General features: G+C 39.2%; 5 protein-coding genes across 7 annotated transcripts in view; 2 read left to right on the forward strand and 3 right to left on the reverse strand.

The window, feature by feature from the left end:
• Positions 1-3,959, reverse strand: part of LOC594077 (di-N-acetylchitobiase) — a 7,879-nt gene extending 3,920 nt beyond the window's left edge. The window contains exons 1-4 of the mRNA XM_011685538.2: positions 3,593-3,959; positions 1,327-1,465; positions 550-752; positions 1-29 (exon numbers count right to left, since the gene is read on the reverse strand). The exon at positions 1-29 is cut by the window's left edge and continues 140 nt beyond it. Of these exons, the coding sequence (XP_011683840.2) occupies positions 1-29; positions 550-752; positions 1,327-1,465; positions 3,593-3,748 (527 nt within the window). The 5' untranslated portion in view covers positions 3,749-3,959. The remainder of the gene's footprint in view (positions 30-549; positions 753-1,326; positions 1,466-3,592) is intronic.
• Positions 3,960-8,224: 4,265 nt separating this feature from the next.
• LOC105447463 (di-N-acetylchitobiase) lies at positions 8,225-15,929 on the reverse strand. 2 transcript variants are annotated; one of them, XM_011685539.2, is made up of 7 exons: positions 15,518-15,925; positions 14,404-14,542; positions 13,379-13,581; positions 12,270-12,438; positions 11,577-11,674; positions 10,675-10,809; positions 8,226-8,985 (listed from the first exon to the last, which is right to left on the reverse strand). In XM_011685539.2, the coding sequence occupies exons 1-7, from the start codon at positions 15,797-15,799 to the stop codon at positions 8,794-8,796; spliced, it is 1,218 nt and encodes a 405-aa protein (XP_011683841.2). In that variant the 5' UTR covers positions 15,800-15,925; the 3' UTR covers positions 8,226-8,793. The 2 variants fall into 2 exon arrangements, with proteins under 2 accessions (XP_030848573.1, XP_011683841.2); XM_030992713.1 differs by lacking the exon at positions 10,675-10,809 and having other exon boundaries at positions 8,225-8,985; positions 15,518-15,929.
• Positions 15,930-21,440: 5,511 nt separating this feature from the next.
• On the forward strand, positions 21,441-29,270 carry LOC594090 (glycolipid transfer protein domain-containing protein 2). Its single transcript, XM_793540.5, has 5 exons — positions 21,441-21,548; positions 27,067-27,203; positions 27,725-27,962; positions 28,101-28,252; positions 28,932-29,270. The coding sequence occupies exons 2-5, from the start codon at positions 27,103-27,105 to the stop codon at positions 29,104-29,106; spliced, it is 666 nt and encodes a 221-aa protein (XP_798633.1). The 5' UTR covers positions 21,441-21,548; positions 27,067-27,102; the 3' UTR covers positions 29,107-29,270.
• A 2,688-nt stretch (positions 29,271-31,958) lies between these two features.
• Positions 31,959-42,506, reverse strand: LOC752513 (acidic proline-rich protein PRP33). 2 transcript variants are annotated; one of them, XM_011685540.2, is made up of 4 exons: positions 42,252-42,506; positions 38,677-38,877; positions 34,248-34,334; positions 31,959-33,919 (listed from the first exon to the last, which is right to left on the reverse strand). In XM_011685540.2, the coding sequence occupies exons 1-4, from the start codon at positions 42,330-42,332 to the stop codon at positions 33,644-33,646; spliced, it is 645 nt and encodes a 214-aa protein (XP_011683842.2). In that variant the 5' UTR covers positions 42,333-42,506; the 3' UTR covers positions 31,959-33,643. The 2 variants fall into 2 exon arrangements, with proteins under 2 accessions (XP_011683842.2, XP_001176234.3); XM_001176234.4 differs by having other exon boundaries at positions 31,959-33,930; positions 34,250-34,334; positions 42,252-42,503.
• Positions 42,507-50,927: 8,421 nt separating this feature from the next.
• Positions 50,928-56,503, forward strand: LOC100891374 (E3 ubiquitin-protein ligase TRIM50). Its single transcript, XM_030992715.1, has 2 exons — positions 50,928-51,004; positions 53,748-56,503. The coding sequence occupies exon 2, from the start codon at positions 53,771-53,773 to the stop codon at positions 55,709-55,711; it is 1,941 nt and encodes a 646-aa protein (XP_030848575.1). The 5' UTR covers positions 50,928-51,004; positions 53,748-53,770; the 3' UTR covers positions 55,712-56,503.
• The last annotated feature ends 15,435 nt before the right edge of the window (positions 56,504-71,938 follow it).

Here is a 71,938-nt window from a genome sequence, read left to right on the forward strand (position 1 = left end):
TTGGGTGAATAAGCAGAATCGAACGTCACCTGAGATGAAGAGAACCATGAAAGTCAACATCACATCGGATCATCGACTTGTGTTTTCTTATGTCATAATTTCTCACAGTACATATATATAATTTAGTCTCTCCGAAGGACATCTTATTTATTTAATCTACAAATATTTGTTTTAAGAGAATCGAACTGTACATCTCGTTTATTGATATGCCACTTAAACCAAAGAAAAAAACGGGTATAATATAATATAAATTCACTCTGTTAACATCATATTGATTTATTTAATCTACATCGTTTTGAGGCGCATTTTTATGATGATGATAATGATGAGGATAGTGATGATGATGGTGACAATTATCATTATAATTATATCGGTAATGATGATGATGGTGGTGGTGATGATGATGAAACGACTTCGTGAATGGGAAATCAAAGTAGGACGGTGAACGGGTACAATCAAGTAAACGACCAATAAACTCTAATTTAAAGTCACGACGCTTGCAATGGAAATATCCATGATTAATCAAAAATTAAGAAACATATCACTCACTTTCGAGTATGGCAAGGCCTTTTTAAATGCATCCCTGATCTGTTTGACCATAGCTGTTAGCACATGAGCCTGGGATTTCAGCAGTGGCATCTCAAAGTCTATGTTATACCCGTCCGTGAAGTTCCCAACATTGTAGTTCAGGGTGCGCTCGACCCAGGCGTTGCGGGCGCTCTCGTTGAAGAGAGTTTGAACGGAAAAGGAACCTACATGATTTCATGACATGGAACAGTTAAACATGTTGAATTCCTATTGTTTATCTGGAATTATATTGATGAAGAAGATAAATCCTCAAAGAATATTTGTTTAAACATGCTCCTATAACGATAAGCATAATTGCAAATATGATACTTGGTTGAATTTTAGTAGAAATCGCATTTTTAATACAATTAGCAATACCCCCACTTCCTCAAAAGTTAGGTAAATCATTGGCTATCAGTTAGTCTGAAATGTTGGACTATTAAGCATGCTACAACTGAGATGTCATTATTGTATCTATTCTTTAAAAAGAGTTCAGAATCACGATCGTTCTAAATCTTTTGGTGACTTTGAAATGGTTTTCGCTTGTTTGGCCTTTACAAGTTATAGTAAATTGAGAAAGAGCAACACGCCCAAAGCATTTTAAAGTCACCAAAATATTTATAAATATTGTAATTCTGACCGTTTGAATCAAGTCCATTCGTTTACGTGCAGTTGTTAAAAAGAAGTCGTAGATGGCGTTAACCAGTGTTTCCCATGTTACATCCCCTTTAAATTGGATCCCATGATGAGTGAACGTACCCCATACAACGATCCGCACGCCCTTCGAGTGGGCGTGGCACATCATCTGAGGATCGAAGCCATCTTGTACAGCCACCGTGGTGATGTTGTCCCAGAAGTAGTCCCTCCAGTTGGCTCCATTGGTAGAAAATACGTGAATCTGGAAACAAAAAGCGAACGATTGTATTATTATGACGTCAACGAATGTACATGTATAAAAAGGGAGTAAAGGCAAGGCGGTGCTACGAAAGCCTGGGAAAGAAAAAAAAAAGTGGTTGCCGTAATAGTATTAGTATTAGTCGAGCGCGGGGGGAAGGAGTCATATTATGAGTCATAATTAGTCGTATCACTACACACTAAGAAAAAATGGTGCAACTATGCACCTTTAGGGGTTCAAACCGATGCAACAATAGCAGCACCTTTAGGGGTTAAATCCTGCACCCTTTTTAAAGGTGCAATCCTGCACCCTTTAAAAGGGTGCCAGATTGAACCTTTTAGGGGACATGTTAGTACCCTTTATGGTTCAATCCTGCACCTTAAGGGGTGCAAACCGATGCAACAATAGCAGCACCTTTAGGGGTTAAATCCTGCACCCTTTAAGGAGAGTGCCAGATTGCACCTTTTAGGAGACATGTTAGTCCCCTTAATGGTTCAATCCTGCTCCTTTAGGGGTGCAAACCGATGCAATAGCAGCACCTTTAGGGATTCAGTCCTGCACCCTTTAAAAGGTGCAATCCTTCTCCCATACTCGAGGAATACTCGTGTTATTTGCTCGTACACAAATACATATTAAACATGCATGTTGTTTATTGGTTAGTAATCATATAATCAATGTATCTATTGCTAAAACGTGAATGTAATTGTAATATGATCAGACAACATAATCTATTTGTTTAATGATTGCCGAAGAAAAATTCAAATCACAAAATTGATGTGTATTGTCATAATTTGTTTAACAAATCATGATAAATGTATTTTTTATGTGAACACGTGTAAAGTAATCATGAATATGCATGCAATATGCAAACTTTTATTTTGCACCCTTTTTGGTCGATAGGGTTCATTTTTGTGGAAAGGGTGCAAAATCTTATTTTGCACCCTTATTTGAACCCCTTTTCCTTCAAAAGGGTTCATTTTTATGTAAAGGGTGCAAACTCTTATTTTGCACCCTTTTTTGCACCCTTTTTTCTTAGAGTGTAGTGGTAATAATAGTAGTAGAAATGGCAGTAAAGATATAAGTAGTAATGGTAGTGGTAGTCATGGGTGTCGATACTTACGTAATACCTATTCATCAGGGGGGGGGGGGGATGAATGAATAGATCATCCCCCCTGATGAATAGGTATCAGTTACGGATCGACACCCATGGTGGTAGTAGTAGTAGTAGTAGTAGTAGTAGTAGTAGAAGCAGTAGTAGTCGTGAAAGTAGTGATAGTAGTACTACTAGTAGAAGCTGCAGTACAGATATAAGTAGTAGCAGGGGCGTACGCAGGATTTTTTTAAGGGGGGGGGGGGGGGTTTAAAATCGGGCCCAAAATATTTTGCTCCCGAACAATTTAAAATCGCGCCGGCCGAAAAGTCGCTCAGTGGGGGGGGGGGGGGGGGGGGGGGGGGGGGGGGGGGGGGGGGGGGGGGGAAGCGTACATTTTTTTGGGGGGGTCTCGAAATTTGAAGGGGGGGGGTAAGGTCACCTTTTTTTTTATTAATTAAAAAAAAAAAAAATCCAAAGGGGGAGAGTTTTAGGTTTTTTTAGGGGGGTTTACACACATAAAAATACCAAAGGGGGGTTTGAACCCCCGAAACCACCCCCCTGCGTACGCCCCTGAGTAGTAGTAGTAGTAGTAGTAGTAGTAGTAGTAGTTATTGAATTAGTAGTATTTGAAAAAGCAGCAGTACAGGTATAAGTAGTAGACTATAGTAAAACAAATTGTAGTAGTAGACATGGTAGTATAAGCAGCAGTATATAAAAGTAGTATTAGTATAGAAGTACTAGTAGAAGTGTAGTGCTAGCGTTGTAGTAGTAGTAGTGATATTAGTAGTGGTAGTAGTAGTCGTAGTAGTAGTAGCAGTATTAGTAGTAGTAGTAGTAATAGCATCATTAACAGTAGTATAAGTTGTATTATATATATCAAAGTAAGGTATATTAATCAAGCTGATTAACATTAACAACAAATTATGTGTAGGAAATGCAACCAAACGGATGTCCAGCAAACTAATATTGACCCCAAATGCAATTTATTTCCATTTTTGAAATGGTTCAAAATTCCTTCCAGCTCACAATTTTCTCACCTCCTTCTTTGGATCGGTTCGTATAGGATCACACAGAGCTGGATCAGAACAAGGGCAAGGCGGATCCCTCTGGAAATCAACCCCGTTAGCCACCCAAGACAAACCGAGTATCAAAACCATACACGGAACGAACACATGTGGGACTACCGACGCCATTTTACTTGGATAGTTGATGGCCCCCTTCCTTGTTGACAACTGTAGAACGCATAATATAATACATTTATCAAAAATACGTTTAGCGTGGGTTACTTTAATATCTGCGCAGTTCAATGGGCGTGCCAATACAAATAGGAAACTCTCGCACGTGACAATGAGTTAATCTTTCTGTTGCCAAATGCAGACCGGAAACCGAAACAGATAACATTACATGCATTTTTTCTGTTCATAGATCATTTCAAAAATGTGTTGAAATTTATACGGGTTTCCTGTCTTGCGAGGAGCTACTATGCATTCACCTAGCTGTTATATCAATAGCCAGAATGCGAATTAAGCATACATTGGTTGCTACTTTGTCGGACAGATTTTATGGCCTGCCCTTTCACTGACAGCACGTGACGTAGGCCTATGGAATTCGTATGTTCTATGAACATATTATATCGGGGCATGTGAATGGAATAAATCCGTCACGATCGAGGACCTCTTAAAACAAAGAGGTGTGCATCTAATAGTAATAATTATACAAATGACGCATGCGAATGAGTTCATTGATGACGTATCCGTACTCGAGTCGAGGCTGTATATGCATACATGATAGTGCATTAGCAGAATCAACAAGAGTGCGGGTAGATCGTTTGATAAAAGAATGGAAACATGAATCATTTGTTTTATACAAAGAACTTCTAATTCCTTGCTGTTTGACGTAACAAATAATTTGTATAACGGTTGATTTGTGTCATTATAACGCTCAAGTTTAATGGGCTTTTTTTAGCGTGCACAAAGAGTGCGCAGTTACCTCAAAAAGTGTGTGTATGCCCACAGTGCTACACATGCATAGGCCCACACACAGTTAAAGGAAAGCGGACACTTTTTTTTCTTTTTTTTGGTCTGGAAATTTGAAAATTTGACATTTTGTTCCGTTGGGGGGGGGGGGGGGGGGGGGGGGGGTAAGGTCACCTTTTTTTAGGTCAGCCATTGGCATAATTTTTTAATTTTTTAATTTGTTTTTAAAATATAAACATACACATAAGAAAAACTCGAGGGGGGGGGGGGGGTTAACCCCAAAACCACCCCCCTGCGTACGCGCCTGCAAAGGACAATAGCGGGTGAATAAAATGATTTATCATCACCAACACCTGGGAAAGAAGCATCCATAAATTAGAATACATTTACTTCATAAACGATTTCATATAGTACGTCAAGTGATCAAGAAAATGGCGATGCCCATGTCGTGCTAAAAAACTGTACATTATTTTTGTTTAATGGCTCTCTCATACACTTTGGTGGGGAATGTTGTAGATTAATGGGAAATAATATAATAAATCTCTTAGAATAAGTCACGTTTTCGTTCTTGGATTGAGGTTTCCTTTAAAGTGCAATATTAAACTTCTACACGCACTGAGCACTGCGCTTCGCGGTGTCCTAAAAATCGTTGGATAGTACTGAAAACAATTGCATGCTTTTTCATTGAAAACAAAAAATTGTGATAGTCTCAGTAAATGAATCACACGTGACCGCGTCGGACCAATTATTTGGTTAGGATCTAGGAATAAGTTGTATACATCTGATTATATTACGAGAATGGCCTTCTACAGGCGTGTGCACTGATGTCGTTCATAGCAATGATTAGGGACTTTTCGATATGCACGTCGACATAGTGGACTGCTACGTGTGACGTCCTTAAATGACGTAATAGAAATGACGTAACCCTCACTACAATGATCACAGGTACAAGCAAAAGTTTTGCTTATTTGACAAATTTGAGTCGATGGACGTGTTTACTAACTTCATGGATACCTAGCTTTTGTTCAAAGTTTCTCTTGCCGATAGACAGTTTTAGGAGAGAGTTGCCCGACATAGCAACAACTCATGTATGAAACGTGAATCTCATCTATAGAGATGCGGTTTTACGTAGCAAGGGAATCAAGGAGTTGGTAACCAGGGGGTTAAGGAGAGAAGTATGCATCATATTGAGAAACAAAAATCAGTAAAGGCTCGTTCAGATAAGACGCGGTAAACCGCCGCAAGAAAGCAACCACGTTTTTTTTTTACGTTTGAACATGAATGCAGAACTGCGCGCAACAAAGATCTATGAGCTCTGTGTTATGAGATACAGAAATGCGAAGCGTACTTTACATCATCATTTAAAATATGCCACGGTTATTACCGCGGTTATTGCCGCATCATATCTTAACGAATTAGCGTTAACAACCCTGTTTTAAATTACACACATGGCCTATTCCGAACCTGTGCACTGATTCCCTTCATAATTATGATGGATATTGATAAACAGAGTTTCAACCTCATTCGAATTGACGTAACCTAATCGCTGTTGATTAGTTATACATGATTACGTGATTACAGTCACGTGCTATTATTATTATCTTGCCTACTTGACAAATTTAAGTCGATTGGATATGAAGATGACCTTGCGTATACTATCGGAAGTTGTTAATGTCAAGCCTTTTATCTTTTGATGAATCAGCTTTAATTGGTTTACTCAGACAAACTTTTATCATGTTCTTGTCTAGAATTAGCCATGATATTCGTCTTGTTTCGTTTAGATTATATTGTTGAATCATTTACCTATTGTGGATAACATGAGTTATAATATATTTAGACAATTGCTATATTAGGCTTTATATATCTAAATCTTTGGATGTATTATGGTACATTATATTATTTACTTTATGCATTATATGTCATGTTATTACAAGAAGAACAAAGAGTATTTCTGCTGTATATAACTTTCTTTTGTTTTGCTATATACACTGCACAGCAAGTCTACTAATTGATGTTAGATAGTACAAGTAGAGAGATAGGAAGAGAAGCGTTATCCGTTGAAGGAGTGATCTTTGGACCCATACAGCAACGATTCATTAAGATGGTGAAGTTAAAGATAAAACTTAACTTCTTGGCCCCAACTCACCAAACTTGTCATCGGTGACAAATTACAGTTTTTGTTATTAGCTAGTGAAATCCTTGCTTCTGAACGTTCACCAGCAGATTTGACACTGTTTGTTTTTCATTAGTCATCGAAAAAATGCGGTGTGAAACGGGTCCCTGGTCCTGCGATTAAATAGTGAAAGAAACTGACCAGAAGCAAGGGTAAAGTATGTAGTACATAGGAACTAGTATACGATGTGATGAAGAAAACCCGTTAACTCGAAGAAGAAGATTTCTTAAAGGGATTGGTCTCAGATTCTTAACAAAATCCCGGATTTAGCTCATGATGCAATCAAAATTACAAACCTGTAGGTCAGTCAGGAATCCCATGACTTTAACAAGCTGTTTGCATGGTTATCAAGATATTTATGTTTGGAATTCGAAATCTCAAAAACCGTTTTCCTAAAGGCTTTTATAACACTGCAGTTAACAGGGGAAAATCGGTGTGGTAAAACCGGTCAATCAAAGATTTTAACACTTTAAGGCACTTCATAATCATTTTGAAGCGCAATTTTGTAAGGCTTCAATATTACACCATATCACAGACACTCATAACGCGTAGGGCCATGCATCTCATATTTGTAAGACTTGACACATTTTTAAACAATGCCTTTAAATGGCTGTGATGTATCGTTAATTTGTACACAACATATTTTATCAAGTTCTTCTCACAATCAGGATGAAAAATAGATGGAAGATAGTGATATAATACTTAATAGGTTAGACCGATGTTCTGTCGGACTAACTATTAATTGTTTTGTTGTTGTTGAAACATTACCAATTCATGAATAAGCATTTCATTTAGCAAAAGTGCGGACATCTAGATCCCTTTCTGGTACTGGCCAGTGGACAATATTATACAAATAATTAATGGTTATGAGTTCAATAGTGCGAATATGTTCATGAGTTGAAAGATTAACATTCTATTCAACGAGGCGTCAGCCGAGTTGAATAGAATTAACGTTAATCTTTCAACGAATGAACATATTTGCACTATTAAACGAATGAAAAACATTAATTATTTGTTTTATACAACATCGAAGAAGACCTAATAGAACGTTAATCAACAAATTATGCTTTACTCCTTATAAAGATAAATTAAAGTTCGAGTCAAGCCTTCTCGATTACATGCAGATTGCCTTCGCGTCAGATACACGCAGGGATACGCGCACATGCAGCAGAGAGGTACTAGGTACGCAGTCTGCATATAACCAAAAATGCACGGCACATATAACCAAAAATGCACGACCGTGCAATATACCATCTATTGAATATCATGTGACCAACAATCGTCCAATCAAATGACAAGGATCCACGTAGGTGTTGTATGGTTATAATAGCATCATGTGCTGGACATTAGAAAGTCCAAGTGTACAAGCTTCATGACAGCTACCCCAAGGTTGGTTATCCAAATCACATCTAAAATTGACAATACATGCAACGTAATTACACATTTGAGATGAAGAAAGGTTTCAAGGTTTCTTTATTTTTCCCGCATAATATAACATAATCAAATGAATATACACTATATACAAATTCAATAATATGACAATAACCACAGATACGACAAATGAATATATAATTATTCAAATAGGCCTAAATCATTTAAGATTGGCACAGTGGTGAAGCACAGTGGAGGAGTCTAATAAAGAGCACGGTTTTTATTTTATAGACCCCTTGAGAATAAAAAAAAAGTTACAAGTGCTCTGTAATATAATTAGAAAATATATGTATAAAAATGCTTAGGTAATCTTACACCTTCCCCCGACTCAATATGGCGGATATTCATATGCACTTCACATACAAATGGGTACACAACAAACTTGAGGCATTGTCAGTACAGTGCCAATTGCATAATTCGAAAAAAAGTAACATAGGCCTTAAAGTATTTCAGTGCCGGGGTCGATTTCAGCCACGAGTATGAAATTTACCAGGTATCCAATTATCTTAACATTTAAACCCTACAATTAAAATCAAAAGGGAGATTCTTGTTAACCTTTAAACATCAAATCGCGTTTTTTAAATGTACTAATTTTGGAAGAGTTTTGTGATTTTCATGGAATTGGTTTTGGGACTGACTTTGCGAGAAAAAAACTATGTTATTCTCCGAGGAAAGCGTCCCACATTGCATTAGTCTCAATAACAGCCTTTTGATTGGTGCTATAATCCAGACAATCGGCTTGGAATACAGATACGCCATAGAGCTGTTTGTTCTTTGCCATCTTAAAGCGTAGAGTGAGACTAGTCGGGTCGTCATACCATATCTGGTGAGTCTGCCCAGTTTCGCTGTCCTAAAAAGGAAAAGGAAGGGGAGAACAGGGGTGAAAGAGGGTTTGTGAGAGAAGGGAACCAAGAAAGACAGAGAGAAAGAAGAGGAGATCAAGGTTGCGGAAGATTTAAAGAAAGAGAGAGAGAAAGAGAAACAACATTCAAAAATCCGTAAAAGCTACTTGAACCATTTTCAATATCCACATTGAATTTGGTAGAATCAGGCACATTTTGACAAATTCTTTTATGTTTTGGGTTATTTGTTGCAATATACATGTGATGTTCTATGCGGCTTCATATGAACTGTTTAATATTTATATAAGAGTAGTTTATTGATTTATTCCTTGCCTTTGTTGCTGCACTACGGCCACTCACAGGACCTCCAAATATTCACAACAGCGAATGAGCGATAAATACACAAAGGCTGGAACAATGGATGTGTAAGTTTTAATCCCTGTGTTAAAAATTGAAGTTAATAACAAAAAACATAGATGTGTAATAGATGATAGTAATGTGGAAATAGCGTTACTAGGTAACATTCAGTTAATAAGAATAATATTTAAATGGCTTTACTTTCAATGAGATACAAGGGTTCACAAGATGACGAAGCGGATCCTAATCAAATGATTGGTTAAGAGCATACACGTGACCAGGCATGTAACTGTAGGCAGTGTACTGTAGCTGCCGTAACACGTAGTTTTACTAATGACCGGTCATTAGTAACATCATGTTATAACACATTTTATATACCTCATTTTAAGATTCTTTACTAATCCTGTCTTCTGATTGGTTGAAAATGCAGTCATGTTCTTAACCATGCCCGCTAATTGAAATTCATAGTCATTTTTCCCGGCTCTACCGGTTTATATCCATTTTTCATAGCACTTTTTCCATGGCTGTGAAACGTGACGTCATTTTGCTGCGATCCCCATTTTGGTTTACGTGTTACCGTATAAGTTTCTTTTGTGCGATGACCGATGCGCAATACCGTTAACGGTGTTTGAGTGCAATTTGATTTTGGTCGCTGCATTCAGGCGACGAATCTACCAATCCACGCAGCGCAGACGACCGATCGCCATTTTGTGTACTAGTCTCGATCGCAAAATACTGGGGTTTTTTTTCCAATTTTTTGTCAATAAAGAGGCAAAATGGAGGACACAGCTATGCCAAGATTTCAACTTATGGATGACATTCGGTATATAAAATATATATTGACTGCTTTTAATATTCGAGGCATAGTTGTTTCTATAGGGTCTCGGGAAACTCACAACCTGCTATGACCCCGCGGCGCAAGCGCCTTGGGGTCATAGCAGGTTGTGAGTTTCCCTTGACCCTATAGAAACCACTATGCCTCTCAAAGCAGTCAATATATCCTTATTATAAAACAAATAAAACATCATCTTATAAAAACACATCATTTTGTTCGGGCATAAGTAAAATTGTCCACACTCGGTGTCAAACACATATCGCCTCGGGCGTGTTATTAGATTGTTCCAAATTTAAAGGTACCTTGCGTGGGTAATTCTTACTAATGCCCTCACTGCTATGCATCTTTTATATAATATCGCACTCGTTTGGGGAATATTTCACTCGTGATCGTTTCGACGAAACATGCCTATCAGCTCGTGTGACATACCCTTGTATCCCACTGAAGGCCATTCAATATTATATAATTATCATTATCAGGTTCATCAATATTTTTTTAAGTTCACCTTATAATCGAAATATGGTGACTGGTATTCCTCGCTCCACTTTCGACCGGTCGTAGAGTTGTTCGCCAGTAGTTCCATGATAGTACCATAGCCTTGTTGTTTCCATGTACCCAACTTATAATTGCAAGTGTCGTTCTAAAGAAAAAATAAACCAATAACCAGCTTGAACGAAGTATTGAGTAGCAGTCATGTATGAGTAGTGAGTAGCTCTTTCCTACCGTCCAAAGTCACTTAAGATAGCGTCTGCGCTTGCGCGAATCTCCGATATCATTTTCTGGGGTCAGGTCAATTGTATATAGAATCAAATCAAGTGTGATCGACGTGCTCAACCCGCGTATTGACAAGTATACAAATTTGTTTCGGAAAAAATCTCGGTTTGTATTTTTTCTTATAAATCGATTTCATTTCCTAGTTGGGTCATAATAAATATGAAATCAAGCTGACTTTGGGGGCTTAACCCGACGGCTACGGACAGACTGACAACATTATTGTCAATGAGATAAGTGGTATAATGCGTATCCGGACACCTACCCCCTGGGCATCCACCCCCCCCCCCGGATAACCACCCCAGTCAACTACCCCCGGACGACGTCGTACGCGACAACCAGATGCTGGTGATTGTACGTCACGGACAGAGACAGAGACAGATACAGATACCCACTAAGGAAACCTACCCAGGACGACTACCCCCTGGGACAACTACCCCCTAGGACAGCTTCCCCCGGACAACTACCCCCTGGGACAACTACCGCCTAGGACAGCTTCCCCCGGACAACTACCCCCGGACAACAACCCTCTAAGATAGTTGTCCGGGGTAGATGTCTAATTGAAATAGACATATCAGAACTAAAAGTAAACCGAACTGAACTGAACTGAACTTACAGAACTGGTTTTCAAGTTACCTTTGTTAACAGCGTACAGGGGAAGTTATAGCCGTACCAAGGATTGGCAAGTACAAGCTTGGCCGGAGGTACACCGGCTTTGATGAAGTCATCCACACCTACAAAATGATTGAGGAAAAAATGTCTTCAAGAAACACTGCTATGACTTTGATATTCTGTTTTATAGTAAAGTTTACCGATTCTTTGAGCTCAATTACCATAAGATACTAAGCTAATATTCAGCATTCGGTAAAGGGGAATTCGTTTAATCGTAATAATCAAGTGGCTTTCATGGAAGCAGTGAGGTAACGGGGTGGAGGCTCTTGACTCTCGTAGGAGACACCTGGGCCCTATTTTATGAAAATTGTTGGTTTTGTTGGCTTTAGCTCCGGTGACCGTTACTAGCGCTCAGTTCATTTGAACGAATAATCGAACCGGGAACCAATTTAGCTAACCTGGGTGGAGTGTGGCAAACGTAATGTAGATTAAAATTCTTGGCAAAGGACCTTATTTTTGTTGGAGGGATTCTAACTTCTCGCATTGTGGTTCACAGTCTGAATCTGAAGCCTTATTCATCAGACCTCAACACTTCTTTAGTGGCTATGGACACACTTGGTAGTACAAGTTGCTAAAGCGCCCTCTCCCGCCAATAGCGAACACATGTTATCATGGGAAATAGTGGAAAGTGGACATTAATATGTCCTGACTGATTACCTTGTGTTGTTATATTGAGTGGTGCATTGGCCATGGCCTTCAGACCTACAAGATCGAGTTCGTCGTAAGCCATGATGAGGATGTAGTCTACGATCTCGCCTATGGAACGGTAGTCGAAGCATCGACCGAAGAACGTGCAGTCAGGTGAGAAAGCAGAATCGAACGTTACCTGAGATGGAGAGAACCATGAAAATCAACGTCAAATCGGATCATCGACTTGTGTATTGTTTTCTTATGTCATAATTTTGCACGGTACTAAATCCCCTGGATTTAATGAGGAAGTTCTTACACGAGCTGGAGTGCAAAGGAAAGTGATACGTGAGATGTTGATTAGGCGGTTGAAGTTCATATGTCACATTACACGTAAAGAAGGCCTAGAGAATCTTGCTTTGACAGGGAAAATTGTGGGAAGAAGGAGGATACTTTGGATGGACAGATTGCAGACATTGTTGGAAGAGAGAGGAGTGAAAGAACTGGGAGTGGTACTAATACAGAAGGCTAGGAGTTGTGGAACAGCATGATTGCCAAAGTCAAACGATATGGCACTTAGAGAGAGAGAGAGAGACATAATTTATATTCAATCCGTAGGACATCTCATTTATATAATCTACAACTATTTTGTTAAGGTGATATAATTAGTTTTTTAAGGCAAACCAGAGAATCGAATTGTACATCTCGTTTACTTATTATTTATGTCACTTAAAACAAATATGTAAAAATACGGGTATAATGTAAATTCACTCTGTTAACATGTTATTGATTTATTTAATCTACATCGTTTTGAGGCGCATTTTTATGATGATGATGAGGATAGTGATGATGATGGTGACAATTATCATTATAATTATATCGGTAATGATGATGATGATGATGATGAAACGAGTTCGTGAATGGGAAATCAGAGTAGAATGGTGAACGGGTACAATCAAGTAAACGACCAATAAACTGTAATTTAAGGTCATTTTGATGATGATAAGTTCCATTATGAATATATCGGTAATGATGATGATGATGAAGAAAAGGGATCGTGATTGGGATCAAGAGTACAACTAATTTTAGGTCACGACGCTAACAATGAAAATATCCATAATTAAGAAAAATCCACTCACTTTCGAGTATGGCAAGGCCTTTTTAAATGCATCCCTGATCTGTTTGACCAACGCTGTCAGCACATGAGCCTGGGATTTCAGCAGTGGCATCTCAAAGTCTATGTTATACCCGTCCGTGAAGTTCCCAACAGCGTAGTTCAGGGTGCGTTCGACCCAGGCGTTGCGGGCGCTCTCGTTGAAGAGAGTTTGAACGGAAAAGGAACCTGCATGATTTCATGACATGGAACGATCAGATAAACATGATGAAGACTTAAAGGTAATACAAAGTTTTGGTATGGGGTCATGAATTTGGTTCAAATGAACATATTGGAAGCATATGCGATCCTACAATATTCAGTGATCGTTGTCGCGAGTGAAATCGAGTCTAAAGTTATGAAAATGTAAATAATAAACTATTTATGTTGTATAGCTCTCTCTATCAAGGTCAAGATATTAATTCAGCCATAAAACAATGATTCTTGACCAAAATCGCCCAATTGGCTATTTCCGTTTGGATATTATATATCACGACTACATATTCTGAGATTTTTACGGTCGCAGCTACCATTGTATGGCCGTAAGCGCTATTTGAAATTTATCGAAATTTACCGGCAGCACCGGTAAATTTTGATATTCAATTTTTCTCGAAAGCAAAAGTGTTTCAGAGGCTAAATTTTCTAGTGCTTATAATACATCAACAGGAGCATCCAAATATATCATAATTGTAAATAATCACTATCCAGCCAATTTTGAAAATTTCTCAAAAATGTGTATTACTTTTAATTGGTTATCTGGAATTATATTGATGTAGAAAATAAATCCTTAAAGAACATTAAAGAAAAACATGCGCCTAACGATGAGCAAAGTTGCAAATCTGGGGGGGGGGGGGCGTTTCACAAAACTTATCATCAGTGACAATGACAATTTTTGTTATAAGCTACTGAAATCCTTGCTTCTGATTGGTTATCAGCAGATTTGTCACTGATTTTTGTCATTTGTCATTGGAAAAAGGCTTCGTGAAACGGGCCCCTGAAGAGTGAACGTACCCCATACAACGATCCGCACACCCTTAGAGTGGGCGTGGCACATCATCTGAGGATCAAAGCCATCTTGTACAGCCACCGTGGTGATGTTGTCCCAGAAGTAGTCCCTCCAATTGGCTCCATTGGCAGAAAATACGTGAATCTGTAAATAAACGCCGAGCAATTATATTATTATTACGTCACTAAAAAGGGAGGAAAGGCAAAGCGGTGCTAACGAAAGCCTGGGGAAGAAAACAAGAAGTGTACTGTAGCTGCCGTAATAGTATTAGTACAAGTCGAGCAGGAGGAAGAGGAGTCATATTATTAGTCATAATAATAGAAGTAGAAGTAGTAGTAGAAGTAGTAGTAGTAGTAGTAGTCGTAGTAGTAGAAGCGGCAGTACAGGTATACGTAGTAGTAGTAGTAGTAGTAGTAGTAGTAGTAGTAGTAGTATCAGTAGTAATAGTAGTAGTAGTTGTAGAAGTGGTTGTAGTAGCAGTAGCAAGAGGAGTAGTAATATCAGTAGCAGTAGCAGTACTAGTTAGTAGTCGTAGTAGTACTAGTAGTGGTAGTAGTACTAGTAGTGGTGGTAGTACTTGAAGTAGAAGCAGCAGTACAAGTATAAGTAGCAGCAGCAGTACTAGAAGTAGTAATAGTAGAAGTAGTAGTAGTAGTAGTAGTAGTAGTATTAGAAGTAGTAGTAGTAGAACTAGAAGTAGTAGAAGTAGCAGCAGCAGCAGTAGGGGTAGTAGTAGTAGTAGTAGTAGTAGTAGTAGTAGAAACGGCAGTACGGGTATAAATAGAAGAAGTAGTAGAAGCAGTAGAAGTAGTAGTAGTAGAATTAGTAGTAGTAGTAGTAGTAGTAGTAGTAGTAGTAGTAGTAGTAGTAGAAGTAGTAGTAGTGGTAGTAGTAGAAGTAGTAGTAATATCATCATTAACAGTAGTATAAGTGGTATTATAAAAATAAAGTAAGGCAGATTAATCATGCTGATTAACCTCGACCAGTAAAACAAAATGCAATTTAACTGATATTCAGCAAATTAAATATTGACCCCAAATGCAATTTTAACCTGCAAAAATGGAAATTGAAAATGGTGCAATAATAATCAAAAATCCTTCCAGCTCATAATGTTCTCACCTCCTTCTTTGGAGTGGTTCGTATAGGATCACACAGAGCTGGATCAGAACAAGGGCAAGGCGGCGGACCCCTCTGGAAATCAACCCCGTTAGCCACCCAAGACAAACCGAGTAGCACAATCATACACGGAACTAACACATGTCGGACTACCGACGCCATTTTACTCGTATAGTTGTTTGCCTTCTTCCTTGTTGTTGACACCAGTAGATCATATAATATAATACATTTATCAACAATACGTTTAGCGTGTTTACTGAAATGTGTGGGCGGTTCAATGGGCATGCCAATACAAATAGGAAAGCCTCGCACGTGACCTTACTGCCACAATGAGTTCATCTTTCTGTTGCCAAATGCAGACCGGAAACCGAAACAGATACCATTACACGCATTTTTTCTTAATAGATCATTTCCAAAGTGTGTTTAAATTCATACAGGTTTCCAACCTTGCGACGAGCTACTATACATTCACCTAGCTGTGATATCAATAGCCGAATGCAAATTAAGCATACATTGGTTGCTACTTTGTCGGACAGATTTTATGGCCTGCCCTTTCCCTAACAGCACGTGATGAAGGCCTATGGAATTTGTTCTATGAAAATATTATATCGGGGCACGTGAATGGAATAAATCCGTAACGATCGAGGACCTCATAAAATAAGAAGTATGCATTTATATACAAATGACGCATGCGAACGAGTTCATTATACGACCTACCGGTACTCGAGTCGAGGCTGTATGTGCATTATTCTATGATAAGGCCCGGTCACACAGCCTTTTGCGTCTGTATCGCGGGTAAAATTTCGCGATTTTTTTTTGCCCGCGGTTGCCCGTGGTGGAAAATGTGCAAAATTGGCTTACCCGCGGTTTACCCGTGGTATGCCCGCGGAACAGACGCCGGCGACTGTTCCGCGTCCTTATCGCGGGTGAAGCGCGGCGGTACCGCGGCCTACCACGCTTACACGCGGTACACACGCTAATGCACGTGATAACAACGCGGTACAGACGCGGAACAAACGTGCTATGACCGTGCTCCACCCGCGATTACCCGCTAAAATTTCGCGTCCAATTCCGCGTGTAACCACGTCTTAACCGCGGCCGTAGCACGTCCTAGCACGTTCGTTCCGCGTCTGTACCGCGTCTTTACCGCGTGTGTACCACGTGTACCGCCCGCGATTACCCGCGGTCAAAATTTTTGGGCAGCCCAAAACTTTTTCGCGCGGCCAACCGCGTGTGAATTTCTTACCGCGTGTAACGACGGGTAAAGTACGGCTGTATCGCGTCTTTATCGCGACCTCAAAGCGTCCAACAGCGTCTGCTTCACGGGCAGAAATTTTTGGCCGTGATTCGGCCGCGATACGCTCGTGGAGGGGCTGTGTGACCGGGCCTATAGGTGCATTAGCAGATTAAGAGCGCGTGTAGATCGTTGAATAAACGCATGAAAACATGGACCAATTGTTTATTACAAAGAACTGACAATTCCTTGTTGTTTGACGTAAACATTAATTTGTATAACTGTTGATTTGTGTCATTATCAAAGATGATTTTGTCATTTAAATTGTATGTTCTTTCAAATTTGACACTCGGTTTTTCATTATCTCAGTGACAAACAAAATTATTTTGTGTTGCGCCCTCTGCAACAGAACTCAACTATCTCTTCAAAGGAAATCTCACCCCAAAGAAGAAGTGCAGGTATTCTGAAACGAGAATATTCATGAGAAACCTTTACCCCAGAAGAGCACAAACTTATTTATGCAATTTTACGTTCTGGCAATTGTAGTACAAAGGATAATAGCAGATAACTGAAATGTTTTATCACCACAAACGTCTGGGAAAGAATCATCCATAAATTTGAATACATTTACTTCATAAACGACTTTACATATTCGTCAAGTTATCAAGAAAATGGCGATGCCCATGTCGTGCTGAAAAACTTTATATTATTCTTACTCCATGCCTCTCTCATACACTATGGTGGGGAATCTTGTAGATTAATGGGCAAGAATATAATAAATCTCTAAACAATAAGAAACTTTGTTTTGTTTCCTTTAAACTTAAAGTGCACTTTTAAACCTTTACACGCACCTAGCACTGCATGCGCTTCGCGTTCTAAAAATCGTTGGATAGTACTGAAAACAATTGCACGCTTTTTCATTGACTAAATAATTGTGACAGACTCAGTAAATGAATCACACGTGACCGCGTTGGAACAATCATTTGGTTAGGATATAGCAAAAGCTTGTATACATATGATTATATTACGAGAATGGCCTTTTAAAGGCGTGTGCACTGATGTCCCTCATAGCTTAGGGACTTTTCGATATGCACGTCGATATAGTGGACTGCTACGTGTGACTTCCTTAAATGACGTAATAGAATAACGTAACCCTCACTACAATGATTAAAGGTACAAGTAATAATGGGCTTGCTTATTTGACAAATTTGAGTCGATGGACGTGTTTACTTCATGGATACCTTTTCAAGTTTCTCTTGCCGACCGACAAGTTTAGGAGAGCCTTGTCCGACATAGCAACAACGCATGTATGTAACGTGAATCTCATCTATAGAGATGCGATTTTACATAGCAGGGGGAATCGACTAGATGGTAACCAGGGGGTTCTAGAGATTAGCATGCATAAATTGAGAGAAAAAAACAGTAAAGGCCGGTTTAGATGTGATGCGGTAAACCGCCGCAAAAAAGCAGCCGCGTTTTTTTAAACGTATACATGAATGCAAAACTTCGCTAAACAAAGGTCTCTTGATCATGAGCTCTGTGTTAAAAGACACAGAAATGCGAAGCGTACTATACTTTACATCATCATTTAAAATATGCCACGGTTATTACCGCGGTTATAGCCGCATCATATCTTAACGAAGCGTTAACCTTGTTTTAAATTACACAAATAGCATGTTACAAACCTGTGCACTGATTTCGTTCATAATTATGATGAATATTGATAAGCAGAGTTTGAACCTCATTCGAATTGACGTAAACTAATCGCTGTTGATTAGTTAAACATGATTACATGATTACAGTCACGTGCTATGTTTATCTTGCCTACTTGACAAATGTAAGTCGATTGGATATGAAAATGACCTTGCGTATGCTATCAGAAGTTGTTAATGTCAAGCATTTTATCTTTTGATGAATAAGCTTTAATTGGTTTACTCAGACAATCTTTTGTCATGTTCTTGTCTAGAATTAGCCATGATATTCGTGTTGTCTTGATTAGATTATTTTTATACTGGTGAATCACGTTAAGTCTAGAAGCTCATCTTAAAGGAGATTGTATATGGTAAGTTTACTTGTGCAGTAGGTCGTAATTCGCTGACACCAATTTTTGTTATTGAAATACCATTTCGAACTCGTCGGAGAGTCTTCGGGTGAGGGAAATTTAAGATTTTCCATATGGGACGATTGGTGGAAAATGCAAAGTATTACATAATGCCTGTTGATCATAAAACTGTAGGCTAATCCTGGTGATTGACTATGCATCTTTGAAGGTCTAAGAAGTAGTAAATGAGGAGGGTTGATACCTATAAATCAATTTGACAAAAAATTTAACCAAAGGAACCATCGATAAAAATTCCAACCGGCTCACCAGTTAAGCACTTAATCAATTACTACATCGATCAATCAATCAATCAATCAATCAATCCACCAATGAGTGAATGAATGAATGAATTCATTAATCAATCCCAAACCTACAAAACAACTAATCAATCAAAAGTTTGAAATATATATTTTACATTTTCTTAAAGGATGTCACAGCCTGTTCATTAAACATTGAATATCATCTTTAAAAAAAAATATGTAACCGAATCGTAGAAAGTGAGCTAAAAGGATGAACAAACCCTAAATGCTTACTTCTTGTTTTTTTTTAAACAGCAAAAAACCGAAGAAAAGGAAATAGTCAAAGATTTATCACGCTCCAGTTTGTCTGAGAAAGGATTTCCATTAGGTTTAAAGCTTAACCTAAGGTTATAGTTAGGGTAAGGTTGTAATAGCTTAGGGTATTGATCAGTCGTAGTCAGAGCATACACATGCTTGAAACTAACATTTTTGAAATTATGTTCATTAAATGTTTTTTAATTGTTTATGGTATTTCGGCAGGAGTAACGTGACACGTTTTAATAATTTTATCTAAATGTTCTCTAATTGTGTACGATGTATATATTTTCAATTTGTGTAACTCATGTGCAATTCAGTTGTGAAAGTGCCATTCATGAAAAAAAAGCTGCAATAAAATACAATGTATCCATCTATCTATCTAACTATCCATGTATGTTAGGGCTATGTGCGTCATTCATTGATTACAGACAGGAAAACGATCTTCCGAATGTTTGCATCGCTCTTGTCGAATCTCAGTCAGTCGGAAGTGTTTACTTGACATCGATACGTTAAGATTAGTTATCACCTTACGAGAACTAATACACGGTAAAGGTTACTCATTGTTCAATTAAAATAGATCAATTCTGTGTTTAAATGTGAGTGTGTAATAATCGTTTTAATAGTAGTTATAGTAATTGTTATAGTAATTGTTGTAAAGTGATTGTAATATTAAATGTAATAGTACTTATTGCAATAGTAATAACTGTAAGAGTAATTATAATAGTAATTGTAATACTAACTGTAATAGTAATTGTATTAGAAATAAAAGTAATTATATTCCACATACTAAGAATCTTGCTCTACGATTGGTCAAAAGTAAATCATGTGATGAAAGATAGTTCGCCCATCATTGATGGGATTGATGGGAGAAGAAAAGTTTGTTGCACTGTGTAGATAGTAGTATTATCTACACAGTGCAACGCACTTTAATTGTATACGCTGCGTATTGCTCTCCTCTTTAAGCGCCTAGTACTCGAACTTTGGTCACGCGCGAACTATATGATCACACCACCATACTGCATACACTGTACGTTTCGTATACCGTTTGCTAGATGTTAATTGATGACTTGTTGCTCTAAAATGACGGAAGAAGTGAAATGTTTCGATGTGGAATATAAAGCAAATAATTACCTTTTGGTTTCAGGCGATGGCAAACTATCACTTCCGCGGCGATCTGAATGTTTACGCTATCTTTCCTCAGCTTCGCTTCGGAAAGATAGCTACATCCAGATCGCCTCGAAAGTGATAGTTTGTCCCATCACCTTCACCAACGGTAGTTATTTGCTTATTATTTTAATAATCGTTATAGTAATTGTAATAGTAATAGTAATAGTAAATGTATTAGTCATCGTTATAGTAGATGTAATTTTAAACATAATTGTAATAGTAACTATCGTTATATTAATTATAATGGTAACTATTGTAATATTAAGTGCAATATTAATTTTAATAGTAAATGTAATAGGAATTGAACTTGTACTTGTAATTGTAATATTGATTTTAATAGCCTATTTTCATAGATAAGACACTAAACATGAATCTGTTAAAATTGCCAAGCAAGACATACAAATGCATACATTAATTTTACAAAACAAGATAAAATTCAAGAAAAGTATCAATTATCGACTATAATGTTGAAATGGTAATTGTCACTTTTCTATTAAACCATAACATCAATTAGGATAGGCTTACATCAATCATACGTAATAAACAAGCGTATGTGGAACTCTGTGTGTGTGTGGTGTGTGTGCGTGCGTGTGTGCGTGTGTGTGGACGGGTATGTGGGTGTGGGTGTGGGCGTGCGTGGAGCTGCTCAATTGTTGTATCTACATTAATATTTGGTTCAGAAAGGGGGCGGGGCATGCACGATTGAACGATCAAATCAGCGTATCGTTCTCCAAACCGTCTCGTCATCATGATCAATAGGTTAACCTTTGACCTTCAGAAGGACAAATACTGGTATCTTATCTCTACTGTCGAGTAGCTAGTATCATTGATATACCAGCTATCTGGATTCTTACGGTAAAACCCTGGATTAGTCCAGGCTTCTATTCGGTGACATTCAATGAACCGGACCAGACGTGTTTGTAGGTGTGCTCCCAATAGGACGGTCTTCGAAATCTTCATTTTTACCCACCTCTGGTAAGTTTTGATAACATCTTTCACATTACACAGTAGGCTTGCGGGTGCACCATGTGAGAGAGAGGGGGGATTAAGAAGTCCTGAAAAGGACTCTCGGTAATCTTTCTTGAGGGTTTGTTAGTCCTGAAAAGGACTGTTGGTATACTCTTGAAAAAGACTGTTGGTTATCTTTCTTAACTATAGCGCTTGGAGAGGATAAGTAATTTTTCACATTATTTAACCTCTTGACTACTGGGGGGTGTTTCACAAAGATCCTAAGTAAAAATTAACTCTAAGTTGGACTTAAAATTAATGGAGAGCGATCTGTAGCATTAAAATAAGATATATTCATAAACAGACATTGAAGTATTTTAGACTTTCCATAAATTCCACATCAAGAACATGTAATCTCCTTGATAATAGAAAATATGAATGATTTGAATCAACATCTAATGCTTTTTAGAATAACTTTTACAAAATATTTTCAAAGATGTTAACGGCTTTCCATAATTTTTAAGTCCAACTTAGAGATAAGTTCAACTTAGGATCTTTGTGAAACACCCCCAGGATTCTTTCATTCCTATTGGATTGACACAGAAATCACTTGGTTCTAATTGACAATGGGTTAATAATTGAAGTTTAAAGTTTCCGTGAACTTTAAAAAAAACAAAAAAAACACACATGCAACCCCACCACAGGTAGATAATTTGATTTGATTTATTTACTTCTGTTTTATTTCCTTTTTCTTTTGCAGTTTTACAAATATATAACAAACAAAACATTGCAAATTTTACACATGACAAAAAAAAATTATGTACTAAAGTAAGGCTGGTTGTAACTAATCGAAAACCTCAAAGCTCATCTTGCTAGCTTGATTGCAAAGACATTCGCGAAATTAAATCAAGGGGCAATTTAATACCCAATTGTACAAGCCATAGACATCATGTTCCGATTTCGTAGTACGTTATTGCACATTTAAATGGGTGATTAATATGGCTTTTGTGACTGTTTTAGGCTATATTTTTCCGGAAGTCTTTAAGATCACATTTAATTCAATGTACTTATTCTTTTCCCATCTGCTCAATGCTTTCCGGCCTTGCAGTGTTCATTATACCAATGGAAGACTGGAAATAAGTTATCTTAGCTCTCTTATCTATATATACCGGCAGGAAAATGGACGTTATAAATTCAATAGTTGATAATTATCACGGAGATTATTCTTGCAACAGACAATGTACAAGTTTAAAGATTCAGTTCAGTGAGCTCTTCGAACGATGAATAATATTTTGTGAGCTGGTTCATTTTTTTGTGTCTTTATGTGTGGGTGTGCGTGTGTGTGTGATTGTCCCCGGCTTAAGGCGACTGCCCCACGAATTGAAGTATTCGTAATGCGACAAGACATAGCTGCAATATTTCAAGTGTATGTTCCAATACATATATCTAAATGTAGGTTCATTGCCGATTGGTCTACACCCAGTTCGTCTACTACTCAATCGGTCTATTCCCATATGGTCTACACCCAACCCGTCTACTATCCAGATGGTCTAATAATCATTTCGTCTACTCATCACTTGGTCTAATTAAATGATGATTTAGACTATTAGTCATTTGGTATAATTTACATTTGGTCTAATATCCACTAAGTTTACTACCACTTTAGTTTATGGTTCATTTAGCCTAATTCCAGTGGATCCAGCTAGTTATTAGACAAAATGAACAATAGACCAAATGGGTAGTAGACTAATTGGAGATTAGACCATGTGGAAATATGAACAAATGACTATTAGACGAAATGATTATTAGACCAGTAGATAGGCTAGGTGTAGACCATATGGGAATAGACTAATTGGGTAGTAGACGAACTGGTTATGGACCAAACGGCAATTCACCTTTCTGTGTACATGGCATGTAAAGTGTAGTGATGCTGAGCTGATTCCTTGTACTTTAGAATAACCTCCAAACCCTCAACATTTATTCATATATGCCACATATTCCATCCAATCCAATAATTTCCCAAGCGTTTCGAAGGCATAACTTTCACAGCGCAAGTCACATGACCAGAACTCAACTTTATCCGCTACATGTTATCTTTAAACGTCTACTACAACATTTTACAAAACTATTACCGGTATGTACAGTGCCAGTACTGTGATATAATTATGCCTATCTATTAACACCTCCTAGCCGTACGCACACGTGTGCCTCTCATGTATTCACTAGACACCTAATTGATCACTCTGATATTTCACCTATGTAACGTAATACATTCTTTGTCCTCCATTTCGATTTCCTACATCAAGTCTTTATTCACCAGATAAATGATAGGGGCTATAATGTAACATGATATTCATCATATGGTTTCTTGCTAAAACAATTGAACGTGCTTGTGCTTCTCAAATTCAGGGCTATCTATCATCAAACAATCTGTGTAGTAAAATGCAATCTGCTTATAGATCTTCTCATAGCGTTGAAACTGCTCTTTTACGTGTATATAATGATTTGTTGTTAGCTGTGGACCAAGGTGATGAAGCTGTTTTAATACTTTTAGACTATTCTGCGGCTTTCGATACTATCAGTCATGATGTTTTTCTTGATCGCTTACGTAATAGATATGGTGTATCAGGTACTGCCTTGAATTGGTTTAAAACCTACTTTATGAATCGTTCACAATCTATTGTCATTAATGACTCATTATCCAAACATCATGTTCCACTTGAAGGTGTTCCTCAGGGATCCGTCATCGGCCCTTTATCATTTACTCTGTACACTGCACCACTTGAAGATATTATTGAAGCGCATGGTTTAGGCCGAATGATATATGCAGATGACACCCAAGTTTATGTTGTTTTGAAACGTGATTCCGACCATTCTGTTATTACTAAACTTGAAAGATGTATAAATGATATCAAAGCTTGGTCCACTGCTAATGATTTGAAGTTGAATGAGGATAAAACTGAGGTGATACATGTAACATCTCGATTCAGAAAGTCCTCCCATTTACCATCTGTCGAAATTGCTAATGTTCCGATACAACCTGTCAAAAGTGCACGTAACCTTGGTGTCATCTTTGAAAATGATCTTAGGATGGATGATTATATAAAAAATATTTGTCGCTCAGCTTCATATGCCTTGTACAAGATAGGTCGTATTAGAAATTTTCTTGATAAAAAATCTACCGAAACGCTTATACATGCATTTATTACATGCCGTCTTGATCAATGCAACAGCCTTCTTTATGGCCTTCCGGAGTCGCACATTGCAAAACTCCAGAGAATCCAAAACTCTGCTGCCAGGCTTGTAACACGCACGCGTTCTTGTGAACACATCACCCCAGTACTTCGCGAATTGCATTGGTTGCCGGTGACATACCGCATTATGTACAAAATCTTAGTTTTAACTTATAAATGCATTCATGAATTGGCACCAATTTATCTGCAAGAATTAATCGAGGAATACAAACCCTCACGCAATTTACGGTCTTCTTCACAATTAAACCTCGTATCTACTTCTGTGTCAACTCTCTCTTATGGTAATCGCTCCTTTCGCAAAGCTTCTGCTGAACTTGGGAACAGATTACCTTTAAATGTAAAAAACTGTCAAACCGTTAACCTATTCAAAACTAGTCTCAAGACACATTTATTCAAAATTGCGTTCGATGATTAATTAACTCTGTTCACTTTGATGTGTATTCCATATGTATTGTAATTTGTAGGTTTATTTGCATTTTTAGTTTTGTATAAGATGTAATTGTATATCAGTCTATTTTGTGTGTATAGCGCTTAGAGACTTCGGTGGTAAGCGCTTTATAAGTAACGTTTTTATTATTATTATTATTATTTGTTCCAATGCATTCGCTGCTGTGGAATCAGTTGGCAAACACTTAATCCCATACAACTGTTTTGTTCGTCAGTTTTCTTCATAGAAGGAAAATAATTTACCTGACTTATTTTTTAACTTTAGATATCATACATTTGTTTATGTGCAAAACTCTCTGTTTAATTAATGTGAATATGCTACTCTGTTTCTGCATTCAATAAGAAATTCAATGTCAGTACTAATGATCGAATTATAAAAGAATACCGATTAATGTACATTAATGCACATTAAAGGTATATATTACATATTTCATCTCTCTCTCCTTTTTTCTGTCTCTGTCTCTGTCTCTCTTTCTGCCTCTCCCTCTCTCTCTCTCCCCCTTTCTGTGTCTCTGTGTCTCTCTTTTTCTCTCTCTCCCCTATCTCTGTCTCTCTGTCTCTCTCTCTCTCTCTCTCTCACACACACACACACACACACGCACATACACACACACACACACACACACCTCCCAATATGCTACGATCCCCTCTGCTTACCCCGTATATACCAATTGTCTCACACTTTAAACTATGTTTTTATCTCTTCGTTGTATCTAATCTTTGGAACTAAACTCAAGACTGCACCAACATTTCAGATGAAGCCCCCACCCCCTCCCCTTTTAACCCGTTACTGATCTCACAGATCAGACCCCCCCCTCCCCCCCCCCAACCACCCACGCCGCTTCCTCTGCCCTCATAATCTGCCATGCGAACGTTCAACATTGTTTTAAAGCCCGTCTGTACTAGTTTGGCCAAGAGGGATTAGAACACCCAGCGTGGTCACTGACAGGTGGTTATCTCATCAACTCAACTCTCAATTAACATAAGAAAAAGAGGATCACTGGGGACCAACGGGCACCGATTAAGCATTGTTTTCTATATAGAGGGCGCAAGTTCAGAGCCAAAATCGTACACTCCCTTTCTCATAACCGCCACTGATAACACAGCTCTGTCAATCTATATGTGGGAGCAAATGTTAGTGAAAGCTCTTGAACTTCTGCAGGTCATAGGTTCGATCCTCACTCGATGCATTTATCCCTGCACCCAGTATTTTATCCACATTCGCCCTTCTCGACCCAGATGTAGAATGGGTACCTGGCAATGCTGTGGTAATCGTTATCGCAGGGCGCGCAGGGAGAGAAATGCATGTAGTAATACTCAGGAGGGTTTCCTGTGCATGCTATGTAAATGATAAGACACAACTGTTATCATCCTTATCATCATTAATATTTGTATTTTATCTTCAGATTTAATTTAAGGACTGTGTAAACGTGGCAGCTTGAGGCACTGTGCCACACCCCCTTCATGCCTCTCTATCTCTCTCTCTCTCTCTCTCTCTTTCTCTCTCTCTCAGTCTTTCTATCTGTCTCCTCCTCTCTCTCTCCCTCTCTCTCCCTCTCTCTTTCTCTCTGTGTCTCCCTCTCTCTCTCTCTCTCTCTCTCTCTCGTCACCCTTTCTCTCTCCCTCCCCTCTCATTCTCTTTCTCCCTCTCTCTCTGTCCCTCCCTCCCCCCTCTCTCTCTCTCTCTCTCTCGTCCCTCTCTCTCTCGCCCCTCTCTCTCTCTCCCACTCTCTCTCTCTCTATCTTCACCTCCCATCAATCTTAAACAGCCTCCTTCCTCTGTCCCCATATTTGCCAAGCGTCTCTTTTTTAAATGTTATCTTTTTGTTTGATTGCATCATCAGAACTAAGTTCAAGACTGTGTTAACCTGTCTGCCAAGATGGACGTGACCGTGGTGAGGAATAACTTTACAGCAGCTAAGTCTGCCGCTGGAGATGTCGATTTTGAACCGTTCCTTAAGGGCTACGATGAGATCGCAAGGTGAGATACTTATGATTATCAACGCATGACTATTTCGTAGATGTGTTGTGGATAAGTCACCCGACTGCATATCACAAGGTACGGGGTTCGGGTCCCGCCGAGACACTAATAGGGACTTTTAGATTATAAACGACGAGAACGCGGACTACCCTTTTAAGGAAATGTGACGTCACTGCCAGTGCCTTAAAAGGACGTCACATTGCCTTAAAAGGGCAGTCCACGTTCTGGTCGTGCAGAATCTAAAAGTCCCTATTGTCCTTTGGCAAGAAGACGTTGATCTACATTTGCCACTCTCCACCCAGGTGTAAAATGGTTACCCGGTAGGATGCGAAAGGTTAATGTGGTTGTATGAGCAAGTGGCACTTGTAAAATGGCGACTGGCCGGAATACTCCCCAGGGAGTGTATAATGTGCATACATTGTGTGCGGGTAAGCCTGGATCCGATGACCGGGGTAATAATATGTACTGCGCCTAGAAACAAAGTATTATAAATGTGAGCTATTATTATTATTTCGCACCAGGTTGTACGACAGCATGGGCCAGGTCTTTCACTTCGCTTCCAAGGACATGCGCTCCCGTATCAAGACCGTCAACAACCTCACCAAGGAAGATGGTTCCGTCTACACCGCGGTCGTCAAGGCACTCGACCACGAGAAGGCTCAGGGGATCAAGAAGAAGACCAAGGGCGGTGTCACGGCGGCGTCTAAGATCCTTCTGGAGATGCACTGGGATGTTGCATTCTTCATCCTCATCATGAAGGTATAGTATTTATTTGTTTATATGAAGAGATTAATTCCAAAAGGAGCTAAATCAAAAAGAAGAGATGGAGAACAGAATTCCCGAGGGAACAACAAAAAATCGGTCAATGAAATGCCCCTTTTTTTCAATTCTTGACAGAGAATGGGTGAAGCCCAGGACGACACGAAGATGTCCCAGGTAGCAAGGAAGGCTTACGATGATTCTCTTGCTCCCCACAACGCCCTGCCAATCAGAACAGCCGCACGCCTCGCCTGCAAGACATTACCCATCCGAAAGGACTTCGTAGAAAAGTAAATATAAAGTCATCTACCACCGGCGGATTCATTTATTTATTGATTTATGTTATTTAATTTCACCTTTTTTAATTATTATTTATTTATTTTAAAACAAAAATGGAGTGGTGGGGAGGGGGGGGGGGGGGGAACGGAAAAGGGGACAACAGGCCCATGCCTCCCCTCTTTTCTCTTTCTTAGCCCTTATCAGGGATGTGATAAAACTTATTTCGAAATTGGTATGTAGCAGCAAAATGATTTTTTGAAAGCACGTGCACAGTTTTAGATCAAAATACTCTGTGGATTCTCTCAATGAGTGAAAATTGAATCCCTCTGTTTTTTTCTACACAATAAGAGGGGTGAGAATAATACACTGCCATTTGCGCAATTTCAATTTGAAAAAAGAAAAAATGACTATCATTTCGCTAATAATGAATGTTTGCCTCTACGTTTACAATTTTTTTAGATTTGACAGATTAAAGGCCGTCTGTACTAGTTTGGCCAGGGGGATTTGACCTCCCTGCAAGGTCACTGACAGGTGGTTATCTCATCAAATCAGCTCTCAATTAACATAAGAAAATGAGGATCATGGGGGACCAACAAGCACCGATTAGGCATTGTTTGTTGTATAGAGGGCGCAAGTAGCTATTAGTAGTACAGTGGGGCTTTAAACTATTTTATACTATTACGACCACAGGTATCTGAAGCAGAATACCGCCGAGGCCGTCGCTCTCCTTCCCGCAACGATTGGGGCGCTAAAGGCCATCCATTCCATCATGGAAGCTGCCTTCATCAAGAACGACCTCATGAAGGAAGCCGAAGCCGAAGCAGCGAGGAATAAAGCAGAAGACGCAACACAGCCAGGTGTCTAGCAGCCTAGAAGAAAACAGGGGATAGCAACGATCCCTGTGGAACACCTTATTGATTATGTGCAATGTTGTAATAGATTAAAGATATTGAAAATAATATCGCTCGTGCAGCGGCGCACGAAACGTCGTGATCTTTCCGATCCCTTGTTGACCATACAATGCGAGACAAACGAATATCACTAGCGATATTATTTTCGATACTACATCCGCAATGAGTAATATATTTAGCATTAGATTAAAGATAGCTTGAATAATATCCATTTCTAGTATTCGTTAGAACTGTGTATCGATGATTTAAGTATTCGTGTGTGGTTTGCTATTACTTACTGAAATCTGAATACCCTGTGAATTCGAAATATTGAAGCCATTAATATCTCTGCAAGTGTTATGCAATTTGTCCTCCCTTGTCATAGTTAATGCACAATCATTCTCTCCCTCCCCTCTCTAATAAACCACTTCTTCGGAGATACTATCCTAATCTATATTGACAGATAAAGGTCATTTGAACGTAATTATAAGACCCACGGAGATGAATACTAGATACGTGCTCATGAAAGTTATGTTATAATCTTCATTTATTTAGGGACCGCTGGTACATTCTATGATACGCATGGGGGAAGTTTTCTTTACAAAAGGGGCAACCAAAAGATATTCATGAAATGTCTCCATTTACTTTGGTAGTCATTATTCTAAGATGCATAAACTAGGTTGGACTTCTCCATGTTTATAAAGGATCTGTGGATATTTGAGAGTCCTTTTTACAAAATGCTAATTAACTCCGAAGTGGCTTATATAACATGCACTTTCTCTAAAATTGTTTTACATTTTCCTTTTCTGCCCGTGCCTTGACTGTGTTTATTCTAAATTCAAACAGTTTGCTTAGTTGTAGAGGTCTCGTGCATGGTCTAAAAGTTGAAACGTCAGACTGTGGATCACGTGGGTTGCAGTTCAAGTTCCACCGTGGCACTAATGTCTTTTGGCAAGACATTAATCTACATTTGCCACTCTGCACCCAGGTGTTAAATGGGTACCAGTAGGAATACATTCCTTGGCTGCTGTTAGCACCGAAAAGTTAGGCTAGCATAGCCGGCTTACATGCTAACGCCTTGAGTGGTCGATGTCTGCGCTATATAAAAATATCCAATATTATTATCATTATTAGAGAATTTAGATTTCTTTGTTACCAGAATTAAAGATAACCTTGCAAAATCATTTAAGTAAGCTTTAGAAAGAAAAATATACCTTGAGCAGGTTCATCATTTGTTGGTATTTCTTAAATAAAGAAATTTATGAAATTGAAATTGTGTTGTGATGAGTAGTGTGCATTGAAACTGTAAATAAATCTATATTGAAATCAAATATCATAAGTTACGAAATCACTTGTTAGTGTGTTTTTAGAGGTTCCTGATTTTAGAATGATGTACACCCCCCCCCCCCAAAAAAAAAAAAAAAAATGAAAAATGAAAAATTCAACATTTACATTTTGCTGCAACTGAATGATTCATATCTTTCCTCCTTCCGTAAAATGGAGTTACTACATTATAATAATTCTCATTCGAAATCCTTACTTACTCCCTCCTCAATACCAAACCTAAGATAAAGTTGAAACCTAACGAAAAGGGCATCTTCCAACCCTAAATCGTACCACTTTTTCTCTTTACGTATCACTTTTCCTTCTCTTTTTAATTCTTCAAAGTTGCTCTGAAATTTAGTCAGCGCCTTAAAGGTAAAGACCAGTTATGGTCATGCGATTGTATTGTGAAAGAAACGTTGTGGAATCGATCAGAAAAGGTTGATCATCTACATTGTAGCATCTAGCATAATATGCCAAATTTCTTATCATTTTGATGATTCCAGAACCTTGCATATTGCAAGGTTCTGGAATCATCAAAATGATAAGAAATTTGGCCCATTCTTCGTAAAGTTACAAGCACTATACACAGAAAGATGTATATGGGACTACCCTATATCTCTCACAGACCATGAGAGAAACAAATTTACCAAATATATGAATTAGTAGGCGGTTTCCCGGCAAATTTTTTATCATCATGTATTAGTCAAAACATATTCTTTCACATGATTGGTAATGAGAGCTTCCATTTCATTTTTTGAAATTGGGGCGTTTCCAATACTGGTCTTTACCTTTAACAAAACCTCTCTAGCTCCTCCTCTCGTTTCTCTTTCTCTATCTCTATCTTTCTTTCTCAGTTTCTCTACCTCTCTCGATTCCCACTCCCCTCTCTACATCCTTTCTCCCTGTCTCCCCTTCTCTGTCTGTCCCTCTATCACTGTGTTTGTGTGTCTCTCTCTTTACCCCCTCCCCCTCTTACTCCCACTCTTTCTTTCTCTATCTCTGTTTTTCTGCCTTTCTCACTCTCTCTATTTCTATTCCCCTTCCCCTTTTATGTCCCCTTTATTTCTTTATTTCTGTCTCCCCATTATCTGGCTGTCTCTTTACCTCTCTTTACAACCCCCCCCCCCCCATCTCACTGTCCCCCTCACTTCCTTTCCCTATCTCCTCCTCTCTCTCTGTCCCTCATTTCTTTCCGTTTGTCTTTTTCCCTCTCTCTATGTCAACCCATAGACCTATTTCAAGAGCCTTGGTATTACCCCCTCTCTCTCTCTCTCTCTCTTTTCCTCTCCCTCTTTATATATCACTTTCCTTCTTTCTGTTAGTCTTTCACTCACTCTTCCTTCTCATGATGTAACACAACCATCCGTTTTTAGAGTCATTTTCTTGTTTAAGCAATCATTTTCTCATCGGCTAATACACTAGACCTCTCATTTGTCAGGTTTTGAATATTCGAACAGCTACGGGAAACTAAACACAGTAAAGACACGACAAACAATAGGCGAACGTGTATGGTGCAAGATGCTTTTATCGGAAACACCCAAATTAATCCAATTAGCATTAATTCAGCCAATGAAAGTAAAGAAAGGGTATATTTACATTGATGACGACACAATGGGTATCAATCAATCAAGAAAACCCTCTAAGCATGAGAAGGGATAGGACGAAAGAGAGAGAGAGAGAGAGAGAGAGAGAGAGAGAGAGAGAGGAGAGCGAGGGGGAGGGGGAAAGTTTTACATACATATGTATGTATATGTATATATATTTAAAAAAAGAGAAAGGCAGAGTAGGTTAAAAAAATAAGAGCAAGAAGAAGAACAAGAATTACTAAATATACATAAGGTGTAGAAAATGAAACATTTAAACTAAAAGAACGATAATCTATTTGCCCAAACACAGTTTTATGACAGATAAGCTGAATTTTCGTTTTCTTGTGAGAATTCGAAACAAATATACACTATTTTTCTTTCTATACATAGCAAGCTATTTTCCTATTGGATTCGTATATATTTTACAAAACCTATTTTATTCATAAAAATCTCATGATCTGTTGAAAAATAAAGGTTGAAATAAAGATCATTCTTATGTACAGCATTTGAAAAGGGGTATATGACTCATAAAACATCAATTTGTTAAAACATGGGAAACTTTAGAGCTAAAAGAAAATTAAAACATTTGCAAAACATGTGCAGACGATCAACATTTTAACATCCTAACTATTCAATCAAAAATTAGCCTCCAGGGCCCAAATAAACTACATTACTTTAATTAATGTCTATAGCAACAGCCGATTACCGCGTTATATGATTGCAAGTTCCAACACACAGAATACCTAGTAAACAATATCACGTTTATATCAAATGATGTAATATCCAAAGATTTTGAAAATAAAAATTAGTCCTCATTTCTTTGGAGATCAGATTTTATATCTTGACAAGAATATGCCATCAACTTTGACCTCATGAGTGATGTTTAATGCTAGCATAATGCTAGTAAATGAATTTCAGGCGTGTAACTGCATGCTCGTTGACTTATATTTTGCCGACTGATTGTTTTAATATTAAGGCTTCTCAATTTCACATTTGAAAAAAGGAAGGCACAAAACGGATCAAGTACTGCCACCAGGCTAGGCACTCAATATAAGTACATTAACCCCTTGAATGTTGATTTGATGTCTACCAGAAATATATTCCGACCCATTGCCTGAAGTGAAAACAGTGTCCTCTTTCACTTGACGAATAAGGATTTATTTGACCTCAAGAAAATCATGATTTAATGACGCAGAATTCGGGGTAAAGTGAAATCCAAGAAATGACTTATCATTACAAATTCAAAAAGATAACTGAAAATAGACAAAATGATCTCACTATCCAAATACGTGTAGTTCAAAAGGTATAAATCCACGATTAAAAACCTTTTACTATGTACATAGTGTAATCTGAATAAAAACCAAAACAAACATACTCATTTGGTTGTATTGGGTTACACGTGGGATGTATATTAGCGTTGAATGAGTTGCGTGTGTGTGTGTGTTGTGTGTTCTCCACTAATATATCGCTGAGGGCGCTCTACGTCTTACGATCAAAATCTATTCTTCAGTATACCTAGTATACAAAATCATGTGAATAATCAAATGATGTGATTTCCAAATATTTTGAACAAGTTAGTGCCTTAAATGTCTAAACCTGCTCAAGCAGGTACGTCTTCCCCGCCGTAGGGACCTTCTGGACGCTGGGTGCCGTGGTGCGGGCCGGGATGGGGGCCATCGTGGGGGCCATCGTACGGTCCATCGTGGGGTCCACCGTGGGGTCCACCGTGGGGTCCATGATGAGGACCATCGTCGGGTCCATCGTGGGATCCATGATGAGGTCGTTTGTGGTGATCATGATCGCCCTCCTCTTCGCTAGAGCTTCCTGGTCGATCGTGGCCGTCCTGGTCCTCACTGCCGCCCCCATGCGGGCCATCTCTGTCATCACCTAAAATGGAGAATCGGAGCATGAACAGAACTATTTAAAGGCCTATACTAGTGGGCTCGATCGCATGGGGAATTCATCAATGTTCGGATGTCGACCCATTAACAGGTGTTGTCAATTTTATGACCAGTCGGACTTATGTAATAGTCAACATTTTAAAACCAAGTGGGATCACCAAAAGTTCCTCTTGTCCGTTTTGAAACTTTTTTTTTGGAGGGTGTTGGGTAGAAAGGAGTTGGTGAGGTATGAGTGGGAGGGGAGAAGGGGGGGGGGGGGGGAGAAGGGGAATTGGTACAGACTACAGACAGAATGGGTTGCTTACCATCCATTGGCATTCCATTATGTTCTCCAAATCTCTCATCATGGTCTCCTTTCATCTCATCCCATCGGTGATGACCTCTCTCAAGCTGGAAGGAAAAGAAACAAAATAGATTGATGTAAGTTTTATTTTTCTTCTTCTTTTTTAAAACATGTACGATGTGTTTGTATTGTAACGGACACGATTTCGCCACCTTGGCTTGACACGGAATATTTGTCAGGATGCCCCGTGTCGGCCAGGCGCTCTCCGTCCGTTTGGACAAAATATATGCCCGTAGCTTGATGGCTGGAGTTATCACTGCTCACAGGTACTAGGGGTATCTCAACAATCATGCATCCGTCGACTGCAATCGGTCACCCCAATCGTTGTGCACAGCAACAGTCAATTGAACATCCTTCGAGCAATCAATCAATCAATCACCAATCAGTCACTGATTCTCGATCTTGATTATCTAACTACGGTTTCACTGTCGAAGAAATCAGGCCAGTCATGAGTTGCATGTTGAATTCCTTTAATGCAAACCAACCAACATTCAGGGTAAACTCGAACAACACAAGTACAAGTGTAGACTAGGTGTAAGACTATCAGGCCAACTATCAGGCCAGCCTCGGTGAGGCTGACCTGTATCGGATACAGTGCAGTGGAAAGCCCTAGATGCACAACCCTGACCATCCTAAAAATTTCCCTATACATAACCGTATAAAAGAACAATTATGTCCTCGTTAGTAAAACAACACTTCAACACAACATTTCTACTAATCCCATAAAATCTTCACATATAATCTTCAGTATAACCCCTTATTCCTGATTAGATCATTACTATACAAGTAATATCCCTAAAAGAAACATGATAATTGCACCAACATGATCAAAATATGTAATTTATGCTCATTTTCCTTCAGTTTGGTAATTGCTAAATCAACGATGCACCATATTGCTATAGCGCATGCTCGTACAACAGAAAATGCTTAACCTTCGTCCAATACTAAAACACTGATTTGTTACACGATTCCCTTCCCTCCCAAGCTTGGTCCCCAAGCTAACTTATCTCTAACTTATGCAACAACAACAAATCATAACATGTTATCAAAACAAATTAAAACTAAAATCCAAGTCTTTTTCTGACAGTTCAAAATGGTTCTTTCCAAAAGTGTTCAACTGTTCTAGAGTTCAAATCATGGGTCTTGGGCTACCTCATGCTTCACTGGGCCGCCGACTGACACCTCGTTGATCACCTCGCCAACTGCTAGGCCAGTACCTGGTGGATCTTTAGGTAACGCATCACCGGCTAGAGGATCGACATTCGGGAAGCAATCAACAGGCTCTTTGTCTGACTGGACATCGTTTGACAACCCTGTATCTGTGTCGTCAGCTGCTAGGCTGTTGTCCGGTGGGTCTCCAGCTACTTCGTCATCTGTTGGGATAGCCTCTGACGGGTCTTTGGTTGCCTCGTCCACTAGTAGAAGGGTATCTGGTGGATCCCCAGCCGTCTCCTCGTCTGGTAGAATGTCATCTACCGTCCCCCCAAGTGCATCAACATTCGTTGAATCCTCATCTGGTGGAATGGTAACTGAACCACCAACGTCTTGTTCAGGGTGCTTAGTCGCCACCCCATCGCCTCCAGCTGGATTATGAGGACAGTTCTGAAAGAAATGCCCAGCTTCATTGCACTGGTGACAACGTCTGGTCTCTGCTTCCTTCATTTCTGGACGGTCATGTGCGTACAACATCTTTGGATGAGGACAATTCCAAGAAAAATGTCCTTGTTGGCCACAATCATTACAAGGCCCGTCCTGACGTCTTCCCCGGGAGTGTGGCCCTGTATTGCCAAACTGCGACGTACTTGCTACTTGGCGGGTCAGTGCTTCCAATCTGGCTGTAAGATCAGTTAGCGCCTTCTCCATCTTCTTCACCATTTCGGATGTATAAGGGCTATCAGGGTGCTGAGGCCGATCGCTACCTGTCAGTACCCGGCTGTGGCTGTGACGGTGAGAGTACCACAACTCTCCCCTCTCTGCTTCCATCTGAAGAAGAGCCTCCGTGTTCAGAGCTGCTTTAATAGCCTCATCCAGGGTATGTGGCTGAGCCCGAAACAAACCTTCTCGGATGGCTGGATTCATTATTGCGTCAAGAAAGTGACCCCGAGCCAGCTCATCCTGTCCATCGGCACCAAACTCCTGGTAAGCCATTGCTGCCATGTATCTGATACTTTGGCCCAATTCCTGAAGGGTCTCGTTCGGCTTCCTTCGTCGGGAACGTAGTTCGGCCAAGAATACATCAGCTTTTCCTGAAGGTCCGAAGTGATGTATGAGCCTGCTGGTCAATGCACTGTACGTCAGTTCTACCTCACCATTCTTCCCCAGTAGCCTCAACGCTGGCCCACGTAGACTGGCTGCTAGATAATGCGTTGCCTTTCTTTCCGTCCAATTATTGATGATTGCGCATGCTTCGAAATGCTCCAAGTAGTCCAGTATGGGAATTTCCCCGTCAAACCAGTCTGGCAGCATGTTTGGGTCATTATACGATTCCATTGTCGTTCCGCATTTCCGTCAGCTCGACCAGCTGCAACACCGTCAATGCTACCTCCCGTCGTCCCCAAGCTCCGTCAGCTCGACCAGCTGTGACGCAGTCAGTCTTACTGCCCGTTGTCCCCAAGCTCCTTCAGCTCGACCAGCTGTGACGCCGTCAGTCTCACTGCACGTCGCCCCCAAGCTTTATCAGCTCGACCAGCTGTGACGCCGTCCGACCTACTGCCCTTCGTCGTCCCCCAGCTCCGTCAGCTGTACCAGCTTGTGACGCCGTCAGGCCTCCTGCCCGTCGTCCCCCAGCTCCGTCAGCTCTACCAGCTTGTGACACCGTCAGACCTACTGCCCGTCGTCCCCCAGCTCAACCAGCTGTGACGCCGTCAGTCTTACTGCCTGTCGTCCCCCAGCTCCGTCAGCTGTACCAGCTTGTGACGCCGTCAGACTTACTGCCCGTGGTCCCCCAGCTCCGTCAGTGCTACTGCCGTCGTCCACTAGCTCCGTCAGCTCGACCACTCCACACCATCAGCTATCCCACTTCTGACACCATGTGTGATGGACACGGTTCGCCACCTTGGCTTGACACGGAATATTTGTCAGGATGCCCCGTATCTGGCCAGGCGCTCTCCGTCCGTTTGGACAAAATATATGCCCGTAGCTTGATGGCTGGAGTTATCACTGCTCACAGGTACTAGGGGTATCTCAACAATCATGCATCCGTCGACTGCAATCGGTCACCCCAATCGTTGTGCACAGCAACAGTCAATTGAACATCCTTCGAGCAATCAATCAATCAATCACCAATCAGTCACTGATTCTCGATCTTGATTATCTAACTACGGTTTCACTGTCGAAGAAATCAGGCCAGTCATGAGTTGCATGTTGAATTCCTTTAATGCAAACCAACCAACATTCAGGGTAAACTCGAACAACACAAGTACAAGTGTAGACTAGGTGTAAGACTATCAGGCCAACTATCAGGCCAGCCTCGGTGAGGCTGACCTGTATCGGATACAGTGCAGTGGAAAGCCCTAGATGCACAACCCTGACCATCCTAAAAATTTCCCTATACATAACCGTATAAAAGAACAATTATGTCCTCGTTAGTAAAACAACACTTCAACACAACATTTCTACTAATCCCATAAAATCTTCACATATAATCTTCAGTATAACCCCTTATTCCTGATTAGATCATTACTATACAAGTAATATCCCTAAAAGAAACATGATAATTGCACCAACATGATCAAAATATGTAATTTATGCTCATTTTCCTTCAGTTTGGTAATTGCTAAATCAACGATGCACCATATTGCTATAGCGCATGCTCGTACAACAGAAAATGCTTAACCTTCGTCCAATACTAAAACACTGATTTGTTACAGTATGCATGGGGACTGATTTACCCAACAACTAAGAAAGCATGTGTTTGCTTGTAAGCAAAGGGGGACCGACGGCTTTAATTCGCCTCCGATGGACTTCCTAATGAGGGTTAATGCTCTACCAATTAAGAGCACGAGCACATTGATTTGGTTTTGAACACGGAGCAGCTTCTCAGTCTGTTCTACCAAATATTTCACGATGGTGATGGTGGCAAAAATGTCATTAATTTTTTTTATTTTTTTTCAAATCAAAATCCCCCCCCCCCAGAACAGATTGGCTCGTATTGATTCTACTAAATTTAAAGCCGCGCTGGCTTCAGGCTTACATTCAAAATCAAGTTAAGCATGGAAAGTCCATGTGAGATCCAAGTTTTCCTTTTGTTAAAAGTTATTTTGGACCCAATATCGATTTGAACTGAACTATTATAAGAATCGATATGTTTAGAACATTTTTAATATTTATTCCCCATTTATCTTTTTTCCCTCTCTGTCTCTCTCTCTCTCTCTCTCTACTTTTACATACCGAATCATCAGTTCCACACCATCCGCTACGTACAAGCATTCGATGAGTGAAGAAACCGATGCACCCAACTACTAGCATTGTTGCCACTACACCGATAAAGATCTTCTGCCATCGCTGCAACGATCCGCAACAGCCTCGTCTAGCGCCCGCTTGCGTCTGAACGGCAAATTCATTCTGAAGTTTGTCCGTTTGGATAGGGACCTGTGTGGATGAAAGTTTGTATCAATACCATTAAAGAAAAATTCAAATTAAAAAGTAAATTATTCTAAGAGAAAGCAGAAAATCAGAGAAGCAGACTAGGTAAAGTTTTAAACGAAATCGGACAAACAATGGAAAATTTAGGAACACTTTTAATGTTCTAATCACTATAATTATGGGCGATTCAAATTGGCTGAATCGGTAGTGTCACCGTGACAAAGTGCCGGACAACTTTTCCATTCGTTCCAACACACATTATGACTACAAATGCAAAGTTTTCAAAATATATGAATCAGGAGGGTCTTTTCATTTTAGAGAAACCTTAGATAATATATGCTACCCATAACAAAGTGGAGACGTGACATAAAGGGAGAAAGAAGAAAGGAGCCAAAGGTAAAAGATAAATTGATGATATTTTTCTTAACGACAAACGGGAGAGTTGTCCTTAAATGATATTACAATCCAGTGACCAAATTGTCAATTTTTGATTCCCATAAATTTTGTGAACTTGTATTTCAAACGCTCATAACTTCCTAAATGTTGGTCCTACTTATTTCCCACTTTCTCCATTGTGTTTACCTTATCTTACTTCTTTCATACCATGGCAATAACCTTGACAAAATCATTTTGATCAAGGGTTGAATTGACCTGGAGTTCAAGCTTAATTTTATCACGCCCCCCCCCCACCCGAACAAAAAATCGATAGCCACATTTTTTAATTTTTGAAAGGCTTCGTCGTTGTGTTGTGTTTTAATTTGGGGACATATGGAAACGTTTGCTTGTATTTGTCTCATAAAAGAATTTGATCACGAACTGACTCCCACACGGTGTTGAGTGCTCAGGGGTCATAGGCCACTGGCTTCATCGGGCAGGTAGTTCCATTATGTGAATGGGTAAATTAACTATTACAAAATGAGGGGACACATTACATTGTACAATAGGGACACACATCGTTTTTATTGTGCAGAACATACTCTTTTATTGACTTACTTATTGCATGGAACTATAAAACCAAAATGCATTTTGTATTCTAACAATTGGAGTACAAAGAATAATAACAGGTGAATGAAATGCATAAACACCACAAACACCTTGGGGAGGAAGCATTCAAAAATTTGAATACATATAGTTGATAAACGACTCCGATGAAACTATAAAACCAAAATGAAATTTGCGTTCTGGCAATTAGTACAAAGCATGATAGTAGGTGAATGAAATGCTTCAACAGCAACACAAACACCTGGGAAGCCAGGAAGCATCCATAAATTTGAATAATTTAGTTGACAAACGACTCCGCATGTGGACGTTTGTTAGAGCAGAAAGCAGTGGATTCTTAACAACACGAACCCATTTAAAAGAATGTCGGAACGTTAATTAAATTTGGTGCGGTTGGAAAATGCATCTTTCTACCCTGCGACTTTAAAGGTACGATCCAGTAAATTAAAACGGTAAAATGGGTCTTATTTTAAAATTACTCATTAAACAAAACCCAAAACTTCAGTGATATCAGAAAAAATATGTTATATCTAACTAATAATTAAAAAAAGATGTATAAACATTGTGAAAGTGTCGCATTTTACGATAAAAGACACCGATTTAGCGAAGATGACGTCATTAGTGCGCTTGCATCAGGGAATTCAAGGTCAAAATGTCAATTCAGACGCTGATAAGTTATTGGTCGAGCCTTTTTGTTTCCTTTATACCGACAAAATTATACAATCAATCAAAATAAGTTTGATACCAGAAGAAAGCTAACGATTAGTATTTTCATTAACCGCTTGCCCCAAAGTCTCTTGACCACAGTGAAACGAGTGAGAGCTTGCGAGAGCGGCCAAAGTGTGATTGAAACTCGCTATTTGCTCTTCTCCAACGCAAAAAGAGACGACATTGTGCTGGATAAATCTATTTTTTCGACAAAAGTACAGAAAATTTGCATATGGTCTTTTTATATTATACTTTATGAAATGTTACCCGAGTGACTTCCGTGCGCCCCAATGCTGGAAAGAAGCGCACATTTTAGAAAACTTCACTTTTTTTATGGAAAAATGCATATTTGTTCAATGCACGCAAGTCAGATTGAGCGGATGATACAACGTTTCCATATGGGGGGGGGGGGGGTACGATTTATTCATTTAAACAAAATTGAGTTGTTTATATTGTGTACTCTATTTGCAATTATATTGTATTATAATTCGTATGATGTACATGTATTGGATGATCATAATACAGAATAGTACCAAACAAAAATTATGCATTAACCCCAAAATTAAGGCCTCTCTCTCAAAAAGAAGAAGAAGATCTTTTATAGAAGCGCTTTCATTTTTTTTTGCAAAGACATCAATTTTCCTATAATCAGACCTTCTAAGGGTTAAACGGATGTGCCCATTCAAGCGTGGAATTTCAAAATTTGATCTTAATTGTTGTCCGTAGAGTATTGAACTTTTCGAAATTTGATATATATTTTATTAAATTTCATTGCCGGTTTAGCTTTTACAAAATGTTTACCCAATAATGAGTTTCCATTTCAAAATAATTTATTAAAAAATGAAAAATCTGCATCGTGCATTACACTTTGACTACCAGAACCCCACATCACCACCATCAATTACCATCAGCCCCAATAATTAACATCCCGACCATAATAAAATCGCCCTCCCCCTCCAGGAATGCACCATCATCCTCATCATTATAACCATCACCGGCCCCACCAACACCATCGTCATGAATATCATCACATACCCACCAACAACATTATGCTCATTATGAATACCATCAACCCTACCAATTTCATCGTCGTACAGTGTAAATAATACTACCCGCCCCCCACCAGCAACACAATCCTCGTCATGAATACCATCACCCCACGGCCCCACCAACACCATCGTCATAATCACCCCACCAACAACATTATCCTCATGTATACCATCACCACCACCACCAATTCCATCATCACTATCACCACCCCCACCACTATTCAGTCTAGTTAAACCTCCACTGAAATGAACAGCCCCTGAGCAAGATCATCATTCTATCAGTTTGTTCGCTATTAATACTGATGCATTTTCCCGCTGAAGCGTATACAGGCATAAGTGAAAATCTGCATCGTCACGATAACGACGAATACCACCACCACCACCACCACCATCCTCATAAATAAATTATAATAATGCATTTCACCTTCATTTCACATTATTAAAACAGATCTATAGCGCATCAGAATTACAGCAATTATACTCTCAACATAATATTAAACGACTCTATAAAGTAACACTATCCAACACATTCGCATTATCACAAACAGATAATTCCCCAAACATGTTATGAATTCGTGAATATGCAAAGCAATATAATTGTGGAATAAGAGTTGATAATTTTACCTCCACTTGGCCAGCTTCTATCGCTTTCTGCTTGGCTTTCTCTTGCGATGGGTCAATAGCAAAAACAGTCGGTTTCACCATAGCGATGAATTATTGTCCACAATAGGAGCAAAACTATAATAAAAGGATATTTTTTTAAAGAAATCTTCTCCCAGTAAACACGTAAAGCACTTGCGAACGAACCGACGAATAGATTATGAATATATTGCGTGCAAAACCTGTCGTCTCGAACCGAATGAAATTGTCAATAAGCAAATAGATTGTCTTCATACGTCATAATGATGCTCGAGTGTTTTTCGATATTAGTCGTCGCTCAAGCCGTTGATAGAGAGAAGAGAGGGACATGTATACAAAAACATATTTATAGGTATATACTAGGAATAGTATAGAGAGAGAGAGAGAGAGGGACAAATATAGTTATATATATATATATATATATATATATATATATATATAGAGAGAGAGAGAGAGAGAGAGACAGACAGACAGAGAGAGAGAGAGAGTGTGTGAGAGGGGGGGGGGGCAGGGAGAGATTAAAGGGAAAGGGACATACACATATAAACATGCATATTTCTATTATAGGGAGAGAGAGAGGGAGGGACATATTATATAGAGTGTATATATAGAGAGAGAGAAAGAGAGAGAGAGAGAGAGAGAGAGAGAGAGAAGAGAAGCATACTTAGGAGGGGGTATTAGAGCCTAATACAGTAAGTGGTAGGGAAGAAGAGAGACAAAAAAAATGAAGAAAAGGAGAGAGAAAGAGATATAAAGCAAGGAAGAAAGTAACGAAAGAAAAAAAGAGAGAAGATTTTAACTTTTTCATTTTAGTGCATCAAACACGTCGATTTCATATATACCCTCGGGGGGGGGGGGGGGGTCTCAGATTTGTTCTGGACGGGGTGTGCCGCTCAAGCCTCGAAGTCCTTACCTATTTTCAAGGGTAATTTGGGGGGAGTTTTCTCGAAATAGGCCCGTTTTTCATAATTTTCGGGTGGTCGCCATGCAAACACCCGAAAATTTGGGCAATTTTGAAAAAACGGACCCATGTTTAGGGATATTTGTGTTAAAAATTGGACCGATGTTTAGGAATTATTTTTGGTGAAAAGGTGACCCATTAGGCCGGCACACCCCCGTATGTCTTAATATGTAAATACCCCCCCCCCCCGGCATTTATAACCGGAAACGGATTGGCGTAAGACTAATGCCACAATATCTCACACTTCTACTTATTTGCATAACAATCGTGTCGCCCGGAGCCACCCGTGACCTGGTACAGCGATGCACGGAATCACGTATAGTGTGTAACCTTTTGTCTGTTTATATACATAGAGTATGATGATGATGAAGTAAGGAATATGTATTTGATTTCACTGTACGTGTTTATCATTTTGTATATGCTCGTATAATCGATCAGATTACACCAGCAAGCTTTGAACATGTTAAATTTCGGTATCACGAGTTATATAGTCATGGATAAGAAAAAGATCCTTCACAAGTATCCGGCCTGAACACGTATGAGAAATCCGTTTTCTTCTTCCTCATTTGGACACCCCAAATTTATGTTTTTCTGTGTGTAATTCATTATTAACAAACACCAAAGTACGGTATATATATAGTTGTTCATTTTTTTGCAATCAGTATATGGGTCATTAAGTTCAAGGTACATTGGTATGTCTTTGTATTCCAAAATAGACATGACGTGATGGCGTTCATGAAGTTTTGTATACAGCCTATATATTGGTAAAATCCTTATACAGATTGCTTAATCAATATGTGTATCTTGTTGATAATTAATTGGTTTGGATTATTCACTTTCTTTACTCCTTTTTCCTAAAAATAGAAACGAAATGGATAAAAAAATAAGTAATGATAATCAACCACCTAAAAATAGAAACAAAGAACGGGATAAAAAAAAAAAAAAAAGTGGGGGTGGGGTAAAAATAATAAGAAAATATGGCATTTTAATAACTATTGATTTGGTCTATATTCTTCTATAAAAATAAAATATGTTACCTTTTTAAGATACTATAACCTGTAGTCATATCACTACAATACTACTAGTACTACTAGTACTGCTTTTATTACTACCACTACGACTACTACTACTACTAATAATGACACTAATAATAATGTGTCTTCTTTATCCAGGGTTGTGGCATCGATATTACGTTCACTTTGAAGGCTTTGTAAATGGATTAGGAGAACGTAAAGAAAGAAAAACGGAAATGAATGAAGAGTATCAAAAAGAAGAGATAGAGATATGTAAATAAATTGATAAACGATATATATATATATATATATATATATAGCCTAGAGAGAGAGAGAGAGAGAGACGGGGGCAGCAATATATAAAAAGATCGAGAAATAAACAGAAGGGAAGGAAAATGAGACGTAGGTATCAATAGAAAAAGAAAAGAAGAAAAGAGAGAGAGAGAGAGAGAGAGAGTGAGACCAGTGAAAAAAAAAAATTTCAGGCGCTATATGTTATGTTATGTTATGCCATTTATGTAATATTCCGGGGTAATATTACATTTCGTCATGTCATTTCGTTTATATAAATTCATAATAATTATATACACATGCACCATTGGTTACTAAGCAGTAAGGAAAGAAGAAAGCTGCAAAAAAAACCATGGATATCTCGAGGGATCATGAAATGTATTCGTGTAAAATATACAATGTATTCAAAAGTTATAAAATCAAATCATCGACAGGATCTTGTTGACGAGTACAAAAAATACAGAAATGTACTGACCACTCTGCTAAGAAATGCAAAAAGAAAGTACTATTGCGATTTGTTACAAAATAATGTAAAGGATACAAATAAAACATGGGCCATTATCAATGAATTGTTAGCTGGAATAAACAGATAACCGAGAAGCGCTGAAGTGGACAGACTAATTAAGAAGGTTCATGGAGAAAATATGCAACTGACATCTCAATCTGATATTGTGAATGAATTTAATGACTTTTTTGTAAATATTGGACCGAATTTAGCAGAAGAATTGCCGAATACAGATGTAGCATATGGTGATTTTTTTGGGCAGAATATAGAGCAATCTTTATTTTGGAAACCAATAACTGCAGTTGAAGTTAAGAGTCAAGTTCTGCTACTTGATACCAAAAAGGCTTGTGGTCACGATAACATTCCAGTGCAATTAATTAGAGATAGTGCTCCATATATTTCACATCCACGGGCATATATATTTAACTTGTCATTAGAAACTGGCAAGGTTCCAGATGAAATAAAGATTGCAAAGGTTACTCCCCTACACAAAAAAGGGCCAAGAGAAGATCCAGGTAATTATAGACCAATATCGGTTTTACCTGTCATCGGTAAAGTGTTAGAAAAATTGATAAATATCAGATTAATACAATTTCTAGAAAAAAATGATATATTCTATTACCATCAATATGGATTCCGAAAGAAATATATCATTAAATTGTCTTTGATCAACTTGATAAATTCAACTTTGAAGTCTATAGATCAGGGACAAGTAACTCTGGGTATGTTCATCGACTTTAAAAAAGCATTTGACACAATTAATCATAATATATTACTAGGTACACTATCTCGTTATGGCATTCGAGGATTACCTCTAGAATGGGTTAAGGATTATCTCAGTAACCGATTTCAGTTTGTCCAGTGAGGTCAAACGTTATCAGAAAGGAACAAGATAAGATGTGGTGTTCCACAAGGATCAGTATTAGGGCCAACTCTGTTTTTAATCTATATAAATGATTTGCCAACTGTTACTGATTATTTCAATTTTCGGCTGTTTGCCGATGACTCAAATCTATTTCATACTTTTTCTGCTGACCAGGGTGAAATTTATGTAAATGAAGTGAATAACAACATACAGAAGATACATAAGTGGTGCACTGCTAACAAACTTACAATCAATTCAATGAAAACTAATTTCATGTTAATATGTAGTAGGAGGAAAAAAATAGGTATAAATGGTAAACTAAAAATCGCTGGCGAGGAAATTAAAGAGGTTGATGTTGCCACTTTTGTTGGGGTTCACATTGATAGACATTTGTCTTGGAAGAGTCATATTCGTTTTGTAAATCAGTGTATTAGAAAGAAAGTTGGAGTGCTATTTAGATTGCGACATTTTGTTCCTAGCCGTACTTTGATATTATTATATAAAGCATTTATACAACCACATATTTCTTACGGAATAGAGGTGTGGGGAAGCACTTATAAGACTAGCCTAAGAAGTATATTATATTCACAGAAAATGGCAGTTCGTGCCATAACATTTAGTGAATGGAGAACTCCTTCAGATCCATTATTTAAAAGATTGCGAATCCTAAATGTGTATAATTTACATGAGTTATCAATTTCTACTTTCATGTTTGATCTAGTCAATGGCAATTTGCCTCATATTTTGATAGAGTATTGTGACATTATAGAACATAGCTATTCCACAAGACAAAAAGAAGATGGACAATTATGTCTTCCAAAATTAAGAACGACACAAGGTCAATTTTCATTGTCTTTTGTGGGCAGTGAATTTTGGAATAGATTACCTGTTGATGTCAGACTGACAAGGTCTAGAAATAGGTTTCGGAATTCTGTTACAAGTCATTTGTTGAATAAGTCATGAATGAAATATCAAGTGTACACAATTCATATTTTACATTATTAGTTTGTATATTGTAAGACATTGTTGAGTACTGATTCTTGTTTTGTCTAAGTATCGATTGTAACAGTAAATTCATTATTTTTTGTTTTGTTACGTTCTCTAAACTGATTTGTAACAAAATACTTTGTTTAGCTGTTTAAGGGGGTAGGCTCGACTAGCACATGTGCTATTATCTGGCCCCTTTTACCAACCAATAGTTTCTCTTTCTGTATATGTAATTATTGTATAAAATGTATGGAATGTATTGCTGTTGGTAAATAAATCAAATCAAATCAAATCAAATATATATATATATATATATACATATATCTTTACCAGGCTTGTTTAGCATTCATTCATTCATCTAATTCATACCTGCATTGATATACGTCGCTAAAATGACAGCAATATAATTTCAATTCACCAAGTCTCGACGGCGCATATTTCATTGCTTTAAAATGGGTGTAGCATGACGAGACTGCGTGTCTTTCACGTGGCCTGACTCGGGGCCAATCGGGCATTTCTCTAACTTCTAACCAATCAGAAGGCCTCTTTTTTCCCCGGAAGTGCCGGTTGACATTAATGCGCCAAATGTGGTTCTCAAATTGCAAAAGATCCCAACTCTTGGAGGGGGTAGGAGAAAGCAATTTTACGACATATTACTCCAGGAAGTGCCTGGAAATGCGTCTAATGTGGTTCTAAAATTGCAAATGCTTCCTACTCTGGGAGGGGGTTCTAACCCACCCCCGCTTGGTCACTCCGCTCCTTCGCCGTTGACGCCTCGCTCTGTCGCTTCATCATTTTACATATATTTCACCCATGCCATTTTGTGCTCCCCCCGGTAAGAAATTCGTGGATCCGCCACTGATACCCATACCCCTTGAGCCTCGGGCGCTGCGGATGCGGATTTTGTTAGTCTGCCCCCCCCCCCCCAACGATTTTGCTCATTATGCCACTGTTCAGCCCGAGTGGTGGGTAGCATGTTATCTCCCGGCAGTGCTTGTCGCAGAAGCTTCTGGAAAGGAATGTTCTACGAGTGTCACTGTTAGCGGCCACCAAGGCCCATTAGTGACTATAAAAGACATAATATTATGCTCTTCCTGGCTATTTGGGAATGTGACAGTTTGCAAAAGAAATGGAGAAACGCGCATTTTGTTGAAAATAATGCGATATCACGAACATTTATAAATCACTTGTATGGAATTGAAAATAAATCATGTTTACATTTTATGGGGGAGGGGCAAGCGCCCCTAAGCACCCCCCCCCCCACCAGTGTTTGCCATGCTACACCCCCTTTAACTGTAATAATAATCATCATTTTCAGCTTAGGAGTCATAAAAAGTACTGGGTGTTCCTTTTTTAATGATGCGACACACTTTTAACCAATCAATGGACAAGAATATATGCATGACGTATATACTTGCTTTTGGTTGATCAGGAGTTATCTTTCTAGCACCCATTGTTCACAATTTCCTACGGTGTGGCAGGCGGGTAGCTATAGGATTTTATTTTAGGGGGTGGTAGTGATGAACGCGGAGCGTGCGAATAATTTACCGAGAGCGAGAAGCGCGCCCCCTAGGGGGTGGGTGCAGGAAGGGAAGCTCAGACGTTTCATCGAATAACATAACGTAACACTTCAATTAGTTTATTTCTCTGGGCTATCACTTTCTCATTTGCTTTCTTTCTAGGTTTCTTTGTCTATTCACCTATAATGTATGTCTCATTTATCTCGGTTCCCTTTTTATTTCTCCATCTCTTTATCAATATGCCACCCCCTTTCTCTTTGTCCTTCTACCTTTCTTTCCCACCCCCTCTCCCTCCCCCTCTCTCTCTTCATCCTTTTGCATTTTTAGTCACTAATTCTAGCCGAATAATCCACTTTGAGCCAACATACCTCAACGTGGAGCTGGAGAAGCTACATTTAAAGATAAAGGTGAGTTCTGGTAAGAAATAGAAAATGAATTCTCACAGAATCAAACGAAACTTGCACTGAATGTTCAAGATTACAAATAAATGTCATTTGCCAAACAATTTTGGTAGAAAATGTATTCTGGCCGTGTAATGAGCATAGAAAGATTAAGACATCTAGGTTAGTAGCCCGACACCATTAATGTAGTCCCAGAAACATCTTTCTGTGTACATTTCTTGTTACTTTACCAAGACTGGGCCAAAATTATTATGATTTTGATGACTCCAGAACTTTGCTGTACAATACTTACATGCTACATGATCAACTTTTTCTGATCCATTCCACACCTTTTCTTTCACAATGCAATCGGATGATCAGAACTCACCTTCATCTTTAAACAAGCAGACTGCTTCAATAAAAATGACATAAGAATGATTTCATTGAAACGGATGTGATAGAGAAACAAATTGTTTTAATTGCGCAACCATAATAATTTTTTATTAATGTCTCGAATCTCGATACAAATGTAATTTGTAAAAAACTGCATCGATAAAACCAAGAAATGAGTGAAACGCTGCCTTCCATGCATGAATGAAATTTTGAAATATATTTGATGCAAGTGTTAAAAAAGGATTAAAAAAAATATATACCAGCTTACTCTTAGGCCATCATTGAACTAAACGAATAGTAAATTGGGATTGGTGCAAGGTTTATAAAACAGGGCCCCGGATGGAATAACCAAACTCTCCACCACCTACATCCCTAGTTGTATGAAAACGAGATGGTGCCGGGTAGCTACAGCAACCATGTTGGGTGTAAGACTCACAATGTGGAACAGAGAACTCAAGAACATACTGCTTTGTATTAACCAAGGCATTTTGAGATATTGGAACCTCACCTCCTCAATGAGCCGGATTCCTTGCAGCCTGTACCTTGTTAACCTCATTTCATCTGACCCATGTACAGAGGACCAAAAAAAAAAAAAAAAAAGGCTCCAAAACAAAACAAAAAAAGTGTCCGCTTACCCCTGAGCGACTTTTCGGCCGGCGCGATTTTCAAATTTTCGGGAGCAAAAAAAAAAAAAAAAAAAGTTGGGCCCCCTCCCCTAAAAAATCCTGGATCCGCGCCTGCCCATGTACCATCGTAGCTACCAGGACTCTATCGAGGCTGTCTACCGTAGCATACACAAACTCATCATCATGGGTTGCTATGATGGAAGTGCTTATGCGACCTTCCCGATCAAAGACGGTGACAGTACTAGGCGTGAGGTCGTCAGTACTGGTAATCATTATGCCGGTCTTGGTGACGCATGCTCTTCCTGGCTATTCGGGAATTTGTCAGTTTGCAACATAATTGGAGAAACGTGCATTTTAAAAAATCATGTGATATCACGAACATTTATAATCCACTTTTGTATGCATGGAATTGTAAGAGCACATACATTTTTTTTTTTGGGGGGGGGGGGGGGGGGGGGGGGGTCCAGTTATTGAGTAAAAAATCCTGCGCCGACTCAGCTGGCCGGTGAATAAGCGGGGGGGGGGGGATGCTGGAGAGGAGGACCACTAATTGTTTTTTTTTTGGGGGGGGGAGGGGTCAGGGGAGAGTACGCTTTTGTTTTTTGTGTTAAAAAAGGTAAAATTTACTTTACTATCCTATTTTTTAAAACCGTTTTAGGGGTCTAGGGGGGGGGGGGGGCTGGACCGGTAGAATCGGCCCCTGGATCATGGTTATACCAGGGAGGTGAGAACCCTCCGAGATTTATTTGAACTTGCCTATGAAATAAATAATATACCGGAAAGAAAATGAAAATTCGTGCAGCCGCATTCTGATGTGCTGCCTCCTTTTCAGATTTCCAATTGCATTTTAATTGTTGATGACAAATGTAATGATTTTCCATACAGTAGTGGATTACATGTAACACTATTAAAAATAGACCTCTACTACTAGTACGCACACGACCACTAAAATTTAGTCTGTAAATCAAGACCCCTTTAAAAAAAAGCCCCAATCTGTGCCGCATAAAAAAATAACGCTCTCGGCGAGCATTACATTGTAATGATATCTTATCCTTCACGGCGTTCCATAGATGACAGCACAAAAAAAAAAAAGTTTCAGTTTACGGCAGCATGCACGGCACTTGATTCAAATTTGTGCCTGGCTTTATCGATTTCGCTTCTTGTCATCGTCTGTTCTAGAAACTCAAAGCTGAGCACGTAAGCAGTCATTACATACATGTATTTTTAAAAAAACATAGAAATTGATCTGTCCTCTTGCAAGATCAGACATGTGGGGCTTGGAAGCAAAACTTTCGATCAGCACCAACAGTGGGACGGGAAGAGTTAGCAATGTGTGGAGGAGACATGAAGTTTAGAACTTCTTGCGTAATGCTCGCCTACTACTGTACTGCCGCATGGGACGTACATTGTAGCAAGCTGCGTAGCGCTTCGATCTTATCATGTGTAGTGTAGCGTATAGACTGGGGTGCACTAGTGACTAGTGCAGACAGTGGTAGTTATTTTACCTGACTGCTTTTTTTGAGTTATCTTGTCTTTTGTGATGATGTTTCTTGTCATAATTATTTGTTTACTCATGACTAATAAACTAGTACTGTATTTCTTCTTGGCGTGGTGGGGCATGTAGAACTTTACGCATTAAACAGTTGAGGATCTGAGTCTGATACATTACGATTTACGGTAGATAACTTCACACAGGCGCACGCCAGCCCGCAACCCACCATCGGTATGTATTGTATCGCAGCGGTTTGCCGTGAAGCCTGTGAAAAGTGTATACTAATATCTAGGCAATTCAGCAGCCATACAGCATTTAGAGCTTTGCCGCGATGTGAAGTACAATCCTTGCTCCTAGTCCTAGTGGAGAGGTACTAACTAGTGCATATACAAGGCTCTGTATCTTCGGTGATTATAATCATGTTGAGGGTCACATGTCCTGGTAATGCCTGCTGATTGGTGGAGGATACTTCGTCTATATGCCAGGAATGTCTGCTGATTGTATAATGTTGGTTCAGCTCGATAACAGCACTCTTAGTGAGGTTGATCTTGTATCATAGGACTATGAGATATGAATTTATGTCTACTACCTAGGGCTGCTACGAGTAGTCGAATACTCGAGTACTCGCACTGTTTACAATTACTCAAGTACGATTTCTCGTACTTGAAATTTCGGCCGCAAAAAATGAAATAAATAAATCCCGGTCACCTGGCACTGTCCAGGTCGACGTTTAACCATGCCAGGGAGAGCGCCGGCTGCCGGCATGGTACCGTTAGTTAAAAATGTTTCCCAGCTCAATCACTGCCAAACTCACCACTCAGAAACTGGGACCAAATGTCCGGATTTCTGTGTGGACTCGGAGGAAAACAGATTATTCTGCCATCTTTGGTTTTTAAAACAGCATTGTTTACTGTTATTATTATTATTGAATCAGCGCCTTTAACTGCAACTCGAAGTAAAATTGTGTGAGTTTTCGGAGACGGACCTGGGATACTGCTCCCGTGGTATGGTGGTGGCACCAAAAAAAAAAATAATAATAATTTAAAGGTACTATGTCCCATTTGCAGGCCCAAAAAATGAAAAGGTTAAATTCCAACAGCATTTGAAAGATAATACTAATTAAGAACTTCCCTCAAAAAGGTGGGGCTTGAAAATGTCTTCAAGTGGGAAAATAATGACTATTAGTTGTCAAATTGACTTAGGAGCTATAGAGCCAATAAGTAATACTCTTGATTTTCAGACCATTGTACTGCATGGTAATACGTTTTATGCTGCGCAAAGATTCAATCAGTTTAATTTTGGCCATCACAAGAAGTGGGTTATTGATGTAGACAAATGCTCATGTACCCTTTACAGCTCATTTCATGTATGTTATAGGGCGCGTTCATGCTTGATTTTGAAGGCAGAATGAGCGATTTGTAACGCTCATCGTAAACGCTCATCGTAATCGCAGTTCCACGGTGCACTGTTCATGCTCACTTCTCCAGGCAATTCTCCTTGGGTGGCCTTCAGCTGGATTCGCAAACCTGTGTGCGCATGCTACGTAGACCCACTAGAGGTCAGTGCGTTGACCCCATTTAAACGCGTTTACAAATTGTAAACGCATCTTTTTGTGAGTTTGCGATCGTGATCGCCGTTTTTTGGTGATTCTACAAAAGTGAGCATGAACGCAATCGTGTTTTAAACTAAAAGCGTAACAGATGCCTGATTCTGGCCGTCAAAATCAAGCATGAACGCGCCCATTATCAAAGAAGGAAAAAAGCCAGTCAGTCACTCATAGTGTCTGACAGTGAAGTCTAGCAAGTAAATAGGTTTCCTTGCATAATTTGAATATTAGGACACCGCTAACATTTAAATTTAACAGATAGGACATACATGACATATTCATAATTCCTGCAAATTTCTACAGAATTTGAGGTTGGCTGCAAAAGGACATAGTACCTTTAAAGAAAAAAAACAACAATGCGTCCGAATATTCGAGTATTCGCTTGTAAGCCTGGGAGTGTACTCCGGTACCTCATCACACGGTTTTGCACAGCCTTACTACTACCGTGTACTTTTCTTCTTATACTCCCATTTGTAATAATCTCCCATGCAGTACTATCTACAGAAACTCTTTACCGAGGACATTTGGACTGAAAAATACCTTTTTATATGAGGGTGAAAACTGAAGACCAACAATAGAAGACTTCAAAGAACTAGGGCCGACAGAAATACTTCGTCATATCAGGGCCCTGTTTCATTATACATGTACTTGCTATCAACAATAAGTGCTGAATTTCTATTTTGATCAAATGCATATAATTGGTTTACATACATATAAATAAGAGTTACTCTTAACAAATTTGAAACGGGCCCCTGGTATCTATTTTTCTAACTCTAACAAGTTTCACTGTATGTGATGAATGTTCTGATAAAGGCCTTTTTTCAATTTTTTCCCCTGTGCAGTGTGATCCTGACAGAAGACCGCAATGGCTGCCAGGTCAAAAGAAGAAAAGCTCCAGTGTTTTAACTGTCCAATGTGTCTTGATGTCTTAAAGAACGCTACCCTCCTTAGCTGTGGCCATTCCTTCTGCAGGGGTTGTTTAGAAGCATATGACAAGCAGCTAAAGGACCTGAATCACATTGTCTGTCCAGTCTGCAGGAAGACGACCAAGCTGGATCAAGAACGGGTCGCAGGATTGACACCAAATTTTCTAGCAAAAGGTCTAGAAGATATCCTCAAAGTGGACGGCAGTGCACAAAATCAAGAAAATGATCTATCAAAGTTCTGTCCATTACATAGTCATGTCTATAAAGACATTTACTGCCAGCCCTGTAGTGAATTCATCTGCCTTACATGCTATATTGACAGCCATCAAGGTCACAAGATTAAGAAGCAGGAGGAGTTAGAAAAGGAGTTAAAGACCATGAGAGATGCTCTTCTTGAGAAGAGTATGACAAAAAAGACCCATTTTGAACATTGTTTGAGCGAGGCTACCCTACAAAGAGATGTCTTGAGTTCCCATCTGAGTGGCTTGGAGGGGGAAGTCAGAATTGCCTTTGCCAACAAGGTGGCAACTCTCCAGCAAAATGAGGAAGAATTACTAGAGAAGATAGGAAACATCAGGGAATTATTGTCTGGGCATTGGGAGAACTGTATATGTCACTGCACAGAAGTAATAAGTAGGATCAGTAATTCTGTCAAACTCTTAACCCATCATGCAAGTAAGCCTTTAGATCATGATATGATTAAAGCTGTCCATCTGACATGTGCTGATCTAGAGGATTCACTGAAGGAGGCCACTCTTGAAGAGTCTACAAAACATGTTAAAGATATACAAAATAATGTCCAGTTTCGTCCGGCTGGGGATGAGCTTCTTGCCCTAGGTTGTATACATCTCGGCGACAACGACATAGAGGCTAGTAGAATTATAAATAAGACAGATGATGCTGGAGTTTCTGAAGAAGCGGGAGTGCCACCAGCTAGCAGTCTGGAAACCGGGAATGCCATGCAACATATGAAGACTACTGGTAGAAGGCGTAGGAAAAACAGGGGAAGAAGAAAGAAGCAAGCTGGCAGTGAAGCATTATTGAATAATTCAATGAGTACATGTATTGTAAGAACAAGGGCTTTCCCTTTGGGTACAGGACGCTTGTTCGGACTCGCAGCTCTGTCGAAGGATGCAGTGGTTTTAGGATACGCCATGGACCGGAAAGGTTGTTACCGCTTTACTCTGTCAGGTGATGAGGATCAATACCTTGGGAGTGAGGTGGGTGACGTCTATGATGTTGCTTTACTTTCAGGTGGCAGGACAATCGTATCAAAGCAAGGAGATGAATTCTTTGTATACAACACTGTCAGCGGGAGCAGTAGTGGCAAGAGGTACGCTTGCAAGCAATCTGGAGGATTCGTCCGGGTGTGCACCGATCAGCATGACAACATCTACGCCGTAAATATAAAGCCAGAGATCTGCATCTTCCACGGTAGCAATCCTAATCCACAGAGAGTGGTCCCCACTGGGGATATCCGACCGAAGCAGATCTGTGTTACCACGACTGGCATAATGATCACCAGTACCGGTGACATTACGCCTAGCACGGTCACTGTCTTTGACCGGGATGGTCGCGTAGGCACTTCCATCGTAGCAACCCATGATGATGAGTTTGTGTATGCTACGGTAGACAGCCTCGATAGAGTTCTGGTAGCAACGGTGGTGAATTATTCAGATGTGCTGAGACTAACAAGGTACAGGCTGCAAGGAATCCGGCTAGTTGAGGAGGTGAGGTTCCAATACCAACAACTCACATTGACTTGGCCAATACAAAGCAGTATGCTCTTGAGTTCTCTGTTCTACATTGTCAGTCTTACACCCACCATGGTTGCTATAGCTACCCGGCACGATCTCATTTTCATACAGCTAGGGATTTAAGTAGTAGACAGTTTGGTCATTCCAACCTGGGCCCTGTTTCATGAAACTTGTTATCAATAACAAGTTACAATACATGTTATAAACTACTGATGTCCTTACATCATTGGCTCAGAGCAAAGTCGTCTTATTATTTTTTAACATTTGTAATTAATAAGAAGTTTTATGAAACCGAGCCTGGGTTAATAGGTTGCCTGAAATGAAATAGAATAATGATCCATGAAGGTTATTTCAGATATGATGTGGTGAACTGAAGCAGTTTTTATTTGTATCTCGGAATGTGTAAATTGAATGGCAACTGCGCACAGCAAAGGCCTCACAAGTAGTCTCTGAGCTCTGTGTTATCCATAAGATGCATAAACGGGCAGCATATTGTGCTTGTTTCACCATAACAAATAATGTCCAGCGATTTTAATGGCTATCCAACAAAATCGACAGTCTTTCGAAACAGTGTTTGGGATATGTAAATGAGCCTACTGTGACATGAATACACGCTAAAGGCTTATTATTCAGTGATATTTGTGAATGAAAAGTTGTTTGACATAATTATCTAAATAAAAGTTTGAGTAATATCCAATCAAGGTAGTGATTGTATATTTGTATACCCAATCCAAAATTCCTAATCCTAATAATATTACCTCTATGTAAAGAAAAGTATGATTTTCAACAATTATGATTTTTTTTTTTTGCATTCTGGAAATCTTTATATTTCCCATATTAAGCTTCCTGTCAAACTACATACAACTTGTTCCCAAAGTCTCCCAGATGCAGGCACAGTAAAGGCATACAGATTAGACGACCCCCCCTGAATGGAAATGGAAATAGACTTCTATGGTTTTTGGTTTTAGCGGAATAATCAAGCGGAATAATCAAGCCACTGCTTAGTGTTAATGAATAGGACATTTGTACGTGAAATATTAACACCAGCCGCAAAGGTCGGTTCAGCAGACGACAATTTTGTTGGTGTTAGTGTTTCTAAAAGTCCATTTGTAAGCAGTGGCTTGATTGGTGTGTAAATAGTGGGTAATTGGTGTAATCTGTAATAAAATGTATAGTAACTGTACAGATACATGAAGTGTCACTTGATTTGAGAGTAGCTATGATACGCAAGAAGAGCTCATGAATACCTTGTTTCTTTCCAGGACAAATATAATTTCCCTTTCAAATTGTGTTAAAGCAATTGTACCTCTTCAAATTCCAGAGCAATACTCTACCTTCTTAAGTGAAAATATAAGGGCTTGAATTACTAATTTTCTTGGAGAAATAAAGCGGAATTGCCCAAAATTTGCTGCTATTTACAGATGTGTTTGTGAAAAGGAGTGTCCATGTACAAATGTACTTTGTGGTTCATTAATGTTGATCTCCAAGTGAAATCACATTTGAGTTCAGTTTTGTTAAACTGCAGTGGAATCTCGTTGTTCAGTGTTGTTAAACTCTTAGTGAAATCTCGTTGTTCAGTGTTGTTAAACTCTTACTTTTTACAAAAGTAGGACAACGTCTACAAAAGGAGTTAAAGGTAAAGACCAGTAATGGTCATGCGATTGCATTGTGAAAGAAACGTTGTGGAATCGATCAGAAAAGGTTGATCATCTAGCATCTAGCATCTGCAAGGTTCTGGAATCATCAAAATGATAAGAAATTTGGCCCATTCTTCGTAAAGTTACAAGCACTATACACAGAAAGATGTATATGGGACTACCCTATCTCTCTCACCAGACCATGAGAGAAATAAATTTACCAAATATATGAATTAGTAGGCGGTTTCCCGGCAAATTTTTTATCATCGTGTATTAGTCAAAACATATTCTTTCACATGATTGGTAATGAGAGCTTCCATTTCATTTTTTGAAATTGGGGCGTTGCCAATACTGGTCTTTACCTTTAATGAAAGACAGTTCATGTGTAAAGGATTGGAGGTGGAGATGAAATGCAGATTGTAGTTTAATTTTGGCATGAGTGTTGAGTTTTTCACATTGACAAAACAATAGTCAAGTATGGCTATTGTGGTGATAAATTTATTTTCGGGGTGGTCAGTAATCCGTGATCCTATTTTGATGAGCGACATATCATACTACCTAAAAAATTATTAATTATCATAACAACAGCATTTTCTCCTGGTTTTTTAATTATTTAAAGCTTAAATATTGTTTTTTTATACTATGAGTAAGCTTGTATAATTTTTTTAAATCCTTTTGTTAACATTTGCATATTTCAAAATTTCATTTATGAAAGGTAGTGTTTCTCACATTTCTTGGTTTATTTGATGCATTCTGCTAAAAATTACATTCGTATCAAGACATTCATGAAAATTGTCATGGTTGCACAATTAAAACAATTAGTTTCTCTGACATATTTGTTACAATCATTTCGTTTTTGTTTCATTTGCATTGAGGCAGTCTGCTTGTTTAAATGTAGTTTGTCCAGCTCCACGTAGGGATTTGTTGACCAAAAGTGGACAATTCGGCTAGCCTTTTAGAGTGAATGAGTGAATGAGTGCATGCATGACTCACATAGTGAATGCATGAATGAAGACATGAACTAGTTGATTAGTTAATCAATTGAATGAATGTAAATATAAATGAAATGATTGTAAAGATGGGCGATTGAGTAGATATATGAGCGAATAAGTAAACGAGTGACTGACTGAATGAGTGAACAAATTAACAAATCAATCATTCAGAGAACTATTCAAACGAAGATTACATAAACATCTATCAATTAAGTGATTGATATAAAGATTTCTATCGTGATCTAAATTACATATATGGGGAAAGCACCCAAGTAAACACGACAATTTTCTCTACCTCATCTCCAAAGATGCGCCCCATTACGCAGGGTAAAGTTTCTTATGACATACATGTAAATGAGAGAGAGAGAGAGAGATACACTTCCCATCCGCCGGGCCTGTGAAAAGGGGCAAAATATTGACAAAAATAATAAGAATCACTAGAAATGCAATCGTGTCACAACGATGTGCGTGCAATGACGCCATGTTTCTACGTGTCAAACGAAGGAGCTACTCTCGGAATATCCAGAGCAATATGTAAGAAGTCTGTAGCTTCTGTGATAGTGGAGATAGTTAGGGCGAAAGAAAGGTCACCAAAACGGCCCGAAACGGAAAAAATGGTGCCTGGACGGTCACGCATGAGGGTTTCCGGAGAACGAAGAATTTAGTGACCTTGAAGGAATGCTAGAGACTACGCCTACGCATTTTGAAGGGAATTGGAGTAGAGGAAGGGATCTAGAAAGGGCTCGCAAGCACTGCGTGCAAAACCAATAGGACTTGGTGCATGATGAACATGTTGCGACGCGTGCTTTGGCACGAACGGCCACCCATACTAACACAACCGAATGAAAGTCTTAAAAAATGACGTCATGGCCGAAACGTGTTTTAATAGGGCGGAAACTCGGCGGAATTCGTATAGTGACCCTTGTTCAAATGCGATTTACTCACAATTTTCTGCGTGAACATATACCATACTTGGTATCATTCAAAAGGGCACTTCAGTGCGGTCAGTTTGAAACCATTGTCATTTGCGCAAAACGTACTGCACGCATCAAACGCGCTATTACGTAAAGCATAGTAAATTCATCATTTTTGGCGATAACTTTGCGAAGAGGGCATTACAATTTACTAAACTTAGCAGACAGTTGTCACGTATATGGATACATGTGTCTGCCAAGTTTCATTGATGTAGGTATAAAGATCGCCGGTTTAGAGCAAGTTGAAGTTATTTCTCAATTTTCTTGAAAATGGCGAATTTGGAGGGCAATTTTCTCAAATTTGGTCAGTAATAGGGTATATAATTTTGTATATGGCTGGAAAGGGCATATCTTCAAGTATCTAAATCCAAAAAAGGGTACGGGTTTGCCAAGCCATTATTGAGATAGGGCCACAGAGAGAAAGCCAATTCCCAGAACTTTAGAGGGCGCTATTTATGTTATGCAAAGCCATTGGAGCGTGAAATTTGGCATGGCTATGTGCAATTATGAGATAAAGATATTGTAAGATTTAAATACAAAACGGAATTTATATGAGAAAGTTATGGCAGTTTTAGATTATTTAGGGGTCCATTTTTCAAGAATTTGAGAGATTTGTGACGGAGTCGGTTTCAGATTTGAATTTTGAGTACGAAGATGGCATTTTGAAGGGCAGGTTATACGTCGCAGATGAAAGAACATCTCTTAGACTATTTAGAGGAATTTGTTAGAAGTGTGTAGGATCTAGGATAGTGGAGATAGGAAGGAAGACAGAAAGGCCTTAAAAAGGACAAGAAACGGACAAAATGGCGCATGGACGGTTATGCATGAGTGATTTCGAGAATCAAAGAATGTAGTGACCTTGATGACATGTTAGAGACTATGCCTATGAAATTTGAAAGGAAAAGGACATGAGGAAAGTACCTAACTAGGAATAACAAGCACTACGTGCAAAACGAATGCGATTTCCTGACGATAAGGAAGAAAACGAAAACAAGGAGGAGAATATTAATGCAGAATGGGGCAGAATGTGAACGAAAACAAGGCAATGACGAAGGTCGTCATTGCAATAATCAAAGGAACCGTCACAGAAGAAGGCTCTGAATAAACGATGGATTGTATCAAATCGTTTTCGGAAATGGTCGTAAAAACAGGAGAAAGAGTGTTCAAGTGAATGTATGAGGGTGTTTTGTGTGTGTGTGTGTGTGTGTGTGTGTGTGTGCATGTAGGCGCGTTTAATTTGGTTTTACATACGTGTGCCAATCAGATATGATCAATAAGTGTCTCGGGACCAAAGTCTATGACAATTGCCGTCACAAAAATCATAATAGTCACGTTAATGAAACTGGTCACAACAAGGAGTTATTTAAGATGGGTTCAGCATAAAACAAATCTTGGTTACGCAAAAACATTCCCACCTAAAAACATTTTTAGCTACCCCATCGAACGTAAAGTCTCACACGTGCAGTAAACGATGCCGGCAAGAAACTCAACTTGCATTTAAATGTTGAAAAGACTAAACTCCTAGTTGCTGGTAAAACCTCAGATACCGATTGTAGCATCCATATCGACGGGGAAACAGTCACAGATGAGGTCAGCTTCAAATATCTTGGATCTACAAAGAACAGGGATGCCAGCTGTACCTGTGATATAAAGATCAGAATAGCTATAGCAATTAAAGAAGAGAATGGTTACCCTGCATTTACTTTGGAATGACAGGAACATCTTAAAGACCGGCAATACTACTGACTGACATGAGCGCTATACAAGAACCCACTATTATTATTATTATTTATTAGACCACAGCGAGGTCACTGGAAGGTGGCTATCTCATTAACTCAGCTCTCAACTAACATAAGAAAAAGAGGATCATGGGGGACCAACAGGCACCGATTGAAGAAGTTTTTTTTTTTTATATAGAGGGAGCAAGTAGCTACAAGTAGGACAGTAGGGCTTAACCGGTCTGAAAATAAAACTGCTCAAAACCCTGGTTTGGAGTGCTTTGCTTTTATGGTGCTGAAAGCGGGACTGTTTCGGAGTCAAAGCCGATGAAAATCGCATCATGGCAGCAGAAACGTGGTTCTGGAGGAAAAGGCTAAAAATCAGCTGGAAGGACAAAAATAACTAACCTCAGTGTTTTGCAAGAACTAAACACAAAAAGAGATTTCCTTGGAAAAGTGGCCCGCCTCAAGATTGGTTACTTTGGACACATTCTGCGTGGCAGTGGGAGCCCCTTAGTAGCACAAACAATCGAAAGCAAAGTAGAAGGGAAAAGAAAAAGAGGCAGACAGAGAAAGCGGTGGTTTGATAGCATCAAAGAATGGACAGGTCTCACATATTCAAAAGATATTCAAAAGATTAGCACAGGATAGAAACAAATGGAGAACAAAAGGACAACACGAAGATGTGCAGATGTGGTCGCCAATCGCCAGCAACTGACCATGGCAGCCAGGTAGCCAGGTAGGTAGCCAACATAAAGAAAAGAAAAATGAATAAGAGGAGAAAAGGCACCAGTGGAAACGATACGGGATAATGTTAAGAAAGAGTAACACAAGCCCGGACAACCTCATACATATATCAAAGTTGTTCGGCAGCAATGATTAAATTATTAACAATCTTTCTATATCGAGTACATGTGATTTGGTGGTAGTTTAAATCGAAATCACATCTCTAAACAAGAATTAACTTTTGATTTACAAACCAGTGTAGATCTTTATCCATAAATATATCAAAAATAACCACCCCTCTCTCTCTCTCTTTCTCCCTCTCGCTGTCTTTTCTAAAATGCTCTTTTTGTCTGTCGCTGTTAGCTTTCAAATAATACAGTACTCTCCTAAATAGCTAGCTCGTGCCAATTATGTCATGAGCATTACAAATAGTTTTTTTTCCGATAGACTAGGCAATAAATATGTATCCAAATATTATGCTGACATGGCTATAATGATGACTCAGCAAAACATTTCACGTGGAAGGTTTTCGTTTCCGGGTACACGCACTCTAAAACCATCTTTCTGTTCTAAGTACATATGCTTTCCCCTCTGCCTTTCATTATCTTAGTCAGGGTATCTTGTCCGTTGATGTGACTAGGATTATGGGTAATAACATCGTTTTGCACACGTAATATGTATCAAGATTCACTTCCGGGGCAATTGTTTTCAGAGCACTGCGTGTTTCGACAAAGTGCCGATACCGGATTAGCCATTTAATGGACACCAACCTACCTGTTTCTGATCGTGCAAAATAATCAACGACATCGTTTTTCCTCATGACACGTTCATGAACAAACCTTTGGAGTGAGTTTTTATCTGTTACTTTGACTGAAATCAGAACAAGATACATGTGAATCCCTGGTAGCTGAGATATATTTAGTATACACAGTCAACACTGCTGATGAGGGGAAAGATTGAAGACCTCGCGCGTTTCGTTGTTTGTTTCGGACATAAGGCAAACGGTGAGCTTCCACTTGAAAATTCTCACAAGAATATCAAGCATAACGATAACTTATTTTTAAACAAATGAGTACGATAACGGACGAAGACAACATTTCTAAGTGTAATTCTAAATTCCGTTGTGTATTGGATTTGAAGTAGTATTCCAATACTAAAGATGTTCAACCAATTAGATTAGATGATTCTAAATACTTAAACAATTTCCATGCCAATGTGCCCTTGCCAAAATTCTTTTAAGCTGGCTACCATGGCAAATTGTGTATCTAACAAGACAACCAAATGAGTTCTTTTATTCTAGTAGTATGCCAATTAGATTAAAATAATTTTAAACATGACTTTCTTTAAAAAAAAAAAAAAAAAAAAAAATCAGGTTTGGGTTAAATGTAGTAACATTTTTTGCCAAAGTGTCCTACCTTTGAGTTTCAGTATTTTGTATACCACAATCGCTTCATATTTGATTTGTTGGTAGTACTAAACTTTGATGAATGGAATAATGATTAGTGATAAGTCTGTTCATGTTCCATCAAAGGTGTCAAACCAGAGCGGACAAAAATATCATGTCTGTTACGCTACCTTTAAAGCTCTGACAAGTTCGTAGTATACTACTTTCAAAACATTTATACATGTTTTAGAGTGTGAATATAAGCTTCAGTTAACACTTAAACCAGATTCATCGAACACTGTGACACCATCAGTGGCGTACGCAGGTGTTTTTCAAGGGGAGGGTTTTACAATTTGAAAATCGCGCCGACCGATATTCCGTTCAATGGGGGGGGGGGGGGGGGGGGGGGGGGGGGGGGGGAGGCTTTTGGCACACACACACAGACAAAATAAAAAATAAGTATCTTGTTTTATTTTTTAACTTATACAATTCTGAGGGTTAACCCACATCCCCCTTCCCCCCCCCCCCCCCCCCCCCCCCCCTGCGTACGCGCCTGGACACTATCATCGGAAGTATATTGGGTTCAGGCCAACAAAAGATGGTACTCAACTTTGCCCATAGGACGGGTATGAATGTTGCTTAACACGAGTCATATCCGTAAATACTAAGACCACATTCTCACTCACTTCCTGGGCCCTGTTTCATAAAACTTGATATCAATAACAAGTTACACGCTACTGTTATAAGCTACTGAAATCAAGGCGTATGATTTGCTGATAGCAAATTTATCATAGAAATTAAGCATTTGTTATAGATAAACAAGTTTTATGAAACGGGGCCCTGGACCGATGTACGCTAGATCGAATAAAAGATCTTTTTCGTAAAAGTCAATGAACATGTTTAAAAGTCAGTAAAAAGTTACATCATGTATCTTTTTAAAGTTTTATTATTAACAACCGTATTAAAGCAAAGTGGCGTAAGAGGTAAATTGTGTTAAGAACATTTCGTGGGTGAATAAAATACAATATTTCTATTAAAATAGGTCTCCAATCTCAAAACTTAACTGTTTTAGAGATAGGAGGGCGTATCTCACATACTTAAAAAAAAAAGAAGCATTTGTTGCATTCAGGGGAGAGTGAGTATCTCGAGATACGTTTCAATTTGACAAAGAATGTTTGGCAGCAATTAAGTAAATAAGGCGAATCTTTTTCTCTGTGTGTACATGAGATTTGTTTAAATGTTTAAAACAAATAATAATATCTCAATATGTTGCCATTTTAAGGATTAAGGAGCTTATTTTCCTTTCTTAAATTCCTGGCATCAAATGCGATATAGTTATATAGAGATATAATTTGATTTGACCTCATTTAGACATGTGATTAAGTGCTTTGTTATGAATATTTATGTACTACGATGTTATCCATGATTTTATCTGAATAAAGATTTATTTCCACAAAAAAAAAAAAAAGCGATATAGTTATGAAACTTAATGGATGCAGTGTGTACAAACAATGTTGCTATTTCTGCTCGTGCACCTAGCGTACTTGTTATGGCTCCACATCAACAGTTATTGAACCAACGTCACAAATGTAGAAACGGAAACATTAATAGTATGGTGGACGGTGTGATTATAGTTCGCAATTGACTTTTATTCGCGGACAGTTCCCTATGGATAGATGTCGGTAAGATATAAAATATCTGATACCACCAATGGAAAGAGGAACCTTAAACTACCCAGAGAAATCTTTCTTTGGAATTGGGTTTGAAAGTATGAAAATATTGGGAAAAGATCAGCAGATTTTGCTATCTTTTGCGCCCGTTTCGGTATTAATTTTGAACTTACCGACAAAAGGGTGCAGGAATCTTCATATCGAGAGGAGATGTCAACAAAATTGTAAAAAAAGAGGTGATACCAACTGCAATTATCTTATATTTGATGAATTGCTTTTTTAGCTGTTAAGAAATCAGCTGTAAACTCCTGTGCCCGAGTTTAGGTCTCGTGTTGTAATGACTCTTTGGTAGTTGCAGCGCATGTCTTTTTGACATCGAATTTGGAGATCTCGATATTTCTGAAATCTTTTGCTGATAAATATTCTGGTCGCACCAATCGTAGTCAAAATCTTTGACGCATATTTGGTTATAATTGAACTAAATAAAGTTGTGTACAATATGAGAAATAATTAAATATTTAATTTTTATATAGCGCTTAAAATTATGTCTCTAAGCGCTTTACAAATCAACTCTTATCCCAGTCATTGAATTTAGTTCTTGCCCGCACACAATGTGTGCACAATCTCCACTCCCTGGGGAGCATTCCAGCCAGGCGTTACATGACGCCAACAATGACGGTCGCATCCTACCGGGTACCAATTTAACACCTGGGTGGAGAGTAGGAAGTGCAGGTTATCTTGCCAAAGGATATTACCGCCGTGTCGGGATTCGAACCCTCGACCTTCGCATCTCCAAGTCAAGCGCCTTAAACCACTCGACCACGACACTCATGGTTCGAATATCATATTTCCTTTAAAACGTGATTAAATCCCTGCGAAATTTGGTCTCCCCATCATAGGACTATGAGTTATGAATATAATGTCTACCGCTTTCTTCTTATATGCGTATGTCTAATAATCTCCCAAGCAGTATGAAAACCACTCATTACGAGGACATTTAGACTGTATAAAATGCCTTGTTATAATTATGAGGGTGAATCCAACAACGAAAGACATTAATGAGCGGGGGCTAGCATAAATACTTTGTCATATCAGGGCCCTGTTTCGTAGAACTTGCTATAGATAACAAATGCTGCATTTATATGGCAAATTTGCCCTCTAACAATTAAATGCCTGTAAAAGCTTATTAGAGTTATTGTAACTTGTTTCTTATAACAAGTTTGAAATAGGTCCCTGGTATCTTTGTTTTGAATTTAGGAAGTTTCCACTATATGTAAAGATGTTTTTCGATTTTTCCCTGTACAGTGTGATCCCGACAGTAGCCCGCAATGGCTACCAGGTCGAAAGAAGAAAAACTCCAGTGTTTGAACTGTGCAATGTGTCTTGATGTCTTATGTAACGCTACCTTCCTTAGCTGTGGCCATTCCTTCTGCAGGGGTTGTTTAGAAGCATATGATAAGCAGCACAAGGACCTGAATCACATTGTCTGCCCAGTCTGCAGGAAGTCGACCAAGCTGGATCAAGAACGGGTCGCAGGATTGACAACAAACTTCTTAGCCAAAGGTCTAAAAGATCTCCTCAAAATGGACGTCATCGCACAAAGTCAGGAAGAAGATCTATCATCAAAATTCTGTCCATTGCATAGTAATGTCTATAAAAAACATTTACTACCAGCCCTGTGGTGAGTTCATCTGTCTTACATGCTTTATCGACAGCCATCAAGGTCACACGATTAAGAAGCAGGAGGAGTTAGAAAAGGAGTTAAAGACCAAAAGAGATGCTCTTCTTGAGAAGAGCACGACGAGAAAGGCCCACTTTGAACAGTGTTTGAGCAAGGCTGCCCTACAAAGAGATGTCATGAATTCACATCTGAGTGTTTTGGAGAAGGAAGTCAGAGATGATTTTGCCATCAAGGTTGTAGCTCTCCAGCAGAATGAGGAAGAATTGCTAGAGAAGATAGAAGGCATCAGGAAAGACTTGGAAAAGCAGTTTGAAGGCTGTATTTGTCGCTGCACAGAAGTCATTGGTAAGATCAGTAGTTCTGTCAAACTCTTAACCCATCATGCAAGTAAGCCTTTAGATCATGATATGATTAAAGCAGACCATCTGAGATGTGTTGATCTAGAGGATTCACTAAAGGAGGCCACTGATGAAGAGTCTACAACACGTGTGGAAGAGATAAGAAGGAATGTACAGTTTTGTCCAGCTGGGGATGAGCTTCTTGCCCTAGGATGTATAGATGTCAGCGACAAGGACAAAGGGAGTAACAATAGTCAAAATACGACTGATGATGCTGGGGTTTCTGAAGGAGCAGGAGCGCCACCAGCTTTCATGAATATGCAAACCTGGTATGCTACGTATTTTGTGAAGTCTCCTGATACCATCATTCCAGAAGCAGTATTGAATAATTCAATAAGTATTGCAAGCGCAACGGGTTTCAACAAAGGTCGCCTTTTCGGAATCGCCGCTTTGTCAAAGGATGCAGTGGTGATAGGATACGCCATGGACCGGAAAGGTTGTGACCGCTTTACTCTGTCGGGTGACAAAAGTCTATACCTTGGGAGTGAGGTGGGTGACGTCTATGATGTTGCTTTCCTTTCAGGTGGCAGGACAATCGTATCAAAGCAAGGAGATGAATTCTTTGTTTACAGCACCGTCAGCGGAAGCAGTAGCGGCAAGAGGTACGCTTGCAAGCAATCTGGAGGATTCGTCCGGGTGTGCACCGATCAGCATGACAACATCTACGCTGTCAATTATCAACCAGAGATCTGCATCTTCCACGGTAGCGATCCTAACCCACAGAAAGTGGTCCCCACTGGGAATATCCGACCGCAGAAGATCTGCGTTACCAAGACTGGCATAATGATCACCAGTACCGGTGACATCTCGCCTAGCACGGTCACTGTCTTTGACCGGGAAGGTCGCGTAGGCACTTCCATCAGAGCAACCCATAATCATGAGTATGTGTATGCTACGGTAGACAGCCTCGATAGAGTTCTGGTAGCAACGGTGGGGCTTTTTTCAGATGTGATGAGATTAACAAGGTACAAGCTGCTAGGAATCGAACTCGTTGAGGAGGTGCGGTTCCAACATGTCAGACTGCGTCGGAAAATTCTATGCAGTTATTTCATGAGTTGTCTGTTCTACATTGTGAGTCTTACACCCACCATGGTTGCTATAGCTACCCCACACGATCTCATGTTCATACAGCTAGGGATGTAAGGAGGGAAGAGTTGGGTCATTCCATCCTGGGCCCTGTTTCATAAAACTTGTTATCAATAACAAGTTACAATACATGTTATATACTACTGATGTCCTTGCGTCATCGGCTAAGAGCAAAGTTGTCTTATTAATTTGTTTACATTTGTAATTAATAAGAAGTTTTATGAAACCGAGCCTGGGTTAATAGGTTGCCTGAAATAAAATAGAATAATGTATTTCTACTTGTATGACAATCGGTTTTATCCATGAAGGTTCGTTCAGATATGATGTGGTGAACTGCAGCAGATTTTATTTGAATCTCAGAATTTGTAAATTGAATGGCAACTGCGCACAGCAAAGGCCTCACACGTTGTCTCTGAGCTCTGTGTTATCCATAAGATGCATAAATGGGCTGCATATTGTGCTTGTTTCACCATAACAAATAATGTCCAGCGATGTTAATGGCTATCCAACAATATCGACAGTCTTTCAAAACAGTGTTTGGGATATGTAAATGAGCCTACTGTGTCATGAATACACGCTAAAGGCCTACTAGTAAGTGATATTTGTGAATGAAAAGTTGTTTGACATAATAATCTGAATGAAATTTTGATTAATACCAAGACTGTGTACATTTCCAAATCCTAATACTATTACCTTTATGTGAAGAAAAGTATGATTTTCAACAATTATGATTTTTTTTTTGCATTCTGGAAATCCTTTATATTTCCCTAATAAGCTTCCTGCCGAACTGCACACAACTTGTTCCAAAAGTCTCCCAGATGCAGGCACACAATTAAGACAAAAACAATGAAGGCATTAGACTTCTATGGATTTTCGCGGAATAATCAAGCTTCTGCTTACAAATGGACATTTAGAAAGGTTGCAAAAGTTAATATAATTTTGAATGAGGGTTATTGGTGAAATATGTAATAAAATGTACGGTACTGCACGGGTATATATTTATATAATGTCACTTGATTTGAGAGTAGCTATACTATGTAAGAAGTGCTCATGAATACCTTGTTTCTTTTTAGGTGAAATATAGTTTCCCTTTCAAATTATGTTTTTACTTCAGGTAAAGCAATGGGACTTCTTCAAATTCCAGAGCAATACTCTACCTTCTCAAGTGGAAATAAAAGTGCTTGAATTACTACATATTTGTTGAGAAATCTTAAGTGATATTGCTAAAATTTGCTGTTTATAAAACAGATGGGTTTATGAAAAGGAGTGTACATGTACTCTGTGGTTCATTAATGTTAATCTCCAAGTGAAATCACGTTTTTGTTCAGTTTTGTTAGACTTTAGTTGAATCTCGTTGTTCAGTGGAATAAGTACAATTTACTTTTTACAACAGTAGGACAACATGTACAAAAGGAGTTAATGAAAGAGAGTTCATGTGTAAAGGATTGGAGATGGAGATGAAATGCACATTGTAGTTTAATTTTGGCACGAGTGTTGAGTTATTCATACTGACATAACAATAGTCAAGTATGGCTATTGTGGTGATATAATTTATTTTCGGGGTGGTCAGTAATCCGTGATCCTATTTTAATGAGCGACATATCATACTACCTAAACAAATATCAATGATCACAACAACAGCATTTTCCCCTGGTTGTTTAATTATTCAAAGCTTAAATATTGTTTTTTCTACTATGAGTAAGCTTGAATAATTTATTTAATCCTTTTGTTAACACTTGCATATTTCAAAATTTCATTTATGAAAGGTAGAGTTTCTCACATTTCTTGGTTTAATTAATGCAGTCTGCTACAAATTACATTCGTATCAAGGCATTAATGAAAATTATCATTGCACAATTAAAACAATTGGTTTCTCTGTCACATTCGTTTCAAACAATTCGTTTGCGTTGAGGCAGTCTGCTTGTTTAAATGTAGTTTGTCCAGCTCAATGTAGGGATTTGTTGACCAAAAGTGGAAAATTCGGCTAGCCTTAGTGAGTGGATGAGTGACGGAATGAATGAATGAAGGAATGAACTAGTTGATTAATTGAATGAATGAAAATATGAATGAAATTTTACAAAGATGGGTGATAGAGTAGATATATGAGTGAATAAGTAAACGAGTGGCTGACTGAATGAGTGAACAAATGAACAAATCAATCATTCAGAGAACTATTCAAACGAAGATTAAATATTGATATAAAGATTTTAATCGTGATCTAAATCACATATTTGGGGGAAAGCACCCAAATAAACACGACAATTTTCTCTACCTCATCTCCAAAGATGCATTACGCAGTGTACAATTTCTTAGGACATACATGTAAATGAGAGAGAGAGAAAGAGAGATACACCTCCCATCCGCCAGGCCTGCGAATTAAGGGCAAAGTTGACAAAAATAATAAGGATTATAATCAAAGAAACCGTTACAGAAGAAGGCTCTGAATAAACGATGGATTGTATCACATCGTTTTCGGATATGGTCGTAAAACAGGAGAAAGAGATGAGCGTCCAAGTGAGTGTATAAGGGTGTTTCGTGTGTGTGTGCGTGTGTGTGTGCGTGTGTGTGTGCATGTAGGCGGGTTTAATTTGGTTTTACATACGTGTGCCAATCAGACATGATCAATTGTGTCTCGGGACCGAAGTCTATGACAATTGCAGTCACAAAATCATAATAGTCACGTTTATGAAACTGGTCACAACAAGGGGTTATTTAAGATGGGTTCAGCATAAAACAATTCTAGGTTACGCAAAAAAATTCCCACCTAAAAATGTTTTTAGGTATACCCCCTCCAACGTAAAGTCGCACACACGCAGTAAACGATGCCGGCAAGAAACTTGCATTTAAATTTTGAAAAGACTAAACTCCTAGTTGCTGGTAAAACCTCAGATACCGATTGTAGCATCCAGATCGACGGGGAAACAGTTACAGATGTAGTTAGCTTCAAATATCTTGGATCTACAAAGAACAGCGATGCCAGCTGTACCAGTAATATAGAGATCAGAATAGCTATAGCAAAGAAAAGAATGGTGGACCTGCATGTACTTTGGAACGACAGGAACATCTTAAAGACCGTCAATACTACTGGGCCAGAAGGGATTAGACCACACAGCAAGGTCACTGACAGGTGGCTATCTCATTGACTCAGCTCTCAACTAACATAAGAAAAAGAGGATCATGCTGGACCAACAGGCACCGATTGGGGAAGTTTGTTATATAGAGGGAGCAGGTAGCTACAAGTAGGACAGTGGGGCTTTAACCTTTCTGAAAATAAACTAATCAAAACCCTGGTTTGGAGTGCTTTGCTTTTATGATGCTGAAAGCGGGACACTGCTCAAAGCCGATGAAAATCGCATCATGGCAGCAGAAACGTGCATGGTTCTGGAGGAAAATGCTAAAAATCAGCTGGAAGGACAAAAGAACTTATAAGGCCCGGTCACACCGCCAGAACTTTGTTGGAGCGTTCCTTGAGCGATGAAAAAATTCATCACCGCTCGTAACCGTTCACCACCGTTTAACAGAAGTTGGCCCCCGTTAAGGCAACGCCGTATACGCTCGGCCACCGCTGATGGTCCCTCCTACCGCTCCGAAAGTTTTGAGCTGCACAAAATATTGCGAGCGGTGAGGAGCGGGCAATTTTCCGCTCCGGCAAAGTTCACCACAGCTCAAACAACACCCAGTCAAAGTTTGGTACCGCTAGACGCAAGTTCGTGGACGATTTGGTCCGCTAGACCAACGCAGAAATATTGAACGCTGGACCACCGCTGCTTCGCCAGCTTTGCCCGGGCGATGATTAAACGTTGCACAAACTTTGGTGGAGCGGATGTAAGCGTTTTACGAGCGGACACGGGATTGCTGGAACGGTGTCGGGCGTTGAAGCAGCGATCCATTGCGGTAATGAACTTTGGTTTGGCGTTGGTATGGAGGTGTCGGAGCGGGACCAATGCTCGCTACCGTTAAACCAACGCTAAAGCAACGCCGGCTTCAGCGGTGCACCACTAAGGCAACGCCCGTGTTTTCGATTTGTTTCCCATTTTGTGCGCGGTGACGAGCGTTGTCGAAATTCGGCCCCCTCTCCCTACCG

This window comes from Strongylocentrotus purpuratus, unplaced genomic scaffold, assembly GCF_000002235.5.
Source record: "Strongylocentrotus purpuratus isolate Spur 01 unplaced genomic scaffold, Spur_5.0 spur5_scaffold_20, whole genome shotgun sequence".
Taxonomy (NCBI): Eukaryota; Metazoa; Echinodermata; class Echinoidea; order Camarodonta; family Strongylocentrotidae; genus Strongylocentrotus; species Strongylocentrotus purpuratus.

What these genes read in the sequence shown, in the direction of transcription:
- LOC752513 (XM_001176234.4), bottom strand. Translation starts at nt 42,332, where the DNA reads ATGGTGAAACCGACTGTTTTTGCTATTGACCCATCGCAAGAGAAAGCC. An exon ending in TAGAAGCTGGCCAAGTGGAG is followed by an intron (nt 38,878 to 42,251) that starts GTAAAATTATCA and finishes TCATCCACACAG; the next exon opens with GTCCCTATCCAAACGGACAA. An exon ending in GGTGTGGAACTGATGATTCG is followed by an intron (nt 34,335 to 38,676) that starts GTATGTAAAAGT and finishes TTTTCCTTCCAG; the next exon opens with CTTGAGAGAGGTCATCACCG.
- LOC100891374 (XM_030992715.1), top strand. Translation starts at nt 53,771, where the DNA reads ATGGCTGCCAGGTCAAAAGAAGAAAAGCTCCAGTGTTTTAACTGTCCA.
- LOC594090 (XM_793540.5), top strand. Translation starts at nt 27,103, where the DNA reads ATGGACGTGACCGTGGTGAGGAATAACTTTACAGCAGCTAAGTCTGCC. An exon ending in TCTTCATCCTCATCATGAAG is followed by an intron (nt 27,963 to 28,100) that starts GTATAGTATTTA and finishes AATTCTTGACAG; the next exon opens with AGAATGGGTGAAGCCCAGGA. An exon ending in CGAAAGGACTTCGTAGAAAA is followed by an intron (nt 28,253 to 28,931) that starts GTAAATATAAAG and finishes TTACGACCACAG; the next exon opens with GTATCTGAAGCAGAATACCG.
- LOC105447463 (XM_011685539.2), bottom strand. Translation starts at nt 15,799, where the DNA reads ATGCCCATTGAACCGCCCACACATTTCAGTAAACACGCTAAACGTATT. An exon ending in TGTGCGGATCGTTGTATGGG is followed by an intron (nt 13,582 to 14,403) that starts GTACGTTCACTC and finishes GAAATCATGCAG; the next exon opens with GTTCCTTTTCCGTTCAAACT. An exon ending in CCTGTACGCTGTTAACAAAG is followed by an intron (nt 10,810 to 11,576) that starts GTAACTTGAAAA and finishes TTTTTTCTTTAG; the next exon opens with AACGACACTTGCAATTATAA.